The sequence below is a fragment of the Syngnathus leptorhynchus genome, chromosome 6 (assembly GCF_054491065.1).
Source record: "Syngnathus leptorhynchus isolate UIUO chromosome 6, UIUO_Slep, whole genome shotgun sequence".
NCBI lineage: Eukaryota > Metazoa > Chordata > Actinopteri > Syngnathiformes > Syngnathidae > Syngnathus > Syngnathus leptorhynchus.
In genome coordinates, this window is record NC_141200.1 from 6,091,131 (window position 1) to 6,155,333 (window position 64,203).

Below are 64,203 nucleotides of genomic sequence, written 5' to 3' on the forward strand. Positions count from 1 at the left end.
CTACAGGTCTTTTAAAGACATTTATTTTTACTTTACAGCTAATTTGAATACATGGCTCTCGTTCTTTACACAATAAAATAAAACTGACTTTTCTCCTGTCCCCTTAATGTAGGAAAAGACAACAGCTTGACAGAGACCGAGCTGCCCTCCAGTGTGGACACCCCCGGGATGGAAAGCAGCTACCTGAATCTAAAGGAAGTCGGCGTAAAGGGGTCAGGCGAGCGTCCCGGCTCAGATCTTTCTAGCCCTCTGGATAAAAGCGAGGCAGAGAGCAACAAAGGCAAGAAGAGGCGCAATCGCACTACGTTTACCAGCTACCAGCTGGAGGAGCTGGAGAAGGTTTTCCAGAAGACACACTACCCAGATGTGTATGCCCGTGAGCAGCTGGCACTGAGAACGGACCTGACGGAAGCTCGCGTTCAGGTGAGACCTGATGACACGCAAAAAAGATGAGCAGTACATGGCCATGTCCGCATGTTAATCATAGCCAGAGAGTGAGAGGGAGAGTTAAAAGCTGGTGATGTGACAACAGAAGAATCTATTGTTCTCCTTTCTCATCTATTTTCTTCCAGCCAACCTTAGATCAGAGTGGGATGAAGGGCGGGATAAAGGGAAGTCCCTTTGCGCTTACTTGCGGCAGACTCTGCACGAAGGTCAGAGGCCAACCGTTTGTCTCTGGTGCAGCCGCGTTTAAACTACTTCCACCGAAAACGGAGAAGGCAGAAGGTGAGGGACATAAGCAGGCAAGAAGTCATTGGACTATATGGGAAGGATATAAAAAGCACTTGAGATGCCAGCTTCAATTTCCACGTGTGGCCTGAGACATAGTCAGGGACTGTCTGGTCCGTGCGGTGGTACAGTAGAAAAAAAAAAAAAAAAGTTGGTTCACACAGATCCATCCCTTCCCCAGATGATTATAATTAACGTTCCCGACCCAACCGGCAGGCACACAGCCCACTCTTTTGAGTCACTGTGAGGTTTGACCCAGAGTCATACAAAACAGACCCTAAACATGCACGCAATCAAGTCTAAATCCCACAATTGCAACAGAAGGTCCATTAGGACAAAGTCCAGGGATATGCAACTGGCGACTACCGAGGGGCATCGCAAGCTTGGCAAGCGACTTAATAATCCTTTTCATCTTAAGAAACAACACAGATGTTTTCTCCAGAATAAGCCAATGACAGAGTCTTACTTTTTCATCCTTAGTTTAACGATGAAGGTCTCTATGTGCAGCTCGGGGCTTTTGCTGCTATTAAATTATTTACGTGAGCAAAAGGTCCGACTGGAACTTGGTCATACCTGACTTTTTTTGTGGGGGAGGGGGCAAAGTACCGCTGAGGCACTCTATCAATCGCAGCGGTCCGTCCGGAATGACAGAGATGAGGTGAGACGGCTGAAACTTCAAAGCTGCTTTTGGAGTTGGTGCACTCTGGCCTCCCTCTCTCACCCCCACTCGCTAGCCGTGCGGCGTAAATAAAACTCTTTAATGGCTCTGTAGTCTGTAAGCTTGCCTTTTGCTGTCAATGTCTTCAGCTATTACTGTAACGCGGCCAAACAGAGCCACCATGTGTCCGCATCAACCAAACAAAACAAGAAGTCGTTGGTAACTTTGGGCATGTCCGATGTGATGGATTCAAAGTTTTCCCCTGTAGGAAAAACAGGAACTCCGCTTGTGCAAAGACACAACTAGCTTGTCGCAAATAATCATATTTAAGATGAAGCATTGGACAGGCGGAGCAGCCCAAGACACATCTGACTTCATAATGCTTGCACCACAAATGATCTCTTTGCCAAACTATTTGGCTGATGTCCCCTTCGTACGGCCGTTCAAAGGCAAAGCAGCACAGCTCTGTGAAACATGACTCACTCAGTACACAGAAACCAAGACAAGGGGTGCAATAATTATGGGCTCAGCCATTAAAAAAAAAAAAAGCTGACAGTGTTCAAGCTAGGAGAACATTTTTGTCAGTGATAGATTCAGAATTTTGTAAATGACAGTATGTAAATGTGTGTGTGTCCCGTGTGTGTCTGGTCGACCGCCTGAGTCTGCACGCCTGAAAGGTCACGGGGGTTAGCCGCGGAAAGCCACGGGCTTTGGCGTCAGGAAATTAAACATGAAATGAAAACAAGCTCCAGTTTGAACATTCTCTCATCTCACTTTTCAATATCCCCACTTCCCCTCTCAGACATAAAAGGGAGGTGGGAGGAGAGAAGCTGTTTATATGGGGGGGTTAGTGACAGAGGTGGGATTCCACCAAAAATTGGATAACCTATTACACTAATTTAAACTTAGACATCCAAAAAAAAGGCTCGTCTTTACCTGAGACACAATCTACAACGGTACCTCAGACCAAACCATTTAACTTCAGTTCAAATCTCTATTAGCTCAATGCTAACATACAATGTAAAAAGACATGGAGAAGCTAATGACCCTTTAGTAAGTTACGGCTGTTTGAACACAAAGAGTGCAGCACCACTTATAGACAGACAACATAATACTCAGAGGTACATATTCGGGATCTTGTGTAGCGCATTGAAATAAAACAACAACAAAAACAGTACAAATCAAAAGACACGGACATGGTATAAACATCAAACAAAAAAAGCTCCTTCCCCCGCCCCCACCAAACCTCAGGGGGGGTGTAACAGACCCCAAGCTCTCCTGCAAACATATGATTTAATTCAAAGGCCAACAACCCCTCACCTTGACATTGGGGGGCAGCCACAACCTTCCATATCACTTTACAACTTTGGAAGGCTAATCTCACCAGCTGACCTGTGGAATGTCGGAGTGAGTTCCGAACATCAGCTTTGGAAGAAAGAACATTTAAATGCCCCGCATGAGGCCATATATGGTCTTCTTTTTGAAAAATGAACTCATTTGTGGTCCCTGAAAAACAAATGTGCTTCAGGGCACACTGTAACACTGCCTCTTTTCTATTAGGAAGATGACAGAGAAGAATGGCAAATGCAAAATGAGGAGGGGGATATATGAAGAGCCTGGCTGAGGGGAAATTGCATGTCAGCGACTGTGAAAACCACAAGCTGATTGGGCTCGGAATCAACCAACAATCAAAGTTCAAAGACCCACGTTCCTTCTCTGTTTTGGAGAGATTTGCTTACACGTGTGAGAGGGGGGAAAAAAATTTGCGTGAACTATGGATGGTTGGTTAGGGTGGAGCACGCCAGTGACGCTTGATGAATCACCAAAACTGGGTAATATTCAACTTTTGGGGAAAATCCAGCCCCTAAAGCCAGTTTAGCACATGAAACTTGGTTGCTTGGCACGAATCTCTCCCAATGTTGCTAGCAAAGGACTCAAATTGGCCATCTGTTTCATTGTTCATCGTCAAAATCAAAACTGCTCCCGTACAAACAACCAAAGAATCTGAAGACTTTCGAATCATGCCCAAGTACAAACAAGGTGGTGACTTCCATAAAAACTGCCGATTGTCAATTCTGTCCACTTGTTGGTTGAAAAGAATTGCGGTAGGATTCCCTTTTTGTCCCGCAGTGTCGACAGGTGAGGGAGAGGACACCTTTCTCGCCATGATTTATGAATGACTACAGACCCAGATGTGCATCTGTCGACGAAGGCAGTCTGAAGGGAGGCAGACGACCGTGTATCAAAGGCGGCGGCATGGCTGGGGGTGGGTGGGTGGATGGGTGGGAGGTGCAGTACCAAGGGAGATGCTCCATTTTCACATCAACAGTTTCATGCGGATGGCACTTTAAAGACACGTCAAGTCCTAAAACGTGCTGTGGGACTTTCATGTGCTATAAAATTTATTTGCTTCACTTTCTTAGTTTATCATTCAGAGCGAAGAGAAATGATCACATCTTTGGCTGTGCTCCAATATTTAAAAACCACAATCTGCTGGGTTAAAAGTAACCCAAAAGGGACAGAGACAATGTTGGGTTATTTTCTACCCAGCACATTGGGTTGTGACCAAAATGTTTTTACCATGTTGATGCTTTTCTTTGCAGGTGTGGTTCCAGAACCGCAGAGCCAAGTGGAGAAAGAGGGAGCGCTTCGGTCAGATGCAACAGGTTCGAACGCACTTCACCACGGCTTACGAGCTGCCTCTTCTAAGTCGGCCTGAAAACTATGCGCAGGTAAATAAAAACACCGGCCTGTCTGTCACCAATTGCTATGCGATGGTTGTGACCGCCTCATCGTGTCATCTCTTTGCTTTCAGATTCAAAACCCTTCATGGATCGGCGGCACCAGCGCAGCCTCTCCAGTGCCGGGTTGCGTTGTTCCTTGTGATACCGTCCCCCCGTGTATGCCCCCACATCCCCATAGTCACGGAGGGGTCCCCGACTTTCTGGGCGTGCCTAGTCCAGGGAGCAGCCACATGGGACAGACGCAGATGAGCAGTCTATTTGGGGGACCCGGAATGGTCGGCGGGATCAACGGCTACGATCTCAACGTTGACCCAGACCGCAAGTCTTCCAGCATAGCAGCACTGCGTATGAAAGCCAAAGAGCACAGCGCCGCCATTTCTTGGGCCACATGATGTTCCAACCAAGTCGCACCCCGCCTCCGTGAGCGCTGCGGGGGAGTTTTGCTGAGAGCACTAATGATAAGACAGGTCAAAAGAACAGGCGGAAAGCGTCCAGATAGCCGAGAGCATCTTAGCGGCCATCGCAATGGAGATAACAGCTGCGACAGTGACAATCAGCAGAAACTGAAAGTTCCAAAAAGTAGAAGTGAAAAACAATCAGACCCAAGCGTTTAATTCCTGTCCGTTCTCAGGTTTTGGTGGCATAGCTATCATTTTCAGTAATGATTATTTTTTTTCTTCCGTGTGACAACCCAGGCTGGATGCAATCGGCAAATTTAATGGAGCGCAAACAGAACTAGCCTGAAGCAATTTACTGAGGGAGGAGAGCAGACATTAGATTTTCAGCCAACATGTTATTTGCTCCCACAGAGCAACCTCCACAGGTTCCCCTGTCAGGCCCAGCCTCAAGTTACAGGAAACTCAGTGTCTCCAGTGGTAGACAAGGCACAGCGGTAGCCTTCAACGCCAACTAGTCACAGCAACTTCCACCGGCACCCGACGCAACACTTAATTAGCATCAAAATGAGCATTTCTGCCTCGTGAACACCAAAGTGCATGTCATGGGCAAGTTTTGGATCAACACATAGCGGAAACTGCGGGCTGAATTAGTGGGCCTGATTGGCGAGTGGGAGAATTTCCAAATGTTTAGGTGGAGCGTATACATTGCAGTGGTGACTGTGTGATATCAAACTTGTGATTTGAATGAAATGTTGTCATGACATCATTTACTTCTTGATAGATGGATTGCATTGGGTGAATGTATTCTGATATTTAAAGCGTGACATTTGGCAGAAGGCTTGTATCACTTCTACAACAAATCAAATTTGAATACTTGATTGACTATATAGGAACTAGACAGAACTTTCAGTTTCTGAATTCAAATCAGGACGCACTTCTATTCCTATTGAGGGCTCGATTGTCTCGACCTCCCTGTGCTTTAAACTGCAGCTTGTTTCGTGATGATACTACTGAAAACTTGTTTTGTGTGAATGTAAACAGTATGTGTGATATTATTCTGTTGCTTGTGCATTTGTTTTATCTTTGTGTCAAATAATGGACCTCCAAAAAGCCAAACCGTTCAAGTATTACAGTGATATTGCCAAATAATATGTTGTGTTCAGCATTATTTCGAAAGAAAATGTTGCTCTGGGCTTTTTAACTGTTGAAATAGCTTTCTAATTTTCTAATGGCTTCAAGCTGTTTTTTTGTTATTTTCTAATAATAACCAATTATTTCGACTTATGGTAGTGACTTTATATAATGTGCCATTGCAATAAGTTATTGCACTTAAGATTTTGAGAATTGTGTGTTTATACTTTCCACTGGGACAGAAGCCTCATGTTGTTCCGGGTTGCAAAAATGTTGCTTTAAGCCATCCATATTTAGTACCGTGACATCTGCTCAAGGTGCTGGAAATGTGTTTGTTTGTACAGAGGTATTGGTTTTCATTTGATGGATTGAAGTGAAGATGTAATAAAATCCCAAACGGCCCGATGAAGTTTCTCCTTTCAAATACGACGTTTAGCAAAATCCTCATATTGAAGGCAATCAAGTGTAATTGCATGAAATACTGTTTCATGCACAGGTTCTCCAGAAACTAGATTCCTAAACTATAAAAATATCTGTAATTAAACCATCCATTATGGTTGGAATTCCAAAGGCAAAAACTGCAAAGCTCATCATTGGTGCAGACTTCGCCCTCCAAAGAATGTATGACCAGTAGACAATTGCAGCCTTTTCCAAAATGTACATAACGTTAACTGGAAGGCTTTTTTTTTTCTTTTCTTTTTCATAGTGGGTGGGAAAAAAAATTCAGTCTGTCTGCTAGATGTCTGCTGTCAATCATGAATTTAAAATCCTCTGTGTTGTTTAAGAATATTGTACTGTTTTGCATTGTGAGAGAAAAGCTACTGCTTTAGCCAAGAACAAATTTAAACAATTAATTGCTTGTTAAAATAATCGCATGTGAAGCATCGCTGCACCTCTATTGTAATGAACGAAATACAACTAGTCCACAGCTTCAAGGGTAAAACAAGGGTAAGAAAAATGGGGTGATATTTGTAAAGTGGCATATTTACAGTACCAGTCAAAAGTTTGGCAATACCCTCTAATTCTGTGTTTTTTTTTTTCATTCATAATAATCCTGAATTGTAGATTTATACTAAGTCATCGATATTTTGAAAATAATGACGGAATTAACAGGTAAAAAAATAAAATAAAACAGTATATTTTTCATTCTTTAAAGCCGGTTCCTTTTTGCCCACATCACAACTTTGCAAATCTTATTTTCTCAGTCTTTTCTCACTCAGTTTTATGATGCAGATGTGTTCTGACCTGGAATGACTTTCAGTTCACAGATGTGCTTACCAAGACGATATAGCTTGCATTTCTAGACCTCTGAATGTGTTTGAAACTATTTGAATTTGAAGGCATCTCCAAACCTTTGACTAGGGCAGGTTGTGAATTTTTATTCTTTTTGCTAAACAGTCCAACATATTAGCACATTTCCTAATACTTTGAAATGCAAGAATGACGTTTTTTATTTATTTATTGCGCATTACCATGACCCTAGTTCAAACTAACAAGACTGATTTAGCCGGGATCAGATAAAATACAATCACAAAGCGCAGCAAGCAACTTAAAAGCCTAAGTAGTCTAAAATGCGGGTAGGTGACATAAATAAACAGTGATAGAGGACAAGAAGAGTGGCCCGCTGTGCCTTGGACACCGCTCATTAAAGCTAATGGGTCACACTGCCCCAGCTAGGCTCCACTGACGGAGTCCTGCATGGTTAAAGGACCATGTGGACCATTAGGGCACTTCAAAGTTCACTCCTCTACATAAAGGCTCTGTTGATATGGCAAAGAAGGGAACCATCCAATTCCTCATCCACGTGCTTTATTTCTCCATCTATGGACCTGTCAGTCAGCACGCTCCGTAAACAAATGGAAACTTGAGCTGCTCATTAAAAGCCATCGTTAGCAACGTCGGAGTTGTAAATCGGTGCTAAAATCAAGAATGCGAGCTGACGCTTTGGCTTACTTTAAACCAGGGGTGTCAAACTCATTTTGGTCTGGGGGCCGCATACAGCTTAATCTGATCTCAAGGGGGCCAGACCAGTAAACCCATTGCAAAATTACATAGAAGTAACAATAAGTCCACTTTTTTCTTTGTATTAGTGCAAAGGAGAAGAAGTAAATGATAAAATTGTTATATTAAATGAATTGTCCTTTTACTAAATATATTATGAACAATTTAAGAGTTTTTAAGAAAAGTATGTGCAATTTCAACAACACTTTTACTCAGTTTAACATTTATTTAAGTGCATTATGCATGAAAACTGATCACAGTGATTGTACAATGTTGCAAAACATTTAGTCACAGTTTTGTGGAACTTACTCCTCTGTGACAGTCAAAGTCACGTCAACTCCACGAATGAATATGGCCAGTTGAGCGACGTCTGTAATCTCAGTACTCTCATCAATTGCAACAGAAAATGCCAGAAATGACTCCACTTTGCGTTTCAGTTGGCTGTTCAAATCTGTCGATAGTTCCGAAATCCTGTCTGCCACGGTATTTCTCGTCAAGCTAATATTGGCAAAAGCTTCAACATTTCATTTACCTTCTGTTTTCTCATTTCTCCGTGCAAGCGGTTGTATTTCTCACCATGCTGAGTTTCATAGTGGCGCCGAATATTGTATTCCTTAAGCACCGAAACTTGCTGCATGCACACCAGGCACACAGGTTTCCCATTTACCTCCGTGAACATATAGGAAGAGGTCCATTTTTCCTGAAAAATCCGACACTCTGTGTCCACTTTTCTCTTTTTTGACAGTGACATTTCGCTGATGAGGGTGCCAGCGTCAACAGAAAAAGCGGGTAAAGGGAAAGAACCAATCAGTGCTTCACTCTGCTGTTAGTTCCGCCGCAGCGCCCTAGCGGCCAATATAGAAACTGCAGATTCGAAAGAAAATGAAGTTCATTCTTTTTTTTTTAATAATGCAGATTTATCCCCCGGGCCAGACTGAACCCCTTGGCGGGCCGCGGGCCGTACGTTTGACACCCCTGCTTTAAACAGTTTGAAAACGTAGCCCAACACGTTACATTTAATTTCTCCACTTCCTGTTAGACCAGTAAATATAATCCCCATAATGGGCATTGCACTATGTAGTAAAAAAAAAAAATTACACATACTAATTCACATGAACCAATGTTGTTACTGTAAAACCAAAAGTCCACTTCTCTCTTAAAACATCAAGTAACTTCTTGTCTTAAATCAAAAAGATCCAGTTGAAGTTTCGAAAGCACTGACCATGTCCGCAGGGACATAAAAGATGAATCAGCCGCCTGCTGTGGCTATAAATCAGCGGCACTGAGGAGCAGAAGAAACAATGTGCAGTGCATCACGCTATCTGGTAAAACCTTCATTACAAGCTGAGAATGTCAACAAACGACTTGCATTTTGGCCAAGCTGATTTTTTTTCTGGTATAATACTGCTTGTTTTCATTTCACTGTCGAAATCACTGCTGTGAAATCAAACAAACAGCAGTACTAAGAATGAACAAGTTTGGTTGTCATATTCATAAAAACAGAAATGGTGCTGGATGGGGAATGTCCGACCATTGATTGTGCCAAAATCAGGCTAATTGAGCCTTCTTGTATTATCACTTTCGTACTTGTAAACAGTCATATTGACTCATTCACTGTCAGTCCAGTTTAAATGGATGTTTGACGTCTATAGTCGTCAATGGCAGTGAATGAGTAAACTCAAGAATGACAATGAATATTTTTCAAATTTTGGAAAATCCGTTATTTTAATTCACTCTCTTTTATAAACAATAATAGGAATGCTAAAAAATTCTGGTAACCTCTCCGTACTTCTGCGTGTGTACCGCAATTTAAAATTTAAGAGTTGACACACTGTAATCAGTAGACCGACTGCTGATTCCCTCTTAACACCAATCAAGTTATTATTGGGATATGCTCTTCCATCCACAGCCGCGTGTTGCCTCTCTCTCTCCTGGCCAGTATGCTTTCAATTATGCTGCTTGTGAATACGGGGGTGGTGGAGTCTCGCTATGATTTATTGTTCACTTATGTCTTGCCGTGTTCGGCGCATTTGCTCAAGAAGCCCGCCTGCTGCAGAGCTCAAAAGGTCAAAAATATACAAACAGTCGATCTTTTCGCAGCCGGTGCGCTACGATACGCACTGATTGACAGGCAGAAATGAAAACTCAGACGTGAGGGCCACAGTGAGAGAAAATTGAGTGCGAGACGCGAGCTACTGGCGACGAAGAAAACTTTTGACATAAGAAACATCGGAGGAGCAGGAAACTGAGAGAACAAATGAAGAACTTGTTTCATTCAGGAGCCGGGGTGAGAGTCCAGAGCACTTCCATACCATGAAGACTTCACTAGTGTTGCAGGGAAGGAATGTACACTATATTGTTTAATGGAGCAGCCTCTGACACCACCTCCACACCAGCTCTGCCTCTGACTTCCGCTCCACCTTCAACTCCAGCTCCACACCAGTTTTGCATCTGACTCCAACTTCAGCTCCGCCTCTGACTTCAGCTCCACACCAGCTCTACCTCTGGCTCCAACTCCGCCTCTGACTCCAGCTCCACACCGTCTTTGCCTCTGACTTCAGCTTCTCCTCTGATTTCAGCTCCACACCAGCTCTGCCTCTGACTCCAGCTCCACCTCTGACTTCAGCTCCACACCAGCTCTGCCTCTGACTTCGGCTCCACCTCCAACTCCGGCTCCACACCAGCTTTGCATCTGACTTCAACTTCTGCTCCGCCTCTGACTTCAACTCAGCCTCCGATTTCAGCTCCACACCAGCTCTGCCTCTGACTTCAGCTCCGCCTCTGACTTCAGCTCCGCCTCCAGCTCCAGCTCCACACCAGCTCCGCTTCCAACGCCTTTTCCATGATGACATATTTTTTTTGGTCCCACCGGGATTTGAACACGGGTCGCTGGGGTGAGAGTCCAGAGCACTATCCACTATACCATGAAGACTTCACTAGTGTTCCAGGGAAGGAATGTACACTATATGGTTTAATGGAGCAGCCTCTGACACCACCTCCACACCAGCTCCACACCAGCTCTGACTCTGACTCCGACACCAGCTCAGCCCCTGACTCCAGCTACTCACCAGCTCTGCCTCTAACTTCAACTCCACCTCCACACCAGCTTTGCATCTAACTCCAACTTCAACTCCGCCTCTGACTTCAGCTCCACACCATATCTGCCTCTGACTTCAGCATGGCCTCCAATTTCAGTTCCACACCAGCTCTGCCTCTGACTTCAGCTCCGCCCCCAGCTCTGCCTCTGACTTCAGCCCCACTTCCACCTCCAGCTCCACACCAGTCTCTGACTTCAGCTCCGCCTCTGACTCCAGCTCCACACCAGCTCTGCCGCTGACTTCAGCTCCACCTCCGACTCCAGGTCCACACCATCTCTGCCTCTGACTCCGACACCAGCTCCACCTCTGACTTCAGCTCCGCCTCCAACTCCAGCTCCACACCAGGTTTGCATCTGCCGCCAACTTCAGCTTCACCTCTGACTTCAGCTCCGCCTCTGATTTCAGCTCCACACCAGCTCTGCCTCTGACTTCAGCTCTGCATCCAGCTCCACACCTGCTCTGCCTCTGCCTTTAGCTCCACCTCCAGCTCCACACCAGTCTCTGACTTCAGCTCCACCTCTGACTCCAGCTCCATACCAGTTCTACATCTGACTCCAACTTCGGCTCCGCCACTGACTACAGGTCCTCTTCCAACTCCAGCTCCACACCGTCTCTGCCTCTGACTTGAGCTCCACCTTCGATTCCCGCTCCACACCAGATTCCGCCTCTGACTTCAGCTCCGCCTCTGACTTCAGCTCCGCCTCCAGCTCCAGCTCCACACCAGCTCCGCCTTCAACGCCTTTTCCATGATGACATATTTTTTTGGGTCCCACCGGGATTTGAACTCGGGTCGCTGGGGTGAGAGTCCAGAGCAATATCCACTATACCATGTATACTTCACTAGTGTTGCAGGGAAGGAATGTACTTTATATGGTTTAATGGAGCAGCCTCTAACTACCTCCACACCAGCTCTGCCTCTGACTTCAGCTCCACCTCCAGCTCTGCCTCTGACTTCAGCTTCACTTTCAACTCCAGCTCCACCTCTGCCTCTGACTTCAGCTCCGCCTCCGATTTCAGCTCCACACCAGCTCTGCCTCTGACTTCAGCACCGCCTCCAGCTCTGCCTCCAACTCCAACTCCACACCAGCTTTGCATCTGACTTCAACTTCAGCTCTGCCTCTGCATCCAGCTCCACACCAATCTCTGACTTCAGCTCCACCTCCGACCCTGACTCCAGCTCCACACCTGCTCTGCCTCCAACTTCAGCTCCGCCTCCGACTCCAGCTCCACACCGTCTCTGCCTCTGACTTCAGCTCCGCCTCTGACTTCAGCTCCGCCTCCAGCTCCAGCTCCACACCAGCTCCGCTTCCAACGCCTTTTCCATGATGACATATTTTTTTTGGTCCCACCGGGATTTGAACACGGGTCGCTGGGGTGAGAGTCCAGAGCACTATCCACTATAGCATGAAGACTTCACTAGTGTTCCAGGGAAGGAATGTACACTATATGGTTTAATGGAGCAGCCTCTGACACCTCCACACCAGCTCCACACCAGCTCTGCCTCTGACTCCGACACCAGCTCAGCCCCTGACTCCAGCTACTCACCAGCTCTGCCTCTAACTTCAACTCCACCTCCACACCAGCTTTGCATCTAACTCCAACTTCAACTCCGCCTCTGACTTCAGCTCCACACCATCTCTGCCTCTGACTTCAGCATGGCCTCCAATTTCAGTTCCACACCAGCTCTGCCTCTGACTTCAGCTCCGCCCCCAGCTCTGCCTCTGACTTCAGCCCCACTTCCACCTCCAGCTCCACACCAGTCTCTGACTTCAGCTCCGCCTCTGACTCCAGCTCCACACCAGCTCTGCCGCTGACTTCAGCTCCACCTCCGACTCCAGGTCCACACCATCTCTGCCTCTGACTCCGACACCAGCTCCACCTCTGACTTCAGCTCCGCCTCCAACTCCAGCTCCACACCAGGTTTGCATCTGCCGCCAACTTAAGCTCCACCTCTGACTTCAGCTCCGCCTCTGATTTCAGCTCCACACCAGCTCTGCCTCTGACTTCAGCTCCGCCTTCAGCTCTGCATCCAGCTCCACACCTGCTCTGCCTCTGCCTTTAGCTCCACCTCCAGCTCCACACCAGTCTCTGACTTCAGCTCCACCTCTGACTCCAGCTCCATACCAGTTCTGCATCTGACTCCAACTTCGGCTCCGCCACTGACTACAGGTCCTCCTCCAACTCCAGCTCCACACCGTCTCTGCCTCTGACTTGAGCTCCACCTTCGATTCCCGCTCCACACCAGATTCCGGCTCTGACTTCAGCTCCGCCTCTGATTTCAGCTCCGCCTCCAGCTCCAGCTCCGCCTCCTACTCCACACCAGCTCCGCCTTCAACGCCTTTTCCATGATGACATATTTTTTTGGTTCCCACCGGGATTTGAACTCGGGTCGCTGGGGTGAGAGTCCAGAGCACTATCCACTATACCATGTATACTTCACTAGTGTTGCAGGGAAGGAATGTCCTTTATATGGTTTAATGGAGCAGCCTCTAATTACCTCCACACCAGCTCTGCCTCTGACTTCAGCTCCACCTCCAGCTCTGCCTCTGACTTCAGGTTCACTTTCAACTCCAGCTCCACCTCTGCCTCTGACTTCAGCTCCGCCTCCGAGTTCAGCTCCACACCAGCTCTGCCTCTGACTTCAGCACCGCCTCCAGCTCTGCCTCCAACTCCAACTCCACACCAGCTTTGCATCTGACTTCAACTTCAGCTCTGCCTCTGCATCCAGCTCCACCTCCGACCACAGGTCCTCCTCCAACTCCAGCTCCACACCGTCTCTGCCTCTGACTTCAGCTCCGCCTCTGACTTCAGCTCCGCCTCCAGCTCCAGCTCCACACCAGCTCCGCTTCCAACGCCTTTTCCATGATGACATATTTTTTTTGGTCCCACCGGGATTTGAACACGGGTCGCTGGGGTGAGAGTCCAGAGCACTATCCACTATAGCATGAAGACTTCACTAGTGTTCCAGGGAAGGAATGTACACTATATGGTTTAATGGAGCAGCCTCTGACACCACCTCCACACCAGCTCCACACCAGCTCTGCCTCTGACTCCGACACCAGCTCAGCCCCTGACTCCAGCTACTCACCAGCTCTGCCTCTAACTTCAACTCCACCTCAGCTTTGCATCTAACTCCAACTTCAACTCCGCCTCTGACTTCAGCTCCACACCATCTCTGCCTCTGACTTCAGCATGGCCTCCAATTTCAGTTCCACACCAGCTCTGCCTCTGACTTCAGCTCCGCCCCCAGCTCTGCCTCTGACTTCAGCCCCACTTCCACCTCCAGCTCCACACCAGTCTCTGACTTCAGCTCCGCCTCTGACTCCAGCTCCACACCAGCTCTGCCGCTGACTTCAGCTCCACCTCCGACTCCAGGTCCACACCATCTCTGCCTCTGACTCCGACACCAGCTCCAACTCCAGCTCCACACCAGGTTTGCATCTGCCGCCAACTTCAGCTCCACCTCTGACTTCAGCTCCGCCTCTGACTTCAGGTCCGCCTCCAGCTCTGCATCCAGCTCCACACCTGCTCTGCCTCTGCCTTTAGCTCCACCTCCAGCCTCTGACTTCAGCTCCACCTCTGACTCCAGCTCCATACCAGTTCTGCATCTGACTCCAACTTCAGCTCCGCCTCTGACTACAGGTCCTCCTCCAACTCCAGCTCCACACCGTCTCTGCCTTCAGCTCCACCTTCGATTCCCGCTCCACACCAGATTCCGCCTCTGACTTCAGCTCCGCCTCCAGCTCCAGCTCCGCCTCCAACTCCAGCTCCACACCATCTCCGCCTTCAACGCCTTTTCCATGATGACATATTTTTTTGGGTCCCACCGGGATTTGAACTCGGGTCGCTGGGGTGAGAGTCCAGAGCACTATCCACTATACCATGTATACTTCACTAGTGTTGCAGGGAAGGAATGTACTTTATATGGTTTAATGGAGCAGCCTCTAACTACCTCCACACCAGCTCTGCCTCTGACTTCAGCTCCGCCCCCAGCTCTGCCTCTGACTTCAGCTTCACTTTCAACTCCAGCTCCACCTCTGCCTCCGATTTCAGCTTCACACCAGCTCTGCCTCTGACTTCAGCACCGACTCCAGCTCTGCCTCTGACTTCAGCTCCGCCTCCAACTCCAGCTCCACACCAGCTTTGCATCTGACTTCAACTTCAATTCCGCCTCTGACTTCAGCTCCACACCAGCTCTGCCTCTGCATCCAGCTTCACACCAATCTCTGACTTCAGCTCCACCTCCGACCCTGACTCCAGCTCCACACCTGCTCTGCCTCCAACTTCAGCTCCGCCTCTGACTTCAGCTCCGCCTCCAGCTCCAGCTCCACACCAGCTCCGCTTCCAACGCTTTTTCCATGATGACATATTTTTTTTGGTCCCACCGGGATTTGAACACGGGTCGCTGGGGTGAAAGTCCAGAGCACTATCCACTATACCATGAAGACTTCACTAGTGTTCCAGGGAAGGAATGTACACTATATGGTTTAATGGAGCAGCCTCTGATACCACCTCCACACCAGCTCCACACCAGCTCTGCCTCTGACACCAGCTCAGCCCCTGACTCCAGCTCCTCACCAACTTCAACTCCACCTCCACACCAGCTTTGCATCTGACTCCAACTTCAACTCCGCCTCTGACTTCAGCTCCACACCATCTCTGCCTCTGACTTCAGCATGGCCTCCAATTTCAGCTCCACAACAGCTCTGCCTCTGACTTCGGCTCCACCTTCAATTCCAGCTCCACACCAGCTTTGCATCTGATTCCAACTTCAGCTCCACCTCCGATTTCAGCTCCACACCAACTGTGCCTCTGACTTCAGCTCCACCTCTTACTCTGACTTCAGCTCCGACTCCTGCTCCATCTCCAGCTCCACACCAATCTCTACCTTTGGCTCCACCTCCGACCCTGACTTCAGCTCCGCCTCTGACTCCAGCTCCACCTCCGCCTCCAAGTCCTCCTCCAACTCCAGCTCCACACCGTCTCTGCCTCTGACTTCAGCTCCGCCTCTGACTTCAGCTCCGCCTCCAGCTCCAGCTCCACACCCGCTCCGCTTCCAACGCCTTTTCCATGATGACATATTTTTTTGGGTCCCACCGGGATTTGAACACGGGTCGCTGGGGTGAGAGTCCAGAGCACTATCCACTATACCATGACGACTTCACTAGTGTTGCAGGGAAGGAATGTACACTATATGGTTTAATGGAGCAGCCTCTGACACCACCTCCACACCAGCTCCACACCAGCTCTGCCTCTGACTCCGACACCAGCTCAGCCCCTGACTCCAGCTCCTCACCAGCTTTGCCTCTAACTTCAATTCCACCTCCACACCAGCTTTGCATCTGACTCCAACTTCAACTCCGCCTCTGACTTCAGCTCCACACCAGCTCTGCCTCCAGCATGGCCTCCAATTTCAGTTCAATACCAGCTCTGCCTCTGACTTCAGCTCCGCCCCCAGCTCTGCCTCTGACTTCAGCCCCACTTCCACCTCCAGCTCTGCCTCCAGCTCCACACCAGTCTCTGACTTCAGCTCCGCCTCTGACTCCAGCTCCACACCAGCTCTGCCGCTGACTTCAGCTCTGCCTCTGACTCCACCAGCTCCACGTCTGACTTCAGCTCCGCCTTCAACTCCAGCTCCACATCAGGTTTGCATCTGCCGCCAACTTCAGCTCCACCTCTGACTTCAGCTCCGCCTCTGATTTCAGCTCCACACCAGCACTGCCTCTGACTTCAGCTCCGCCTCCAGCTCCACACCAGTCTCAGTCTTCAGCTCCACCTCCAACCCTGACTTCAGCTCCACACCAGTTCTGCATCTGACTCCAACTTCAGCTCCACCTCTGACTACAGATCCTCCTCCAACTCCAGCTCCACACCGTCTCTGCCTCTGACTTCAGCTCCACCTCTGATTTCAGCTTCACACCAGCTCTGCCTCTGACTTCAGCTCCGCCTCCAGTTCTGCATCCAGCTCCACACCTGCTCTGCCTCTGCCTTTAGCTCCACCTCCAGCTCCACACCAGTCTCTGACTTCAGCTCCACCTCCAACCCTGACTTCAGCTCCACCTCTGACTCCAGCTCCATACCAGTTCTGCATCTGACTCCAACTTCAGCTCCGCCTCTGACTACAGGTCCTCCTCCAACTCCAGCTCCACACCGTCTCTGCCTCTGACTTCAGCTCCACCTTCGATTCCCGCTCCACACCAGATTCCGCCTCTGACTTCAGCTCCGCCTCCAGCTCCAGCTCCGCCTCCAACTCCAGCTCCACACCATCTCCGCCTTCAACGCCTTTTCCATGATGACATATTTTTTTGGGTCCCACCGGGATTTGAACTCGGGTCGCTGGGGTGAGAGTCCAGAGCACTATCCACTATACCATGTATACTTCACTAGTGTTGCAGGGAAGGAATGTACTTTATATGGTTTAATGGAGCAGCCTCTAACTACCTCCACACCAGCTCTGCCTCTGACTTCAGCTCCGCCTCCAGCTCTGCCTCTGACTTCAGCTTCACTTTCAACTCCAGCTCCACCTCTGCCTCTGACTTCAGCTCCGCCTCCGATTTCAGCTTCACACCAGCTCTGCTTCTGACTTCAGCACCGCCTCCAGCTCTGCCTCTGACTTCAGCTCCGCCTCCAACTCCAGCTCCACACCAGCTTTGCATCTGACTTCAACTTCAGTTCCGCCTCTAACTTCAGCTCCACACCAGCTCTGCCTCTGCATCCAGCTTCACACCAATCTCTGACTTCAGCTCCACCTCCGACCCTGACTCCAGCTCCACACCTGCTCTGCCTCCAACTCCACACCTGCTCTGCCTCCAACTTCAGCTCCGCCTCTGACTACAGGTCCTCCTCCAACTCCAGTTCCACACCGTCTCTGCCTCTGACTTGAGCTCCGCCTCTGACTTCAGCTCCGCCTCCAGCTCCAGCTCCACACCAGCTCCGCTTCCAACGCTTTTTCCATGATGACATATTTTTTTTGGTCCCACCGGGATTTGAACACGGGTCGCTGGGGTGAGAGTCCAGAGCATTATCCACTATACCATGAAGACTTCACTAGTGTTCCAGGGAAGGAATGTACACTATATGGTTTAATGGAGCAGCCTCTGATACCACCTCCACACCAGCTCCACACCAGCTCTGCCTCTGACACCAGCTCAGCCCCTGACTCCAGCTCCTCACCAACTTCAACTCCACCTCCACACCAGCTTTGCATCTGACTCCAACTTCAACTCCGCCTCTGACTTCAGCTCCACACCATCTCTGCCTCTGACTTCAGCATGGCCTCCAATTTCAGCTCCACAACAGCTCTGCCTCTGACTTCGGCTCCACCTTCAATTCCAGCTCCACACCAGCTTTGCATCTGATTCCAACTTCAGCTCCACCTCCGATTTCAGCTCCACACCAGCTCTGCCTCTGACTTCAGCTCCACCTCTTACTCTGACTTCAGCTCCGTCTCCTGCTCCATCTCCACACCAATCTCTACCTTTGGCTCCACCTCCGACTCCAGCTCCATACCTGCTCTGCTTCCAACTCCAGCTTCACCTCCGCCTCCAAGTCCTCCTCCAACTCCAGCTCCACACCGTCTCTGCCTCTGACTTCAGCTCCGCCTCCGACTTCAGCTCCAGCTCCACACCCGCTCCGCTTCCAACGCCTTTTCCATGATGACATATTTTTTTGGGTCCCACCGGGATTTGAACACGGGTCGCTGGGGTGAGAGTCCAGAGCACTATCCACTATACCATGACGACTTCACTAGTGTTGCAGGGAAGGAATGTACACTATATGGTTTAATGGAGCAGCCTCTGACCACCTCCACACCAGCTCCACACCAGCTCTGCCTCTGACTCCGACACCAGCTCAGCCCCTGACTCCAGCTCCTCACCAGCTTTGCCTCTAACTTCAATTCCACCTCCACACCAGCTTTGCATCTGACTCCAACTTCAACTCCGCCTCTGACTTCACCTCCACACCAGCTCTGCCTCCAGCATGGCCTCCAATTTCAGTTCAATACCAGCTCTGCCTCTGACTTCAGCTCCGCCCCCAGCTCTGCCTCTGACTTCAGCCCCACTTCCACCTCCAGCTCTGCCTCCAGCTCCACACCAGTCTCTGACTTCAGCTCCGCCTCTGACTCCACCAGCTCCACGTCTGACTTCAGCTCCGCCTTCAACTCCAGCTCCACATCAGGTTTGCATCTGCCGCCAACTTCAGCTCCACCTCTGACTTCAGCTCCGCCTCTGATTTCAGCTCCACACCAGCACTGCCTCTGACTTCAGCTCCGCCTCCAGCTCCACACCAGTCTCAGTCTTCAGCTCCACCTCCAACCCTGACTTCAGCTCCACACCAGTTCTGCATCTGACTCCAACTTCAGCTCCGCCTCTGACTACAGATCCTCCTCCAACTCCAGCTCCACACCGTCTCTGCCTCTGACTTCAGCTCCACCTCTGATTTCAGCTTCACACCAGCTCTGCCTCTGACTTCAGCTCCGCCTCCAGTTCTGCATCCAGCTCCACACCTGCTCTGCCTCTGCCTTTAGCTCCACCTCCAGCTCCACACCACTCTGACTTCAGCTCCACCTCCAACCCTGACTTCAGCTCCACCTCTGACTCCAGCTCCATACCAGTTCTGCATCTGACTCCAACTTCAGCTCCGCCTCTGACTACAGGTCCTTCTCCAACTTCAGCTCCACACCGTCTCTGCCTCTGACTTCAGCTCCACCTTTGATTCCCGCTCCACACCAGATTCCGCCTCTGACTTCAGCTCCGCCTCCAGCTCCGGCTCCGCCTCCAACTCCAGCTCCACACCAGCTCCGCCTTCAACGCCTTTTCCATGATGACATATTTTTTTGGGTCCCACCGGGATTTGAACTCGGGTCGCTGGGGTGAGAGTCCAGAGCACTATCCACTATACCATGTATACTTCACTAGTGTTGCAGGGAAGGAATGTACTTTATATGGTTTAATGGAGCAGCCTCTAACTACCTCCACACCAGCTCTGCCTCTGACTTCAGCTTCGCCCTCAGCTCTGTATCTGACTTCAGCTTCGCTTTCAACTCCAGCTCCGCCTCCGATTTCAGCTCCACCTCTGACTTTAGCACCGCCTCCAGCTCTGCCTCTGACTTCAGCTCCACCTTCAGCCCCACTTCCACCTCCAACTTCAGCTCCACACCAGCTCTGCCTCTGACTTCAGCTCCACCTCTAACTTCTGCACCGCCTCCAGCTCCACACCAATCTCTGACTCCAGCTTCAGCTCCACCTCTGACTACAGGTCCTCCTCCAACTCCAGCTCCACACCGTCACTAACTCTGACTTCAGCTCCGCCTCTTACTTCAGCTCCGCCTCCAGCTCCAGCTCCACACCAGCTCCGCTTCCAACGCCTTTTCCATGATGACATCTTTTTTTTGGTCCCACCGGGATTTGAACACGGGTCGCTGGGGTGAGAGTCCAGAGCACTATCCACTATACCATGACGACTTTACTAGTGTTGCAGGGAAGGAATGTACACTATATGGTTTAATGGAGCAGCCTCTGACACCACCTCCACACCAGCTCCACACCAGCTCTGCCTCTGACTCCGACACCAGCTCAGCCCCTGACTCCAGCTCCTCACCAGCTCTGCCTCTAACTTCAACTCCACCTCCACACCAGCTTTGCATCTGACTCCAACTTCAACTCCGCCTCTGACTTCAGCTCCACACCAGCTCTGCCTCTGACTCCAGCTCCACACCATCTCTGCCTCTGACTTCAGCATGGCCTCCAATTTCAGTTCCACACCAGCTCTTTCTCTGACTTCAGCTCCGCCCCCAGCTCTGCCTCTGACTTCAGAGGTGGAGCTGAAGTTGGCGGCAGATGCAAACCTGGTGTGGAGCTGGAGTTGGAGGCGGAGCTGAAGTCAGAGGTGGAGCTGGTGTCGGAGTCAGAGGCAGAGATGGTGTGGAGCTGAAGTTGGAGGAGGAACTGTAGTCAGAGGTGGAGTTGAAGTTGGAGTCAGATGCAGAACTGGTGTTGAGCTGGAGTCTGAGGTGGAGCTGGATTCAGAGGCGGAGCTGAAGTCAGAGACTGGTGTGGAGCTGGAGGTGGAAGTGGGGCTGAAGTCAGAGGCTGAGCTGGGGGCGGAGCTGAAGTCAGAGGCAGAGCTGGTGTGGAACTGAAATTGGAGGCCATGCTGAAGTCAGAGGCAGAGATGGTGTGGAGCTGGAGTCAGAGGCAGAGCTGGTGTGGAGCTGAAGTCAGAGGCGGAGTTGAAGTTGGAGTCAGATGCAAAGCTGGTGTGGAGGAGCTGGAGTCAGGGGCTGAGCTGGTGTCGGAGTCAGAGGCTGCTCCATTAAACCATATAGTGTACATTCATTCCCTGCAACACTAGTGAAGTTGTCATGGTATAGTGGATAGTGCTCTGGACTCTCACCCCAGCGACCCGTGTTCAAATCCCGGTGGGACCAAAAAAAAGATGTCATCATGGAAAAGGCGTTGGGTGTGGAGCTGGAGCTGGAGGCGGAGCTGAAGTCAGAGGCAGAGACGGTGTGGAGCTGGAGTTGGAGGAGGACCTGTAGTCAGAGGCGGAGCTGGAGTTGGAGGCAGAGCAGGTGTGGAGCTGGAGTCAGAGGTGGAGCTGAAGTTGGAGTCAGATGCAAAGCTGGTGTGGAGCTGGAATTGGAGGTGGAGCTGAAGTCAGAGGCAGAGCTGGTGTGGAGCTGTAATCGGAGGCGGAGCTGAAGTCAGAGGCGGATTTGGTGTGGAGCGGGAATCGAAGGTGAAGCTGAAGGCAGAGACGGTGTGGAGCTGGAGTTGGAGGAGGACCAACTGAAGAGGCGGAGCTGAAGCTGGAGTCAGAGGTGGAGCTGAAGTCAGTGACTGGCGTGGAGCTGGAGGCGGAGCTGAAGTCAGTGGCAGTGCTGGTGTGGAGCTGAAAACCGAGGTGAAGCTGAAGTCAGAGGTGGAGCTGGTGTCAGAGGCAGAGATGGTGTGGAGCTGGAGTTGGAGGAGGAACTGTAGTCAGAGGCGGAGCTGAAGTTGGAGTCAGATGCAGAGCTGGGGTCGGAGGTGGAGCTGAAGTCAGCGGCAGAACTGGTGTGGAGCTGAAGTCAGAGACTGGTGTGGAGCTGGAGGTGGAAGTGGGGCTGAAGTCAGGGGCAGAGCTGGGGGCGGAGCTGAAGTCAGAGGCAGAGCTGGTGTGGAACTGAAATTGGAGGCCATGCTGAGTCAGAGGCAGAGATGGTGTGGAGCTGGAGTCAGAGGCAGAGCTGGTGTGGAGCTGAAGTCAGAGGCGGAGTTGAAGTTGGAGTCAGATGCAAAACTGGTGTGAAGGTGGAGCTGGAGTCAGGGGCTGAGCTGGTGTCGGAGTCAGAGGCTGCTCCATTAAACCATATAGTGTACATTCCTTCCTTGCAACACTAGTGAAGTCGTCATGGTATAGTGGATAGTGCTCTGGACTCTCACCCCAGCGACCCGTGTTCAAATCCCGGTGGGACCAAAAAAATATGTCATCATGGAAAAGACGTTGGAGGCGGAGCTGAAGTCAGAGGCGGAGCTGAAGTCAGAGGCAGATCTGGTGTGGAGCCGGAATCGGAGGCGGAGCTGAAGTCAGAGGCAGAGATGGTGTGGAGCTGGAGTTGGAGGAGGAGTTGTAGTTAGAGGCTGGAGTCAGAGGAGGAGCTGAAGTCAGGATCGGAGGTGGAGCAGAAGCTAGAGGCAGAACTGGTGGTGGAAGTAGGGCTGGAGGCGGAGCTGTAGTCAGAGGCAAAGCTGGAGGTGGAGCTGAAGTCAGAGGCAGAGCTGGAGGCGGTGCTGAAGTCAGAAGCAGAGCTGGTGTGGAGCTGAAATCGGAGGCGGAGCTGAAGTCAGAGGCAGAAATGGTGTGGAGCTGGAATTGGAGATGGAGCTGAAGTCAGAGGCAGAGCTGGTGTCAGAGACTGGTGTGGAGCTGGAGCCGAAGGCAGGTGTGGAGCTGGAGGCAGAGCTGGAGGTGGAAATGGAGCTGAAGTCAGAGGCAGAGCTGGAGGCGGCGCTGAAGTCAGAGGTGGAGCTGAAGTCAGAGGCAGAGCTGGTGTGGAGCTGAAGGCAGAGGCAGAGCAGGTGTGGAGCTGGAGGCAGAGCCGGAGGTGGAAGTGGGACTGAAGTCAGAGGCGGAGCTGGAGCTGGAGGCGGAGCTGAAGTCAGAGGCAGATCTGGTGTGGAGCTGGAATCTGAGGTGGAGCTGAAGACTTCAACTTCAGCTCCGCCTCTGACTTCAGCTCCACACCAGCTCTGCCTCTGCATCCAGCTCCACACCAATCTCTGACTTCAGCTCCACCTCCGACCCTGACTCCAGCTCCACACCTGCTCTGCCTCCAACTTCAGCTCCGCCTCTGACTACAGGTCGTCCTCCAACTCCAGCTCCACACCGTCACTGCCTCTGACTTCAGCTCCGCCTCTGACTTCAGCTCCGCCTCCAGCTCCAGCTCCACACCAGCTCCGCTTCCAACGCTTTTTCCATGATGACATATTTTTTTTGGTCCCACCGGGATTTGAACACGGGTCGCTGGGGTGAGAGTCCAGAGCACTATCCACTACACCATGAAGACTTCATTAGTGTTGCAGGGAAGGAATGTACACTATATGGTTTAATGGAGCAGCCTCTGACACCACCTCCACACCAGTTCTGCCTCTGGCTCCGACACCAGCTCAGCCCCTGACTCCAGCTCCTCACCAGCTTTGCCACTAACTTCATCTCCACCTCCACACCAGCTTTGCATCTGACTCCAACTTCAACTCCGTCTCTGACTTCAGCTCCACACCAGCTCTGCCTCCAGCATGGCCTCCAATTTCAGTTCAATACCAGCTCTGCCTCTGACTTCAGCTCCGCTCCCAGCTCTGCCTCTGACTTCAGCCCCACTTCCACCTCCAGCTCTGCCTCCAGCTGCACACCAGTCTCTGACTTCAGCTCCGCCTCTGACTCCAGCTCCACACCAGCTCTGCCGCTGACTTCAGCTCTGCCTCTGACTCCGACACCAGCTGCACCTCTGACTTCAGCTCCACCTTTAACTCCAGCTCCACACCAAGTTTGCATCTGCCGCCAACTTCAGCTCCACCTCTGACTTCAGCTCCGCCTCTGATTTCAGCTCCACACCAGCACTGCCTCTGACTTCAGCTCCACCTCCAGCTCCACACCTGCTCTGCTTCTGCCTCCAGCTCCACACCAGTCTCAGTCTTCAGCTCCACCTCCAACCCTGACTTCAGCTCCACACCAGTTCTGCATCTGACTCCAACTTCAGCTCCGCTTCTGACTACAGATCCTCCTCCAACTCCAGCTCCACACCGTCTCTGCCTCTGACTTCAGCTCCACCTTCGATTCCCGCTCCACACCAGATCCGCCTCTGACTTCAGCTCCGCCTCTGACTTCAGCTCCGCCTCCAGCTCCAGCTCCGCCTCCAACTCCAGCTCCACACCAGCTCCGCCTTCAACGCCTTTTCCATGATGACATATTTTTTTTGGTCCCACCGGGATTTGAACTCGGGTCGCTGGGGTGAGAGTCCAGAGCACTATCCACTATACCATGTATACTTCACTTGTGTTGCAGGGAAGGAATGTACTCTATATGGTTTAATGGAGCAGCCTCTAACTACCTCCACACCAGCTCTGCCTCTAACTCCAGCTCCACACCATCTCTGCCGCTGACTTCAGCTCTGCCTCTGATTTCAGCTCCACACCAGCTCTGCCTCTGACTTCAGCTCCACCTCCAGCTCTGCATCCAGCTCTGCATCCAGCTCCACACCTGCTCTGCCTCTGCCTTTAGCTCCACCTCCAGCTCCACACCAGTCTCTGACTTCAGCTCCACCTCTGACTCCAGCTCCACACCAGTTCTGCATCTGACTCCAACTCCAGCTCCACACCGTCTCTGCCTCTGACTTCAGCTCCGCCTCCAGCTCCACACCCAACGCCTTTTCCATGATGACATCTTTTTTTTGGTCCCACCGGGATTTGAACACGGGTCGCTGGGGTGAGAGTCCAGAGCACTATCCACTATACCATGACAACTTCACTAGTGTTGCAGGGAAGGAATGTACTTTATATGGTTTAATGGAGCAGCCTCTAACTACCTCCACACCAGCTCTGCCTCTGACTTCAGCTTCGCCCCCAGCTCTGCCTCTGACTTCAGCTTCGCTTTCAACTCCAGCTCCACCTCCGATTTCAGCTCCACCTCTGACTTTAGCACCGCCTCCAGCTCTGCCTCTGACTTCTGCACCGCCTCCAGCTCCACACCAATCTCTGACTCCAGCTTCAGCTCCACCTCCAGCTCCACACCGTCTCTGCCTCTGACTTCAGCTCCGCCTCTTACTTCAGCTCCGCCTCCAGCTCCAGCTCCACACCAGCTCCGCTTCCAACGCCTTTTCCATGATGACATCTTTTTTTTGGTCCCACCGGGATTTGAACACGGGTCGCTGGGGTGAGAGTCCAGAGCACTATCCACTATACCATGACGACTTTACTAGTGTTGCAGGGAAGGAATGTACACTATATGGTTTAATGGAGCAGCCTCTGACACCACCTCCACACCAGCTCCACACCAGCTCTGCCTCTGACTCCGACACCAGCTCAGCCCCTGACTCCAGCTCCTCACCAGCTTTGCCTCTAACTTCATCTCCACCTCCACACCAGCTTTGCATCTGACTCCAACTTCAACTCCGCCTCTGACTTCAGCTCCACACCAGCTCTGCCTCCAGCATGGCCTCCAATTTCAGTTCAATACCAGCTCTGCCTCTGACTTCAGCTCCGCCCCCAGCTCTGCCTCTGACTTCAGCCCCACTTCCACCTCCAGCTCTGCCTCCAGCTCCACACCAGTCTCTGACTTCAGCTCCGCCTCTGACTCCAGCTCTGCCTCTGACTCCACCAGCTCCACGTCTGACTTCAGCTCCGCCTTCAATTCCAGCTCCACATCAGGTTTGCATCTGCCGCCAACTTCAGCTCCGCCTCTGACTACAGATCCTCCTCCAACTCCAGCTCCACACCGTCACTGCCTCTGACTTCAGCTCCACCTCTGATTTCAGCTCCACACCAGCTCTGCCTCTGACTTCAGCTCCGCCTCCAGTTCTGCATCCAGCTCCACACCTGCCTTTGGCTCCACCTCCAGCTCCACCTCCAACCCTGACTTCAGCTTCACCTCTGACTCCAGCTCCATACCAGTTCTGCATCTTACTCCAACTTCAGCTCCGCCTCTGACTACAGGTCCTCCACCAACTTCAGCTCCACACCGTTTCTGCCTCTGACTTCAGCTCCACCTTTGATTCCCGCTCCACACCAGATTCCGCCTCTGACTTCAGCTCCGCCTCCAGCTCCGGCTCCGCCTCTAACTCCAGCTCCACACCAGCTCCGCCTTCAACGCCTTTTCCATGATGACATATTTTTTTGGGTCCCACCGGGATTTGAACTCGGGTCGCTGGGGTGAGAGTCCAGAGCACTATCCACTATACCATGTATACTTCACTAGTGTTGCAGGGAAGGAATGTACTTTATATGGTTTAATGGAGCAGCCTCTAACTACCTCCACACCTGCTCTGCCTCTGACTTCAGCTTCGCCCCCAGCTCTGCCTCTGACTTCAGCTTCGCTTTCAACTCCAGCTCCACCTCCGATTTCAGCTCCACCTCTGACTTTAGCACCGCCTCCAGCTCTGCCTCTGACTTCTGCACCGCCTCCAGCTCCACACCAATCTCTGACTCCAGCTTCAGCTCCACCTCTGACTACAGGTCCTCCTCCAACTCCAGCTCCACACCGTCTCTGCCTCTGACTTCAGCTCCGCCTCTTACTTCAGCTCCGCCTCCAGCTCCAGCTCCACACCAGCTCCGCTTCCAACGCCTTTTCCATGATGACATCTTTTTTTTGGTCCCACCGGGATTTGAACACGGGTCGCTGGGGTGAGAGTCCAGAGCACTATCCACTATACCATGACGACTTTACTAGTGTTGCAGGGAAGGAATGTACACTATATGGTTTAATGGAGCAGCCTCTGACACCACCTCCACACCAGCTCCACACCAGCTCTGCCTCTGACTCCGACACCAGCTCAGCCCCTGACTCCAGCTCCTCACCAGCTCTGCCTCTAACTTCAACTCCACCTCCACACCAGCTTTGCATCTGACTCCAACTTCAACTCCGCCTCTGACTTCAGCTCCACACCAGCTCTGCCTCTGACTCCAGCTCCACATCATCTCTGCCTCTGACTTCAGCATGGCCTCCAATTTCAGTTCCACACCAGCTCTTTCTCTGACTTCAGCTCCGCCCCCAGCTCTGCCTCTGACTTCAGAGGTGGAGCTGAAGTTGGCGGCAGATGCAAACCTGGTGTGGAGCTGGAGTTGGAGGCGGAGCTGAAGTCAGAGGTGGAGCTGGTGTCGGAGTCAGAGGCAGAGATGGTGTGGAGCTGAAGTTGGAGGAGGAACTGTAGTCAGAGGTGGAGTTGAAGTTGGAGTCAGATGCAGAACTGGTGTTGAGCTGGAGTCTGAGGTGGAGCTGGATTCAGAGGCGGAGCTGAAGTCAGAGACTGGTGTGGAGCTGGAGGTGGAAGTGGGGCTGAAGTCAGAGGCAGAGCTGGGGGCGGAGCTGAAGTCAGAGGCAGAGCTGGTGTGGAACTGAAATTGGAGGCCATGCTGAAGTCAGAGGCAGAGATGGTGTGGAGCTGGAGTCAGAGGCAGAGCTGGTGTGGAGCTGAAGTCAGAGGCGGAGTTGAAGTTGGAGTCAGATGCAAAGCTGGTGTGGAGGAGCTGGAGTCAGGGGCTGAGCTGGTGTCGGAGTCAGAGGCTGCTCCATTAAACCATATAGTGTACATTCATTCCCTGCAACACTAGTGAAGTTGTCATGGTATAGTGGATAGTGCTCTGGACTCTCACCCCAGCGACCCGTGTTCAAATCCCGGTGGGACCAAAAAAAAGATGTCATCATGGAAAAGGCGTTGGGTGTGGAGCTGGAGGCGGAGCTGAAGTCAGAGGCAGAGACGGTGTGGAGCTGGAGTTGGAGGAGGACCTGTAGTCAGAGGCGGAGCTGGAGTTGGAGGCAGAGCAGGTGTGGAGCTGGAGTCAGAGGTGGAGCTGAAGTCAGGATCGGAGGTGGAGCTGAAGTCAAAGTTTGGTGTGAAGCTGGAGGCAGAGCAGGTGTGAAGCTGAAGACGGAGCTGGAGGTGGAGCTGAAGTCAGAGGCAGAGCTGATGTGAAGCTGAAATCGGAGGTGGAGCTGAAGCTGAAGTCAGAGGCAGAGCTGGTGTGGAGCTGTAATCGGAGGCGGAGCTGAAGTCAGAGGCAGAGATGGTGTGGAGCTGGAGTTAGAGGCAGAGCTGGTGTGGAGGTAGTTAGAAGCTGCTCCATTAAACCATATAGAGTACATTCCTTCCCTGCAACACTAGTGAAGTCTACATGGTATAGTGGATAGTGCTCTGGACTCTCACCCCAGCGACCCGAGTTCAAATCCCGGTGGGACCAAAAAAAATATGTCATCATGGAAAAGGCGTTGGTGGCGGAGCTGAAGTCAGAGGCGGAGCTGAAGTCAGAGGCAGATCTGGTGTGGAGCCGGAATCGGAGGCGGAGCTGAAGTCAGAGGCAGAGATGGTGTGGAGCTGGAGTTGGAGGAGGAGTTGTAGTTAGAGGCTGGAGTCAGAGGAGGAACTGAAGTCAGGATCGGAGGTGGAGCAGAAGCTAGAGGCAGAACTGGTGGTGGAAGTGGGGCTGGAGGCGGAGCTGTAGTCAGAGGCAGAGCTGGAGGTGGAGCTGAAGTCAGAGGCAGAGCTGGAGGCGGTGCTGAAGTCAGAGGCAGAGCTGGTGTGGAGCTGAAATCGGAGGCGGAGCTGAAGTCAGAGGCAGAAATGGTGTGGAGCTGGAATTGGAGATGGAGCTGAAGTCAGAGGCAGAGCTGGTGTCAGAGACTGGTGTGGAGCTGGAGCCGAAGGCAGGTGTGGAGCTGGAGGCAGAGCTGGAGGTGGAAATGGAGCTGAAGTCAGAGGCAGAGCTGGTGGCGGCGCTGAAGTCAGAGGTGGAGCTGAAGTCAGAGGCAGAGCTGGTGTGGAGCTGAAGGCAGAGGCAGAGCAGGTGTGGAGCTGGAGGCAGAGCCGGAGGTGGAAGTGGGGCTGAAGTCAGAGGCGGAGCTGGAGGCGGAGCTGAAGTCAGAGGCAGATCTGGTGTGGAGCTGGAATCTGAGGTGGAGCTGAAGTCAGAGGCAGAGATGGTGTGGAGCTGGAGGAGGAGCTGTAGTCAGAGGCGGAGCTGAAGTTGGAGTCAGATGCAGAACTGGTGTGGAGCTGGAGTTGGAGGCGGAGCTGGTGTGGTGCTGGAGTCAGAGGCGGAGCTGAAGTCAGGGTCGGAGGTGGAGCTGAAGTCAGAGACTGGTGTGGAGCTGGAGGTGCAGCCGAAGGCAGAGGCAGAGCAGGTGTGGAGCTGGAGGTGGAAGTAGGGGCTGAAGTCAACACCTGCTCTGCCTCTGACTTCAGCTCCACCTCCGACTCCAGCTCCTCACCAGCTCTGCCTCTGGCTTCAGCTCCGCCTCTGACTCCAACTCCACACCAGCTCTGCCTCTGACTTCAGCTCCACACCAACTCTGCCTCTGACTTCAGGTCTGCCTCCGACTTCACACCGGCTCTGCCTCTGACTTCAGCTCCGCCTCCGACTTCAGCTCCACCTCTGACTTCAGCTCCGGCTCTAGCCCCTCACCAGCTCTGCCTTTGACTTCAGCTCCACCTCCGACTCCAGCTCCACACCAGCTCTGCCTCTGACTTAAGCTCTGCCTCTGACTCCCGCTCCACCTCCAATTCCAGCTCCACACCAGCTCTGCATCTGACTCCAACTTCAGCTCCGCCTCTGACTTCAGCTCCGCCTCTGACTCCAGCACGCTAAACATGACTTCTTTGTAAACATGCAATATTATGCGGCCATCACACATGGGATCATTTATTTGTTGTCAGCTGAATCCAAAAATGCTTGGCCTGAGAAATGTCTCATCCCAAAAGACTCATTTCCTGGCCTTCCCCTCTCACTTCCTGCTTTATACCGACTTGCGGTTACCACATTGTGCGTCATGACAGCGACCCTGTTGAAGCACACTGTCGTGGGACCATTTATGTAAAATTTGGCAGGCGAGCATTTGTGCTTGATGGCCACATTAAAAAAAAAAAAAAAACGGAATGTTTATTTAGCTGAGTTTATATGAGTTGCATTAAATTCAATCAATCCACTCAAACTGTGCATGTAAAATTATGAACAATTCTATTCCTTGCATTCTGTCCCACATGTTTGATTCTTACATTTTCACGCGAGCTCCGAACAAACTTACCAAAGAAGATGTGAGACGTCTGGTCCTCAGGGGATTCTCTGAGATGTCCAACACCTACACAACACCTTTCACACAAGGTCAAAAACAGCGCAAAGAAGAGAGGTAAGTTTTATGTTAAAGACATTCAGGAAACAGGACTTATTCCAGTTCTCGTGGGAGTCCATTCGGTTGTAAATCATCAAGCAATGAAAGTTTCCCCTCCAAACAGGGGGCTAAAACAAACTGCGTCTCATCGGCTCCCCCTGTTTGGAATTTTTATGAGGAAAGAAGAGATGTGGTGATACAAGACCTCTCTGTAGCAAAGAAGTACACAAGTCAACATCAATTCTTTGTGAGGGGGCAGGGTGTTAAAACATTTTTTAAGGGCTTTTGTCAGACCTTACTTTGAATAGAAGGAATTAAAAAAAAAAAAAAGTTTTTACAATGTGTGGTGTTGTACTCCGTTCAGGTAAACAAATGTCTCAAGGTGTCAATTTTGGGTCTGCTGTCAAAACAGATTGATAAATTTATAGATTCTAAAATTACTCAAACAAAATAGAACGAATTGAATAGATCAAAACATGAGTACAAAAAACAATATAAGACAGCACAAATGAAATATCTGAGTCAAAAGATACCTACCGTTGATTGAGCTGGATTTAGCGCATGTGGTGCTTGACTGATTAACCTTTTTTTTTTTTTTCCCTTTATGCGGTGCCTAAATTCTCAATTTCCGGAATGACGCTCTGGTGAAGTACCTTGCAATAATAATTCTGAAAAGAAACTTTTGTCGATGCTTCAAATATTACCCAGTATCGTGCTGTGCTTTGAACAGGAAGACAGAATTGTGACGTACCAAGAGGGGAGATGCCGCCCTCTAGTGTTGAGAAATATTTTCTTATGGGTTTATGAGTTGTTTTTTTTAAATATTTTCTTAAATTCTTAATGACAATTTGTAGATTTTTTCAGTCAATTTAATGAGTTTATTTTCATGTTAAATGAAACCTATTTTAGACGAGTTGAACGCACTGAGAGTTCAGTAGATAAAAAAAGTTCTTATTTGTCTCAACAGCAAATCCAATTTTTTTTAGGATCTATATTAAAGTTTTTTTTTAAACGAACTATTACAAGATAAATGCGTTTTAAAAAAGTTTGAATATTGCAAGTTACATCTTTCAAATTCACCTCCTAAAATTAAAAACGAATTCTCACCTGCAGTTTGTCCTAGTCACATTGCCCACTGTAGGCCATAAGGGGACAAAATAGGTTATTTCGAATGCCATTTATTAAGGATCAAATGCATACACGAGCATTTTAATGCCTAAAATGACAGCAGTAAAAGACAAACCATATAAACAAACTGATATCATGTTGACATGGTCCTTTAGGAGCTATAAGCTCACAATAGTTCACATTTGAAAACTGCATCCACAATGTAAACACTGAGCATATACAGTAAAATACAGCATCATAGAAGAGTGGCTGGAAAAAAAAAATCCTTTGAAAGCACTGTTACTATAGATAGTGATGTCAAAGTGCACATTAGGACACACCCTTAACAGCTTAGCTAAAGGAATTCCTGAGTCACAAAATACATCTAAAATAGCAAAGTATATTCAAGAAAATGTATCCCCGACATTCATTAATCCTCTATATGATAATAAAATAGAAAATAAAAAATGTTTTGATATTGACATGGTATTAGTAAAGGGTACAGAAACTATAATACATCCATTTACATATATTTGTAACTTGATTTACACATGTTTGTAACCTCTAGTTAAAGTATTCACATAGATACATTCATTGAGAAACGATCTTTCAAGCGACTATCAATATGGGTTTAAAAAAAAAAAAGACCTCACTGCCAATAAGAAATTTGTTGGGGGTGGTAAAGAATATGCAGTCGGTGTCTTTATAGATCTAAACTTGATCGTACACTAATAAAAAAATAAAAATAATAATGGTATAAGAGGGTAGGCACAGAAGTCGACTTGCTTGTCAATGTTTACTTAAATAACAGAAGAACCTAACTACTAAAGGTGACTAATGGGGTATCTCAAGGGTATATATAATAGGCCCTGATTTATTTATATTCTATGTTAATGCCGTATTCAATGTTTGGATACTTATTTGTGGACGATAAAAAGGGATACTACTCTACTGTGCTGGCAAAACAGTTGAACCATTTCAAAATACCGTTGAATGTGAACTGAACGGACAAACTGGTTCAATAATCAATAAATAATAGCAAAATGTACTTGTTGAAACATTTTTCATTCAAAAGTCAGCACAGTACTTCTGCTATGGGTTCATCTGAGTCTCACGTCCACTCAACTTTAAACCTCGTCTGCGCAAGACCTGCGCAAGACCTTTTTACGTCAGCTTTGGCTCCGATATCCAACTTTCTCTGATGTGTGCAAGTACATGGATTAATTGATAACCCAATAAGCTGCGACGTACAGCTATTTTAACAATGGATTTTTTAAAACTCCAAACAAACAATTGAAATGAGTTCAATATATTTAAAATTCTTGATTTCTTCATTCCTCATAGATTCCCTTTTTTTTTTTCCCTCCGGGGAAAAACAAAACTAAACCCAAGTCGAAATAGACTACAGAGTCCGGAGAGGCCGGAGTCCCCTGAAGAGGCACATAGAAATGGACAGGGAAACAAGCTGAAGAAAAGAAGAGTTGCATTTTTAACATGTGGATCATTTCATACACAACACCATCATCAATAAAATATGAATCAAGTCATGAAATTTGTCTTTTGTGTTATGACCACTACCAGATAGTGAGCTTTCCAGATTAAAGACTTTGATAACATTGACATTTGACCATATTTTGGAAAACTAAATTGGTACCATGTTTAGCTTTTTTTGGTTTTAGCAAAAGACACGGCTGAAAGACAAACTACGATTCCTCCGTACCTCAAAGATCAACACCAGAATCATCAATGCTCCTGCTATAAAGATGAAGTTTTTGTAGCGATCATAGATTATCTCGATACAACCCTGTGAACACACAATGAACGACATTGTAGCAAACCACACTTGACATGTGGTGTGAACATTGAACAAGTCATTAAGTACCTTTTCATAGGCATCTTCTTTTGAGCAAGTCATGAGTTTTTTCAGTTTGCAGCAGGGAAGTGGTGGAACTACAAAATCATCGGGGCCATTTACGCCACAACATTGGAACTGAAATGAGATGACAAGAGTATAACAGAAGCATTTAAGACCTTATTGGTTTGGTCTGCCTTGTAATCTATGTCATAAATCCAAGTTACTAGTTGTTGAGTTTATGGCATTTTTCCACACGGGACTTACCTCGGTCATAATGTCCCGCCACACTTTTGAGAATCTACTTGGTTTTGAAGCCTCGATATCAAATTCTTTGGCAAGCCTGACTTTAAGCGTTTCTTTACTGAACTGAAACAAGTATAGAACATACAGTGTAAGGCAAAAAGACATTTGATATCACCATTCGACCAAAAATAAAAATGAAAACCACGAGATACTGGAGCTTACCGTTTCCCATCTGAGGAAGGTAAAAACTCCTGCACTTAGCTCCGCTAAGAAGAGGATGCCGAGACAAACGAAATACTGCAACATGACAAAAGAACAGGCGCGAGTAAAGACAATCATAACATAACAATCAAATAAAAGTAGATTTTAAAACAGTTCAAAGATTGTACACATGTAAATGTTTCTCTAACCATCCCAAAAAATGATGTTTAAAAAAAAAAAAAAATACTAGTCATTGGAAGATGTCCCGTTTTGGGAATAGCGCATTTTCAATAAATTCATTGAACAAATTCATTCAGCTATTGCTTTGCTTCTTGTGAATAACAAACCATTTAAGATCATTATATATACTGTATTATAACATATGGTAGCTGTTGGACAGAAAAAGACCTTTGTGGCATAACAGGGACACCATTTAATATCACTATATATACTGTATTATAACAATCGTATTAACAGTGGCAGCTGTTACACAGAAAAAAACTGTGGCATAACAGGGACACAGATTCCGAAAAGCAAAACATGTACACTGAACAAAATCAAAATGACAGATTTTCCCAAATGGTTGAGCACTAGCACAGATTTATAATATCAATGTCATGTACTTACAATAAAAACCAGGCTTCTACTTTCACGAAGGGTTCCGGCGCAGCCTAAGAAGCCCAGGATGAAGAGAAAGGCTCCAATGACCATGAAAAAGTAGATGTGATTGAAGCTGTGTTCCTCCAGAAATAGACCCACTGATTTGGTGCCCAACAGGATCAACAACGCTACACCGATGACTAAAACACCTACCAGCTGACAAAAAAAGATGTGGAGGAGTACGCTCAGTTAGGCAGACAGAAAATGACGCATTAGGACCTCATTGAAATACTGGATAAAAATGCACACTTGACCAACTTGTAAGTACGGAACAGAGCAAACAATGGAAGTTGTCTAATCATCCATTTTTTTGTGCCAGAAAAATCCAAACGTGGCTACTGTAGGCCAGTCACCGGGGTCTGACTTTACTCAAATCAACCTTACTCAAAAGAAGAAGAGAGATGACAAATACTTACAACAAAAAAGGAGTTCATGATTAGCATGGTGTACTTGACGCATGACATCAAGTCACCCGACATGTTTGTCCCTCGTCGTGCTGGAGACCCTGGAAGCCCCTGTCAATCAACCAAACAAAAAACAAACATGGCAGCAAAAATCTTCGTGTTGTCTTATGCACTCCAAAGTCAGCCACACAAAAATGCGTCTGCTAAGAAAATATATATATAATTTTTTTGTCGTTGTTGAAAAAACACGCAGTCTTACCTGTACAGCAAAAATTACGAGCAAACTCACGGGACATTTTCCTAGTTGTGATGCTTTGCCATACTTTGCCCTCACCTCAGAAATTCGTTTGATGTAACTCCGACCCCCCCCCTCTCTCTCTCTCATGTGTGTTTACTTACCTTACTGTAGGTCCGTGGGGGTGGGAATTGCTGTCTGTGAGACTCTATTTGGCTTCCATAAGAGGCAGGCTCTACGCGAGTGCGCATCTTCTGTTGTTGGATAGAAAGAGGCTCTTCTTTAGCAAGATGAAGGTACTCTACTTTTCATATAGATGAGGTAGTAATGGCATCTTTTCATTGGAGAATATTTGGTTTGGGTATTCATCATGGTATTATTATTTTATTGTGGGTACAGCTGCACATTAGAATTCAAGTTGAGTTGTGGCCTATGATAATGTCACTGCATTGCATACCCAGCCATGCCAATCTCAGTCTGCCAATATTGAGCTACTTTTAGCTCCTCCCCCAAAAACAAAAACAGCTGTTTACTTTTGGAAGGGTGGCAAAAACCTTTTATTGTAAGCTGCAACGTTTCCTTCATTGACTGAGACTATACAAACCTCATGATATTTTTATATGACACAATTATGAATGACCAAAACAATTATATCTATTTCTCCCGGGATTATCGATTGTTAATTTATCATTACTAAAAATTATTTATCGCGTTAGAGAAAACGTGGAATTGTTGCACTGCTTTTCAACAAAGAATATGTAAATGGTGTTCAATGCATATTGCAGAATGAAACTTGGGAGAAAAAAGTTTGATGTTCACTGTGCAAAGAACTTTAAAATTGCAGGGAAAGCAGCATCAGCTCCTTCACGTTCCGCCAAAGTCAACTTCAAACTACTTGTTGAATCAATTGCACGCAACTTTTGCAATGTGTGAATACTTGCAATTCAAACGGCCATTTGTCATACTTACAAAGTTGTCCAACCTCTGTCTGCAAACGCCTTGTGATGCAAAACACAATATAATGACAGTTTAAAAGACTACCAAGACTTGGAGATTCCAAAAGACGTACTTCCGGGTAGCAGCAGATGAGGTCAACTCCGTACAAGTACTGGCTTACCAGTGGTAAAGGTCGGAAGATGTGACGATTTGTGGCAAAACGTCAGCATTGTCGTCTTGAGGGCACTGGAAAAAAACGTTCAGTGTGCGTGCCAATTTAGGTCATTCATCCATTTGACGTTCATAGCCCGCGTGCGCTTTGCCAGGTTGAATAATGGGGGAAAACACAGTCAACACGCGCCAGCGTGCGTTTTGGGGGACACCAGGGCGTGCCAATGACGTCACCAGAACAACAGTTTCTATGGATGTATGAAAAAAAATACAAGGGCGCCGTGTCACCCGTTTTAGCGGTAGTAACCTGGCGACTTCATCTTGAGCATGATGGTGCATTACAAATAATCATCAGCGCAAAGATTGGATCTTCCAATTTGACCCGTGGGGACTCATCAAATGTGTTTCTACATTGAAGTGTTCGCTCATCTAACCTCTCCGGTACGTGACAAGTCACCCTTCAGCTCAATTAAAATCCCATCTTTATTATTCAGGCGCAGCAAGTAAACAGGCCCAAAAGCTGGCAAGAAGATGGGCTCTTGTGGCGGAAAGAAATATTCCCCGGAGGCACACCACGGCGCACAACAAACCTCCAATTACAACAAAATGAACTCTGGGCTTTTTTGAGGCGCACTGAATTCTAAGCAGCAGTAGCGCATTTATAGATGGCACATATCTTGAGGACAACAGAGAACCACACCAAGAGGAATATGAGCAGAATTCAAAGGTAACACACCACAGTCTGTGTGCGTTACAATTAACGGATCGTGCCCACTCACGGTGGGTGCTCACACTTGGGAGGTGGTCCCATTTTGAAAATCATCAAAAAATATATCACGAGATGAGCCGAATATGGACCCAGAAGCAGATATGACACGAAAGTTGAGTCTTTATCAAGTATCAACTTATCACAGAGTAACCTGAGTTTAAATTCTTTGTAAGACATCAGGCCTATATGACAGAATAAAGGTTGACATAACAGAACAAATCATATAAGGGAAATAGCAACTGCATAGCAACTGATGCATTATGGAATAAGGTTTATGACACAATGAACCTATAACAATAGGATCAGAAACGTTGTAACAACTGCTACATCGTGAACGGACGCGTTACCGACCGGTCGTTTTCTTATTCTAGGTTTGAAATGTAATTTATTTTGTATTAGAAGTGTAGAAGGACTCGGATGCGGAAGCTTGAGCTGCACATAGTGAGAAAAAGGCGATCAAGTGTATGATGGTTGTTTTGGATTAAATGTCTATTTTAAACCACAGCAGCGTTTGTTCACCGCTAGATGGCAGACGTGGCTAAATAGCGCTTCCCCGGACTCTTCCATGAGTGGACGTCACTCCTTAGTGGGCACTGAAGGCTGAGGTCAAAAACTCACAGCCCACCACTGTATATTGAATCAAACCAAAAGCACACACGTCGACAGTTTATTTAAAAATGCATAAGAGTCATTGGGGTAAACTATTCAAAGTACTTTCCACATAAAATCATAAAACAATATAGTAAAGGGACAATAGTCTATTTCCAATGCCATTTATTAAAGATCAAATGCATACACAAACACTTAAAATCACATAATGGTGAAAGAGTAGCCATATAAACAGAAATTTCAAATCACGTTGACGTTCAAGTCCGCGAGGGTCGTGAAGCTCACATGCTCACAAAATAGTTAACACACATTTGAAAAATGCATCAAGTATGTACACACACTCACCTACTGAGCGTATACAGTATAATACAGCATACTAGAAACGTGGCTGTGAAAAGAGCACGTGGAAAGACACAATGCACAGTAACAGAGGGGAAGGGTCACAGCCATCTGAAACACTTAAGCCAGATTTACTTCATATAAATATTCTTCATCCAAAAGTCAGTGCAGTGCCTTCTGCTAAGGGTTCATCTGGTACTCATGTCCAGTCTACTTTACACCCAGTCTGTGTAAGACCTGGTCCACAAATGACACTTTCCACTGAACACAAAATCTTTTTACATCAGCTTTGTCTTCCATATCCCACTTTTTTCTTTTGTGGGCCAGTACATGTATTACTGTGTCACCCAGTACCTCAAAAGTCCAGCTGTGAAGTACAATCATTTTAAGAACTTTTTTTTTTGCTACCCCAACTAAACAATTTTAAATAGAAAATGCGCTCAATAACAATTATAAAGTGTTGATTTTCTTCTTCCTTGCGTATTCCCTATTTTTCCTTGGAAAAGAAAAGGTCCAAACAGACTACATGGATTGGAGTCCCCTGAAGAGGCACATAGCCACGGACATGGCGAGAAGCTGAAGAAAAGAACAGATACACTTTAACACAGACAATACTGAAACCTGCAGTGTATCAACAAATGCGGAAATGACAGCTGGACTTTAAACAAGTGAGCTTCATCAAATGTGCCACAACCACCACCAGATGGCGAGCTTTCCACACTTGGATCAGTAGACATTTGCTCATTAAAAAAAACTAGAAAAAAGCTTCAGCACACAGCAAAAGACAAAGCTGAAAGAAACTAAAATGTCTCCATACCTCAAAGGTGAGCACCAGAATGAACAAGGCTCCCGCTAAATAGAGGTAAAGTTCATAGGTTTTGAAGCCTGCTTTATAACAACCCTGTGGGGACACAAAGGACAGCGCAAGCGATCAATAAAGCCACAAACTTGCAAGATTGTGACTGACAATGACAGATTATCTTTATATCCAACACATCAATGGACAAAGGAATGGAATGATGGGATGGATCTGATAAATCACAAACCTGGTGTGACATCATTCACTTCTATATTATTGCAATTCAAGCGGAACTGATCTGGACAAGGAACAGACATCAGAACGTACCTGTGCATTGATATGATCTTGCGAGCCATTAAGGCATTTATCCATATCAGCATGCTCTAAATTTCCGGCCGGGCTACGCTGCAGGCAGCAAGCTGTTGGGACTGTGTGATTGTATTTTCTACGAAACAGACTGCCCTCGAAATCTTCTATTCCATATATGCCACAGCACTCATGCTGAAATGAGACAAACGGAGTACAACACAAGCAATTATTACCGTTTTGCTCAGGTTTGTAATCTAGAAAATAGGAGTGGTAGTGACGTGCGTTCTGCACTTACTTGAACCATCCATTTATTCCATATTGTAGAATACTTGTCATCGGGCGCATAGCCCTGATACTTTTCCCGCATCTCTTTTTGTAAATCTTCAACAAAGAACTAAAGCAGAGAGAACATGATTGAGCAAAGATATACAGGTTTATCATTTTATAAAATAAGAAAATGAGATCGATATTTCAACTTACCTTTTGACCCTGCGTGTAAGCCCAAACCCCGGCAGCCAGCTCTGCTATAAAGACCACGAAGATGAGCATGAAGAACTGCAATAAGACAAGAGAATAGTGGCAAGTCAAGTTTTTTTTTGAAAAAAAAAAAGTGAATATGAGGCTTTGTAAAGTGCTGACAAAGCACCAAATAACTGGACGCCTCTATTGGCCAATTTAATCACATTTGATATTGTTGGACTATGAGTTGGTTTTCTGGTACAAAGAGTAACTTGAGCACATAAGCACGTCCGTCATACCAACGTCATGTACTTACAAAGAAGAGCAGACACCTATTTTCACGGAGGGCTCCGCAGCAGCCGACGAAGCCCAGAAGGAAGAGCAAGGCTCCGATGCCCAGTACGGCAAAGACGGTTTTTGACAGCACGGGGTGTTGCATCAGCATTTCACTCAACACTGCCGTTCCAAACAACACCAACAATCCCACACCGAGGAGGAAACACCCTGCCATCTGACAGAGGGATGTGTCGGGGCAGTTGAAGGAGACACAAAGTTGTAATGTTAGAATCTCATGGAAACACTGGTACTGCATAAGAGAACATCAATGGAGGAATTTTATTTTGGCACAAGACTAAAGACTAAGACAAAAGATTAACCAGACTGCAGTGTCCATCCAGTTAAGATCAAGATTCTTAAAATGCAAATGTGGCTACCGTCAAACAGTTATTCATCGGGCGGGGTCTTCATTCTCTAAAGTGACTTCTCATGATTGGAGATGAGAAATACTTACAACAAGGAAGGTGTTGAAGGTCAACATGAGGTATTTGACGCATGTTACGCAGTCGCCCGTCATGACCGTCGTCCCTCGTGCTGAAGCCTCGCCATGGCCCTGTTAATCAAACAAACGCGCCGCTTCAGTCCCACTTTTACAATTCACTTGTTCCCTCCCATTGTCTATATTTGAATTTTGTCCAATCAACATTGCAGATGTGGATGAACAGGTTGAGGGGAGCTTGAAGGCTTACGACTTAACGCAGAGGAAATTGATTTAGAGCTGCAGTTAAACGCCTCCTCTAAATCATAATGATATGCTCAGGTATTGATCACCTTGCGGGCGTTTCTCCGAGGCCAACCGACTGCCTTATTGCATGAGATGGGTTTTAATTACCCCCTTCTCTGTGTTAAGCCCTGCTGAAAAACGTAATGAGGGCACATGGGGGCTAAATTGAGATTTGCATACATTACGCTCACACAAAAGGTGTCAAGGAGGAGGGCTTCTTTTATCCTCCTTGCTTTCTACTGTCAGTCCAAAGCATGATTGTATTATTTGTAGCGGGGGATAAAGGAGAGAGGAGGGGCTTCATCTCAATATCTACACAAAATGTCACCCTGGTGCTCTGGACAAAACTTGCAACCCTGATAAGGACAAGGACAATCTGTGTAAAAAATATGATACAGTTGAAATCTTCATGAGAGGTTCAAGGTTATCGTAAATCCCAGTTGACAGATTAAACAGAACCTTAAGAGCAAAATCGGTCAGTTCTTATCTAAAACGCCCAAACTAGTGGAAGAGCATAATTTTAACACCAATTTAATGAAATTGAGTCAATTTAATTGTGTGGAAGCCATGATTTGTTTGATGAAAGACTCAAACAAGGCATGTAGACCCCGGGTCGATAGCAAGACACATGCTCCACGAACTTCTGCAAAGGCATGTGCAACAAGGACACTATAAACACATAATGGCTTCTGCCATGCTCTGGCTGCACTCAGTTGGAGCATTTCCCACGGCCTCTTGTAAGGACGCACTGCTGTCGGGGCTTTCCAGTTAAATGAGTTAGAACTCAATCGAAAAGAAATGCTGAATGATGTGATGTGTTGTGATGACAAGGGGGATATTTGTCCGCAATCTGGCTTCTGCCTTTATTTTTGTTTTTCTTCAAGTCCCGCATGGCCGCCCACTATCCTCCAGTGATGCCATATAGTCTGTAGGAGTAGATCAGGATAACACATTTGTTGTTATAAATACACAACACAGCAGAGCTTCAACCCCGGAAGACCTTAAAGCAGGGATGGGCCACATTTTTTCATTAATTCTATTCGGGGAGGGCTAAAGAGATGTATGAGAAAAAAATCCATTTTAAATATGGACAAATAATGTGTATATGTGTAAAATTGGTGCTCTCAGTCATTTCTCAAAGCATGTATAAATAATCCACTATCCTAACTCAACAAAGTGTTGAAGCATCAACAAAATAACATCTATCTTGTGATTGTTTTTTTTTTTTTTTTTTTTTGCCTGTGCAAAGGGCATCAAAATTACAATTCAAAGATGGCACAAAACCGCTGAACTGCAAACCAACCCATGTTGTGCAGTACAAAATAACAATGAGGAGCCTGAACATGCTGAGGAGGTCAAACTACACATGTCCTCATGTCACTCAAGCTGAAAAGAGGCCAACTGCTGTCAACACTATGTGATCCCTTCACTTGGACTCTAATACAATTTTGTAAACTCCATCTGAGGTTATTTTTTAAGGACAAAAGAAAGTAACGAGCTCTCGGTTAAAGTGGCTGGTCTCCACGGCAACCCGGAATGGGTGCGATAGTGGCCTTTGTCTGCAGCGCTGTGTTTGGCATCTCTACTTAGCACTAGTTCCTGTTGCAAAACAAAGGCGAGCCGAGTCAAACACGTTCTGACAGCTATGCCGGACTGATTTATTTTTTGTCTTTGATCAAAATAAGTCATTTTTCAAACATCTGCTTTACCTTAGGGACCAAGAATCCTATTTGTGTAATATTGCTTGTTTTATAATCACTAAATACTACCAAATAAACAAAAATAATTGGTTAATAATGGGGGAAAATTTTACTTTTTAATACACACAACGAAAATTGTATCCGATTGGTCGACGTAATCAATTCTAAAAATATTTGATAGTGACCGCTCTACTCCACGGTTATATTTTTACAAATGCAACCCAATTTCTAACCCAATTTGGGTTTAAAATTAGACCGACCAGAAGTGTACATTTCTTTGAACAACTATAATTGCCAGAATAAAAACGACCAAACTTCCTGGGTTGATTACAGAAAGCATATCTTGGTCTGAACCACCCTTTCACCTCTCCATCTATATGTCGGCCTCTCAGACATGCTTGGAATACTAATGTTCCAAATGTCAATGCAAATCAGAAACCAACAAAGAGCAGTGTTGGTTTGCTGTGATGGCGCCCAAAAAAAAAAATAAAAAAAAATAAGCCAGACTTGCTTCTCGCAGTAGCTTTTTTCCCCTGTGTGGTCTTTGTGCTATTTTTCTCACTGTGACTCGTACACAGAATGAATACAACATGATCCGACAATATGTCATATTTTTCCCCTCAGCCACAATAACAAACACTTTTAAAGCAATAAGTGCGTGAGATACAAGTGATTGTGAGTATCAAGAAACTTTTTTGATGCAGAGTTGGATTTCGACTTCTCACGATATGTTTGCGTAAAATAAACTGTTTCAAGAAAGGAATCTGGGATGTGTGAAAAAAAAAAAAAGCTTGGCCGATTTATATCAGCCTACCATGTCTGTCTCTTGATGCCTTGTCTTTGTTCAGGTGAAGTTGCCGCCGTCTCTCGGGGATAGGTGCCGCTCCTGTTTTCATGGACTGTAGGGAGAACAATGAAAGAAGCAGAGGTCAGCGCCAACATAATGAGACAAACAAAAAGAGACAAGCGAGGGGGTGACACATTTGTACACTGTGAAATTCATTTGAAACCCAACCAAAATGTTGAGCTTGAGAAAACAGAATCAAATTCTAGGACACTTCAAATGACTCAGATACATTCATAATAGATGAAGGAACTTGCTCCCAGTAGAACGCTAATGTGGGACTCCGGTGCTGCTTTATCTCGCATAATAATTCTCTCCTGGGCTGGGAGGCAGATTTATAATTGGACATAATGTACCAAAATACCTTTTAAGTTCATTCATCCAAACCTGCGCAGGTGGAAGGAAGTTTTATATCATACCTCAAGGTCTTCTTACTTGGATAATTACAGTTATTAGAAGACCCAGAACACGTAGCTTCTGGTGTGACCTTGATGAGCGTCTGAGCTCATGCATTATTCACCACAAGTACACTGCCATACTTTCTTCACACGCACCGCTCACTTTAACTGTCACTATAGGCCACGTCTTGGAGCCAGCATCCCTAATGAGCGTAAACGCTTTAAACTTTTCCCTGTTTCCCCAACTGCGCTCCCACACGTATCTCCCAGAAGGAAATAATGATCTAGTGATGCTAGTCAATTTGCCTGCTTCTATTCCAGCCTTGCCGTGCAAAAAATATGTCGCTCTCAAAGCACTGACAGCTACTCAGCAAAAGTTGCCTCCAGCTGCATGGCGCGGTTGTCAGATACGATGCTGAGAACCAGCCAGTGTGCATACATTCTCACACAGACAAAAAAAAAAGTTTTTTTTGTTGAAAATTATCACTTGTTGGTTTCATAAAAATGTTACGAATCACAAAGTGTTAGTGGTATCGGTTACTTGGTATCGGTATATCTGTGAGTACAAGTAATGAGCATTATTATCTTTACCAAAGCATTTATTTGATAATATAGCTTTTAGATCTCATTTGATTGTGCAAGTGGTCACGATGTTGCATCTGATCCATTTATACTAGCCGACCAAAATCAGCATGGTAATTTGTTGTCATTTTGTGTTAGATGATGAGAAAAGCAGAAAGTAGGTAAATAATGATCATGATGCGGATAATCTGACTGCCAGCACGAGGGGTGGCCAAATGGCACAATGAAGCCTGTTGTAGTGCTCGTCTCTCCCCTGCGCCTGTTTAGAAGTCTATTAGCGAGAGGAGAGCAGCGCTGGAGAGGGTCTGCATTATTTGTTGGTTCCCATGGAAACCTTTTTTTCCCGGGAAAACGAAGCACCAATCAGATAGCGGCGCCTCATTGAATCAGTTATGGGGGCAAGAAGGAAGATCAGCGCAGACGGTTGCAAAAGCACAACAATGGGACGAGCCCCTCGAGGAAGACGATAAAGGCCAAACCGAGGAGGGTTCCGCCAAGCAGCGTGCGAAAAGGCTTCCTCTTCAAATGGCTTTTTTTTTTTTTTTTTTTCTCCTAGCGAATCCATCTCACATCACAAGCGCTGTGAGGAATTTAATCATCAAGGCACTAATTGATTTCACTCTGATGTTATTTCAAGTGCTGACATTACTATTGCATCACAGACATCTGGTTTATATATAAATCAGCAACATGGGACGCATCAAGATCTGTATGTAGTCATATGTCCTAATAAAAATCTGACACGCATAGTGCTATTCTATGATCAAAGCCACAGACATACGTATATACTACATTCTTGGTTCATTCAGATCTTCCAAGTTCTCAGCATCCCACTGCAATGTCCAATCTTCTATATTTAACACCATCTTGAGCAACAATAAAACAGTTAAGAATTGTCATGGGCCTGAGTGTTCATCAAAAATAATGCAAAAAGGATATTCATTTTCCCATTAATGCTTATTCCCCTCCAGAGGAAGTTGAAGACTGAGTCACAGCCCACATTGTCTATGTCCCATCAAGTCACGAGTGTTTTTTCCCCCCTTTGTCTTCATGACACACATCATCCTGTCAATGTGGCCTTGTCAAAGGTCAGAGAACAGCAAAGGAGATGGAGTCTGCAACTCTTCCTCTGTGCAAAGGATGTGGACAAAATGTGGATGTGCATTTTCCTATTAATGCTTAACACATGACCTCACTTCCAGTGTTGACAAATCTTCCCAATAAAAGCAATAATCACTTCTAATATAGGCTACTAAACCTTTATTTAATGTAGTTTCAAGCTCTAGTACAAAGAAGAAGTGTCAGCTCTTGACGATGATCTCCAATGATCTCCCGACACAGATTCATATACATCATGCTCTCATTAGAGGAATAAAGAGGGCACATGCCGGCAGCCATATATCTTCAGAACACTTACTTTAATGAGAGCGATGATGATGCCCAATCATTGCTTGTCCCTGGAGGGAGTCAACTACCAGGGATAAAACTACTAAAGCGCCAAGCTATAGAAACAATTACAATTCACTGTTAAGTCATCCATGTTAGCAGTAGTGATGTTCCCAGAAAAAAAAGGCATGGACCATAGCTTTAGCAGTTAGCGTGTTTTAGTGTCTTTCTAAGGACCCGCTGTATAACTTTAATTATCACCTCCAACTTTCACCGAAATTGTCGAGCCCTCTTGTCAGTGAGGGGGGTCTGAGGACGCAATGAAAACTATACTCTGGAGAGGAGTAATTAAAGAGTAAAGACCTGGCCAGTTGGGGAGGATGAGGTAAAGGCTGAATGGAGGCGGTGGGATTCCGAGCGGGACAGGAAAGGTTGTGAATACTGCAAGCTGCGGGCCCCTTGGGACACAATTAAGAGCAAGGCTTTTTACCGAGGGTTACAAAAACACAACAAGGATACCAGCAGTTCAGCCTTGCAAACTGAGGTAGGAGTTCATTCTTGCATACCCAGAAGGGGGGGGGCGGGGGAGTGTAAACTCCCAACAGTTCGTACACGGACTTCCCCCGTTCGAAACCCTTCCAGCTGACGTGCAGCCACACAACAACAATTTCCACCAGCATTACGTCCTTAAGCCCAGAAAAGCTCAAGACTTTGGCAACGTGCATCCAGGTTGACTGGATAATGACGTTAGCAGACGATCTTCCCTCAGGATGTTTTCCACTGCCGGTGTAGAGAAAATAACACGGCAGCTTTGAAATAAGGTGACTCATAGTAATTGTTTCTTCAAGTACTGAGTCTTATCATGTCGCTAAAGAAAGAAACCAAAACATTGAGCTCTCTGTAAGACATCGTGCACAATAATGCACAAAACATATCTTTAAATGTGTCCTGGCACAATCGATCAAAGCATTTTTATTTTTCTATGGTCTTGTATTGAATCTTGCGAGTGGTTTTATTGTTTCGTACATATTGTAACATGCTACTCAGGAATTTGCAATGCTGGCCAATAATAGCCGAGTTCAAGCCATCAATATGATCCGCTCAAAAGCCTGGAAAACTCAATACAATATGTCTTTAACTGCAATGTACTGTGCAGAAAAGGTGCGAGTAAGAGAAGGCAACGGTACAGGGAAGATGAATGGCTTGTGTGTCGAGAAAAGTTAGGGGGGGGGGGGGGGGTTGCACAGGAGCAGCGAGCAGGTGTCCCTCCGGGTTACGAGAGCCAGAAGCTTCGCATCTGGATCATTTCCTCAACCCAGAGGGAGCTACAGACTGCCATCCCGTCATAAAGCAAAACAAACCAGAACACTTATGTCTGCTTGTTTTTGGTGTCAGTGATGATAGCGGGTAACACAGTGTGACAAACTCAATAAAGCAGACGCAACAGGGCAAATGAGTCACAAGCATTGTCAAATATGTGAGCGAGCATAGAAAAACAAGTCACGGTGACCCGTATTTCAGAAATTAGGTTTTGATCTAAAAGGAAAATTATCTCAGCTTTCCAATTATCCATCAACCATGACTTTGTTATTTACTCATTACATTTTTAACATGGATATAAACGGGTAGCTTCATGTGCGTCGCCGGCAACGCTAAGCTAGTTGAGTCAAGGTTGTCAACAAATTCCATGTATGGATGGCAAGGAAAACAAAAGACCAAGAATGCCGATACATTGAAGCCTTTTACAAATGTTATATATTGAGAGCACACACTATTTTCAGTGTCCACACATTGGTTTTGATTGTAAGGATGCCCTAGCTAACATGGCCGCCACGTAGCCGATGCGGTTAGCCGGCCAGCTACAACACTGGGCAGTGGGGGATACTGCAAATTGTTTCTAAAATATCCTGTAAATACAGAGCCTAATTTTAGCTCATAATGGCATTGAATTATTAACTGTCACAAATGGATGATTTTGTTGATAATTCCGCTGATTAATCGAGGAATCGTCCCACCCACCCAACTTGCAAGTGGTCATCATCTCTTGGCTGGTCGGTGGATAATTACATGACCCTGGAACAGATTATTTCCCTAATTCTATTATTTTCCCTGGTTAATAAGTGCATACGGATTTGGACAGCTTGTTAAAGTGGGAAAAAGAAATCCTGAAAATTGCAGGGTTATTTTACCCTCTGAACTCTGAGTAATGAGCTGCTAACTGAAAAAAAAAAAACTCAATTGCAATGCTTTCCACAAGTTTTCTCAAATTAAGTGTAGCGTGGATGAAGAGCTAAAAGATATTCTTTGACAAGAAATCAACAGCATAAGAGCCTCCCAGAAGAAAGCCAGGATGGAAAGAAATGCGGTTGGACACTTTCCATTGAACAAAGTTGCGAAAATGCAGTGCATCAGGCGGGCAGGGAGTGCCGCCAATGATGGAGACGTCAGGAGAAATCTTGCTTGGCTCAACACAAAAAGCACTCAAAGAAATTAGATCTCATCTGCTGATCTTTAGAGCGTATTAGTCAAATGTAAACAGAGAGCAGCAACTGTGAGAACCTCGTCTGGCCTTTGGCTTGAAAAGAATACATCAAACGCCACCAAATGAAACAGTTTGCAAAGAGATATTTAGGCATCTAAATTAAATCTTCGGAGTGGGAGTTTAGTCTTGGGAATCGGGAGAGAGTTTAAGGTTAACTGGCCACACTGAGACACTCTCTCCTCGAGATTCCCTTGCCTCCGGGCCCGAGCTGTGGGAAAAGGACTTCATGCAATTACATCACATTGATTTATGTGAGAGACTGCAGAAAAATAGGCGAGAGGAAGGAAACTGAGCTGCTTGGTAGCCAACCAGGATTTTATGCCGTCAGAAACACAAGTCAATAGTAGTTTACACCGCAAAACGTGATGAATCGGTGACAATCGTGTCGCGATTGATTTGGTTAGAAAGAACCCAACGAGGTAAGACGAGTGAGGCAAAACCTAGCAGAAATGATTACCTTTGATAAGACAGACAGACAGACAGATCAATCGATCGATTCAGTTGCCAGCAGTTAAATACGTAAATCAACAGAGACAATACTAACATCGGACACGACAACAAAAGAGAGGACGAGAATAGATCTGATTTGATTAAATAGATAGTTTAATAATAATAATTAAATAGCTCAAATAAATAAACAGTATCATGACCGTGAACGCACCCCTAACTCCCACAAAGAGTTAAAGGGGTGCGTTCACAGTCGTAATCCTAACGAAAAAACCCAAAACACACCTTGCAAATAGTAATATCACATCCTCTAGGGAAGGTGATGACAAGTGTCTCGCTTGAGTTGATGCTGTCTTGAGGATTCATCGGAGTTTGTGATGAAATTATGAGCGAAGCACTCAACCGCGGCACTTGTAAACAAACAGCACATTTTACGAGTGGAGCGGGACCGCAGGACTGACCACAGACGGGTTATTTATGATGAAATGCATTACTGCTCCTTATGCTTATTTAACCATTCACAGGTGTTTCTCGTGCCAAAAAAAGCTAATGTTACTTCCATTATGTCGGGGATGTGAGGTAGAAAAACTGCCAACTTTTATCTTAACAATTAATAACAGAAACGTTTTCTACTAAAACGAAAATGTGTAACATCGCATCTTGATCAGCATGAAACGAGATTTATTGTAAACAAAAGGAGATCAGAAATAACAATTCCGATAAAATGCTCCGTAGACGACCCGAAGGAGATGCTGTGAAATGGTTTTGATTTTGAACTTTCACAACTCTCCATCTGTCTGCAGTGTGTCAAATTTCTTGGAGGAACAACAGACCTGAAGTTGACGCCAAAGGCAACAGAACAAATATGTACACGCAGCGAATCATCTGAAGAGGTTTTCTGAAAGCTTGCACTATAGACTACAGCGAGAGAGAGGAAGGGGGGGGCGTGCTCTAGATGTGGCGAATGTAACGAAACCTTCCTTGAAAAAAATGGTCTGAAGGGAGACATCTGTTCCTTGTTAAAAAAAAAAAAAAAAAAAAAAAAGAAAGTCCAATTTCAAACTGCCTGCAGAGATAAGCAAATGTGCGTTTGGTCATGGATCACAACATTTGCTCATTGTTTCTTTGATGCTTTTGATAGAATTTATTTGGTAATCAGTCACTTTGACAAAATATCTATTTTCATACCTGATGTTTATCGACTAAAGATTTCCACTCGATTACGATATGAGGATGCGATTATCCTCAGAGTGTCTTGATGTTGCTCCGTGAGGAACGTGAGGAATAAAAATGGAAATGCGCTATCTTGGACCATGTCGTCTAACTCAAGCAAAGGTTGGTCTATTTTTGTATTCATCTCTTGGAGCAATGCCCAAGTGGTTCAAAGGTGCTGAAAATGAACGAGGACGACTTTGCAGCAGCCTCCTCGTCCTCAACTGGGACCAATGACAAATTATTGGAAGACATCCAGAGCAGCGAGTACATCCATCCATCCAAAAAGATATTACAGTAAGGACACCTTCAGCGCTCACGCTATCTAAAATAATTCTGTTTGTGATGATAAATATGAAAGACAACTTCAATTTTTGCTTCAACCTTCCAGGAGTAAAAAAAAAAAAAAAAAAATCAAGCCTTTTCAAAATCCCTTGTGGGAACGATCCACTGCCTTTATTAAATGCCGCACATTGACCGACTGCTTGCCCAGAGGAGAGGCCTTGTTTTAATGCACTGACCCATAAATGTTGTCTTGACTGGCAAGCTTTTAAAGAAGCGCTGTGTTGAAATTTTCATAAAGAAATATGAAAAAATGATGAGGCAAAGAAGGTTTGAGCTTTGCCAGCTAATTGTTTCCTCTTTTGAGGAAGTGTGCAACAAAATATCTACATGGGCAACATTTGTTTGGAACGCGTGGTGTGCGAAAGTAGGTTTAGAGAAATGCTTCAAATAAATATTAAGAGCACATTAGGTATCATGATGCGGTTGTGCATGAGCAGTGAAAGGAGTGGAAAAAAAACATCTTTTTACAACCACTGCCTTAAGGGGCCCATCACTGAGCTGTTTTGCTTGTTTATGCAAAGAGAATAACGGCATAACAGGAGTAGAACGATCTAAGGCACAAATAGCTCAGCTCTATAATGTGGATTAATGTGTGGAGGGAATTTTGGAAAATGTTTACTATAGCGGAGCAGTTTGAAGTTGGAATAAAAGTGTTATATTCTTCTGTACAATTGTTGGATTATAAAAGAGACACATCTTGTCCTTGGTTAAAGAGGCAATATTTTCATACAAAAAAAAATAAAAAATAATAATCGAGGTCGACCAGTGCGGTGGAATGACGTGATCAACCTTAGAGTCGCTCCGAGATGTCACCGGGGCAATACAAGAGACTTTCTGTGCAAACATGCCGATGTTGACTTATTAGCTTCTATTTCTCGTTTCTTGTTCTTTAACAAGGTGGGAGAAAACAACAAGTCGCTCGCTTTCCGGCTTGTGAGCCATACAGAAGCCAGCTCATTATTTGGCCTCTGCAGTCAGATTATTATTGGATCATGCTGTGGAGTTCTGCCAAAATCAAACACCAATCGTCTCCCTTGATGCCGTTGTTGGTGACAGTGAACCTACATTAGGTTTGAGCTGAGTCGCTTCCTGTGGGAGGCACTGGTTCATTGTTGGAATCTCATCGGAGCTTACACCATAGACGTGTGTGGGCTACAAAAGGGGCACACAGCTTGCAGTCACCAAAGTATATAAAAAATATGTAGACACACACGTGTCCTGCGGCTATCAATTGGTTTAAAATTTCATCACAATTGATGAGAGAAATATCCTTTTTCAAGGCACCACTATGTATACTGAATTGACACGCACGTTTTGAACACGCACGAATTGAACACACATACGTTCAGGCAAGGTCACGTACTGGAGGTTTGCATGGTTATCACAGACTGGAAAGGCAGCGTGTCATTAGCAGACTGGCTTGAAAACCCATATCATGCTCAAAATAAATCTCTTGGAGGTACTCTGTAATTCAGCCAGGCTCCAAAAGCAGCCCGAGCAAACAAGTTTGTGTCACACATACCAAGAGACAGACCAGGTCATATATTACGGCACCCTCAGGGTTGCCAAACAATTAATGAGCTACCGTTAACAACACATAACATGCATTTCATTTGTTCAACATCTCATATTATCCACTGAATAGCATACCACAACAGCAAGTGAATGGGGCTATAATATACCGTATTGGCCCGAATATAAGACGGTGTTTTTTGCATTGAAATAAGACTGAAAAAATGGGTGTCGTCTTACATTCGGGGTCTAGACATTACACCCATTTACAACGCTAGATGGCGCCAGATATCTTGAGAGCGAATGTTGAACTCAACTCCCCAGGCCAAAGCGAATCCCTGTCACAAAGAATAAAAATGGCGGTAGCACAAAGAAGAAAAATAAAGAATAGCAGTAAGAAAGAAAAGAGAAGAAAATAAGAGACGAGATAACAGAAAATGGAAAAACCAGAATCCACTCATTTACAAATGTGATTGCATTTTAATGTACATATTTAAATGTTCAGATATTAAGATGTGATACAGTTTTTGCATGATTTGAATTAAATTTGGTGTTCAAAAAGTCTTTTTTTAAACTTGAGTCTTGAAAAAGAGGGGGTTGTCTTGTAATCATGGTCGTCTTATATTCAGGCCAATACGGTAATATGACATTCCACTTTAAAATGTCCTCGAATGGTATCGCACCCCAAGTATCCAGCTCCATATCGAACTGTCTTCTATTGGACAGTTGCACGCCAGCCGAGATCTTTATTCTGCTATTACAGTCATGTGTTAAGAAGAAGTCGAGAATGGAACAAAAAGACAAAAAAAGCTTGGAAACTGCTGAAAGACCAGAAACTGGGAGTTTCTCATTTCATGGGAGAAATGCCTGAGTCAGGAAAGGAGAAAAGCATCATGGTCCAGTGAGTCACGGGGAGAGGCTGCAAAAACACACTCGGGCCTCACAGTATCATCAATAAAAAAGTCTGACAAGCAGAGACAAAGAAGGTGCTGCAACAAGTGAAAGCACCCAGGCGTGTGTCTATGTTTGCCTAATATGCAAACAAACTGAGGCTTTCTTTATCCATATTCCCAATTCACAAACAATGCTCCGCCTGGCTTTCATAAACAACAGAATCATCATATTGCTAACACGATAAAGCAAACTAGAGAGGAACTAACAGCTGCTTCTTTAAAACAACAAAAAAGCAGCCATGGAGCTTTAGCAACACTGTGTGTGTTTCTTTTTCTTCTGGCGTATCCCAAAATGATCCTTCATAGATCCTCTTCCTCTGATGATGTCCTCACGTTGGTACTGTATGACGGATGGAGACCACGCATTAAAGCTTCGTCTGAGATTTGGCAGCATCGGAAGGTAGGAGGAGCATATTGTAGTATCTCAACTCAGTGATGACCAAGATAGCAACCCTTACAGCCTTTGGCACTTTAAAAAAAAATAAAAATACTTTGGCCACTTCAAAAATGACGTTTGGTGGAATGAGCCTATGGGATTACAAGATGGAGGCGGTTTCCACATCCCGAGGGGAGATGAAATGTGTAAAACTCTGTTGGAGAAGTTGCTATCTGCGAGGGCCAGCTTGTCTGAAAGCTACCTTTTACCTGATTACCTGCTAAGCTTGACCATTATTGAGGGAAATAGAGCACAGGCAAGATAAGAACCAAGAATTCCGAGGTCAAACCCAAAACAGGCAAACCTGTTTCCTTGTGATAAAGGGGAAGTGGCCGCTCGGCTTCCTGCTCTGTCAATTCGGGGGGCTGCCCTCGGCTGAGGTCAACCGTCGCTTCCTGGTTCGTATGTTTACACGCAAGGGGAGGAACGTGCAGCGGTGTGTCAATATCCTTTGATTGTTTATTTTTTTGGGTCACAAAATTGTGTCAATTACTATACGGGAAAAAAATGGAGCCATAAATGATCGGTGACTGTATAGGCAGCATACGTGTCTTTTAATAAGGTCCGATACCTGATATTGTTTCTCGACCATCCCCATTCAAAAGCATAATATTTCATATGCTCTGAATTTGAAAATAGCCAGCAAATCTGTCAACAAAGTGTTTATGGCCATTAGATAGTAATGCTTCAAGAAGAAAATTACATCTTTCTGAGAGTAAATGATTTCTCCCAGCTGAAAAGCAAATTTCATTTACTCATGTCTGCGGACAACAAAGATGCTGAAGCCATTACTAGCTGTGGCCAGTGTGCCGCGCACATTAAATGAAGGGTCCTCCAGCAATCGAGAAAAGCAATTTTCTCATTGAGCCAATAGATACTCAATTTAGATCCACGCTCTCTGCGGGCGACTTGCTGATGCAGGCGAGGGCAAGCGCGGCGTGACGGCCCGACCGCCATATTGCTCGAAACCTGTGCTCTGAGCCAGGGCGCAGACACGGAATGGGGCCGAATAGGAGGAAAGATGACTTCATGCAGGAGAGGCAGATGGATATGAAATCTGTGCCAGTGATCAGATGACTTGCCAAGTCTGCACGCTCATTAGCAAGCAAATCAGACAAAAAAAAAAAAGAGGATGAGAAGTGCTAGGAAAGCGCATCCGAGCATGTGGAGCTGCAGACTGATTCATTTCAGGCCTTTTTTGCCAAAATGATGTACTGAAGCGACTGTCGGCAAACGCATTAACGCTAATGTCGATGGCAAGCGATCAGCGAAGGCGCACTTCCCTCACCGTGCGTTTGATTTCACTGCGAGCCACTTTCCACACTCGTTCTGGGGAATGTGTGAGTGAGAGCAACACGTTATCAAAGGGACTATTAAAATGACTGCACCGATCTCACACCAGGCGTTCCGCGACTACGTGGAGGCAAAACAAATACCACTTGACAGGCACCGACAACAGGTATTTAAAAAAAAAATCCTTCTTTGTCTTCTTTTGGTTGATCATCAATTAATTTGTTCATTCTCACAACATTCAAAACAGTGCACAAAAATAGATTGTGTAAATTGATTCATCTTCCAAAGTGTGTTTTGCCCATGCATTGATGCCGCTCACTATGATTTTTCCTATGAATGAAAATGTATCTTTACAAACATCATTCTTTGTATTTGAACAACTCATGTGAATCAAACTCATGAGGGGGAGAAAAAAAAAAAAAAAAAAAAAAGCTTCAGGCAGAGCTTACTCATCGGCATTGGCAGCTGCTACAGGAGCATCAATACGGCTGCTTCTTTTGCATTTTCGAATGTTCACGTGAACAAAAACGCCTCTGTATGCAGTCTATGAGTTCCTTTCTCTCCATTGACGCCACGGTTGTCCCCCTGTCACTGAGGAAGCAACGAGCTCCACCACACAGACACAAAAGTTGCAATGATAGTGACAGGAACCAGTTGATCCAATCTGTTGGGCTATGTTATGTAGGTTGAATTCATGCATGCGCAAAAAACAGAGACACACAAACTGGACACTGGTTCGTGTTAATTGTTCCCATGGTGCTAATCTCCTCGGGTGAAACCGGATCTTATTTCCAGCTGTTACTGCAACTTACTTGCGAAGAAGACACATTTTTTACTGTGATTCTGCAACATTGCCCATCTCACTTCATTTGAAACACACTATCTTGCCAATCATGAACACTTAATTGAATGAATAGTTCTCTTATCAAGTGATTTGAAAATGTAGCACTATTGTGCAGGTCAGCCAGTGCGTGTAGCCACAAGCAATAAGCCAAAGCCTCCAGAAATGTAAACACGTGTCCCAGCGACCAAAACAGCTACGACTGCACTGATTTGTAGGCCCATTGTGTATATCACTCCCTGAGGTCTCTCACTTTGCTGCTTTGTTGCTGTTATTTCAATAAACATTTAGCTCCAACTGCAAAAACAATTTTTGGGGTATCGGGAGAGGACGAAATCCGTTTTTTTTTTTTTTTTCATCATTTGCTGCAGTGACCATCATGATGGGATGGCATGATTTTTTTTTTTTTGGGTGGGGCATAATGCCTGCTTCCCTGATGGATGCGATGGGACACTCATGCCAATGCCCTCCAGCAAAACCGGAGCATCACAATCATGAACATGATGACCCCAAAGATGTCAGCAGACAGCATTGGTCAGGCTGGAGCCCGTGGGAAAGATGCCAGCTTGGGAGAGACAGACAGCCGGACCCAAACACAGACAACAACAGACAAGAAATATGCTTACAAAAGATAATAGTGCTTAGGCTTGATCAAAACTGCCAAAGGGGTATTCATTGAACAATATGTTGTGGTTGTCGTTTATAGTGTAGAGATTTTTATGTTTGATACTGTGTACTCTAAATATTAAGAACAGTTTGCTGAACAGGTTTAGCTCTATTCACTACAACTGCCAGAAAATAAGCAAAACATGCCAGAAAATAGGGAAAATGTTGAAAATTGTTCTTAAAAGTGAAAGCTGATTTGTTTTGATTCAACACAAAGGTAAAATTAGTCCACTTTCATGTAAGACTATAAAAACTGGATTATATCGGCAGCATTTGGACAATTAAAATAAGGATAGCTGAATGATTAATCAATGATCAAATATAATAATTGATTCATTTGATGAATTAGGAAATTAACTTTTTCTTTTGGAAAACTGACACAGCTCAAATTGGATGTCATTATATTGTACAAGAGAATGGTGGATACATTCAGCACATTTATTTACTCCATATAATTCCTCCCCAACGAAACAACAGGTTCATAGGACTTACCGTCAAGAGATATAATGTGATTTCAAGAAAAAAGTCAAGTCAACAAGGCAAATGCGTGTTGCAAATAAATTCCCACAAACAGCACTTTTAAAGGAAGATTTGCACATTTCAATGGAGAAGACACCAAATGCATGTTTTACCTTAGAGCCGAATCATTGAGCTGTCGCTTTCTTTCTGGGGTAAATATCACGCGCAACAAACAGCCTCCTGTTTGCACGTCTCGGGATGGACTGTCGCGTAAATCAATTCAAAGACGTGACAAGTTCAAATGTCCAAAGCACTACTCAGACTATTGAAATCCACGCTGCGAGATCCTTTGCAAGCACAACAGAAGCAACCACCGCGGCGTGGAGAAGCAAAGAGTTGCTATGGAAAGTGTTGCACCAAGTCTGAAGAGGATCATCCAGCGAGCCAGAGCGTCTCCGATGTAGTCCCCGCCCCTAGGGCCACCTTCCTCGGATCGGGGGGGAGTGGAAGACCTACACCCACCGGACACTTCTTTGGCTACCCTTCAGTACTTGTACCTATTAAAACAAGAGCTGGACCAGAAATTCTAGTTCGTGTGTTCTGTTATGCTTGCGTGGGTTTTGTAGAAAACAAAAGACAATTTTTGTTCCAAACCAAAATAATATCACTCCAAATTTTTATATAGAGCTACAGTACTATGTGTTCCCTGAATATCATTACAAATGTGCAAAAATAAATAAATTTGGATTTATTTACAAAGGGGCAGTATAAGCCAGAATACACCTCAACCACACATCTGCCCTCAAGTGGTGATTGGTGATATTACAACTTAAACTACAGGTGACGCTCGCATTCACGTGAAATGCCTATCGTATGGGAATTTTTGGCTTCATTTCCACCTATTGTCTATGAATAACAGTCTTTTTTTGTAAGATTTTTTTGGAAGGTTGTGAGAAGAAAAAAAAATCAAGGGGCCACTCGGGTACTTTGGAACTTTTCTTTGATAATCCATCCGAGTGTGATGACGCAGAAGTTTATGCTCTCGTTTCTATACCGGACAGAGAGCACCTTGGCATTTGTCCTTGACGATGACGTTTTCCCACAAAGGTTTGGAGAAAGTGGCATCAATGTTAGGAGATCTGCCACTCTGAAGAGAGCCAGGTAACATGGTAGCTCCAGAAAACTTGGAACAGATCTAAACAACATAAAGTGAACCCAAAGGGTCAACAAAAACGCAGTTCATGACATGTTCTCACTTATACCGCTCCTACATGCAAGAACTGTTGTTAACATTCCATCACACTCATCTCTTCTGTGAGACGGAATGGTGGAATCTCGGAATGTTCCACATCCCTAACGCTGTTGTGCAACACTCTGATTAAGAAATCTATCAAAATTTAGCTCTTGTGCTGTCTTTGGTTCAGTTCAAACAATGTTCTCCAACACAATATTCCCCCTCTGTGCTCCTTGTGTCAGAAAATCTACTACAGATGGAGACCAAGATAAGCGCTCCACAAACTTATCCTTTTGGCCTCTCCCCTAAAGGTCCCGACCCTGACATTCTCGGCGGCATACGCGATATGGCCAACAAATCTCTCCGACCCGTGATCCCGTTCCATAATGGTGCACAGGCACGAATTGACTGACTGTGTGTTTTTTTTTTGGGGGGGGATAATATTAATATAAAGATGAAATAACAAACAGTGTCTCAAGGCAAAATAAGGAGAACGTTTGTTGAAAGCTTGCACTCCAAATGTCAGGTGGCGACTTCACGCTGCAAGTATCACATGAACAGTTTGGCTCCACAAAGAACAGCTGTGAGGTATTTTCTTTTTGGCTCCTCTGGTATTTTCAGAGCAAAGAAAAGCTGAGGTGAATCCCCAGGCCGACTCCTTCCTCCTTTTTCAGCATAAACACACAAGAAAGCGGTTGGAGTTTTGTTTTTGACTTTTTGTCACCCTTTCTTTGTTTATTCATCAGAGGGGGGGGAAAAAATGTTTTACAAAATCGTTTTGAAAGGTGCATGTTTGGAGATCATTTTGAAAACATGTAAAAATCGAGTGTCGGACTGAATTGTGGAGATTTAGACAAAATTAAGTCAAACTGGATTTTTTTTTTAATCTCTTTTGGCACACTCGGCTAAATCCGCAAAACAGTCAATGGACACTCCTCACTTAAATCAAGCACATCTACAGTTTGAGCCACATGGCTGCTAAAACATTGAATCAAAGTCAAGGAATATACTCTGTGCACTTAATACATAAAGAAAAGACTGGAAAGCATTTTTTGAGCAATTTTGTGCTCAAACTACGGTACTCGTTCCAGCACCATGCTTTCTGGGGACACACACAAACACACACACAAGCTTGTGTGCATACCGCTGATCACATGTGCATTCTTTATCCCACACCATAACCCATTTAATTCAATTTACACAGCCCGCGCTGCAATTTCACACACATACCATCTAACCATGGACGATCTCATTAAATAGGCTACAGCACCGCTTCACAAGCTATCACAAAGTGAGCATTGTGCAATGATACACGCACACACCAACACACACGGGATGCATTCTTAAGGAATTTCCCCAGCAACAACACACAAATATTTCAATATAACATCTGATGTGAAAATAGATGGGGTTGACTGTACATATTTTAAGATGAAAATATAAAAGTTAAAATTCAATGTTGTTTTTTTGTCCTTCAGACATATATTAAAGTAAATAAAAAAAATGACATTTTCTTCCAAACTGTGGCTGACAAAATTATGTGCCGATACAAAATCAAGTCGGCTTATCACTACCAAAACAAAGTCAATCGGCTCACCAAGACCCATCAACCATGAAGACATTGATTCAATTGTTGAAAAAAAGTACAAAAGAAAATTCTTATTTGCTCCACTTTATGAGGGTTGTAGCAATGAAACACTGTAAATGAATCCTCGTCTTCATTGTCTAACCCAAATTTGACTTTTTTTCCCCCCAACGAGTGTGCTGTATATCTGGAGCCACAACTAAGGTCCTTTTATGGAGAATTCTTCTCTTCACCTCAGCGGACGCATTCCATGAGGCCCGCGACACACACATTCTCTTTCCCTTGATGAGACCATTTGGAGAGCAGTCATGGAAAAGTCACCTAGCGAAACCAGACTGGAATTATTGAATTTAAGATGGCAGATATAATGAGTCATTTTTGTTTGGAATCACTTGTGCCTGTGTTATGTGTGTTAACTGGCTGTAACCTAGCAATGAATCCATTGTGTGGTTGGTTAGAGAAGCATTTCCCAATCTGGAGCCAAAGATGATATTTTACACAGAAAAAAAAAACCAAAAGCAAATATTTGTCACAAGTTGAAATCAAATCAAAATATTATACACCTTTACTTACCTTAACTAAACTGCATTGACTATTTTTTCTCACATTAACCTTTAAGGTAGCTAGCAGTTAGCATGGTGGGCGTCAGCTGATAATCACCTAATCAAAGAATCTTAACTTTCTGACATTTAGATGTGTTAAATAAAATAACATTGCCTAATATCTCTCTTTCGAGAATTGATACACGTATGTACATATCAATTAATGTAACGTATGTTACATTACGTAACATGCATTTTTTTTAATGTAGCTAAGCGGTAAATGTTAGCATGTCTATTCAGCCCGCTGTTGTTTCATTGAAAGCCTCAACAAGCATCTTTTCGTGTGCAAATGTTGAGTCTTCCCATCCTGCTGATTTAAAATTGGGGCCACTAAACGGTGAAATTAGACTTTGCCCTCCTACCAGTATTGTTGGTGCCAAATATGTACACTAACTCAGTATTTATTGACTTTGGCTGTCAAATCGATTTAATAAAACATTCAATGGACTCTGGAAAAACACACTTTGTCAAGCTCCAGTGTGATGACACACTATTTGGGAATCACCGGTTTAGAGTAGCGAGTGATTTGAATTTCGAAGCTTTTTTTTTTTTTTCTCTCTTCACATCACAGGATTAAAAATGCTTTTATGTTTTATTTTATTTTTAACCTCTGTGTGTACATTTATGCACACTTCAAAGCACTTGCAGGCAGTCTCCTTGAATCTAATGCTAACCGTCTACCTGCTGTGGATGGACCTGTGACAGCTGCTTGAAAGGAGGCAGTGAAGCGTGGGAGGCAGAGATGTGCACGGAGGTGAACCAGCTCATAGTTTTCATATTTGTGCAACTCACAACAGTAACACCTGCTGGAACTCAGTTTGACCGACAAGGGAAAATGAAAATGTTCTCTTCATTGAGCCCATTTAGCCTTTACGTGGTCTTTGTCTTCAGAAGTCTTGCCTGCCCCTCCCCCTAGTCTTGTCTGGAGGTGACAAGCCAAGCGTGCCGAGATTCCCCGCATGTACTACGTTTCCAGTTTTCCCACAAGGATGAACCAAAGAGCAGGCATAGTGGAAAGTAGGCCAGTGGACTTACTGCTTCTTCCTTCCCCCTCCTCCATCCTCATCCACCTCCAGAAAACGGTTTCACTGGGAGAAAATGATCCATCCGTCTGTCACACCGAGCTCCTCTGGGCCACTGAGGCACTGCATGAAAAAAATTGCCTTGACAAAGACAATGAGACATGTTTTCATAACTATGTTGTTATGATCTCTTGATGTCGACTTTTGCGTCATTTTGACAAGGTTTGGTTTTGTTTCCTGTTCTATTTTATTTTCCTGCATTCCTTGTTAATGTCTAAAGATGATTTTTTGGACCTGCCTCTGGGATTTTCAGACCACAGGCGCAAAACCTTGCAATAAATAAAAAGCTAGGTTGGCTCAGTTGGTGTTTGAGAAATGTTACCCAAAAACACACAAGCAAGCAGAAGGCAACCATTGTCGCAAGTAGAAAAAAAAGTGCCACATTCATAATCACCGCCTCACTTCTCTGAAACCTAAGGCATATTTTGAAATGTGCAGATAGTGCCATTTTTTTATTTCACATAAGGAGACCTAAATATCTCCATGCAAGCCATTAAATTGCAAATTTATCATAATATGTATACTTGAACATCAATTTTCCATATGTCCCCATGAAATTGTTTGATCGAAAGTTACCAAGAAAATATTTAAATAACTTTTTTTTTTGGATTGAACTCTGAAAATTTGCCTACGATATTAAATAGTTTCATTGACCGAGGAAAATGGAAATGCTGATTCAGTAATTATTTATTTCATAAAGTTGTCTTGGTACATAAACTAATGAAAAATATTGAATTTTTTTTTTTTTCTTCTTTTGTGCTTGGAATAAAATGTTCAATTCAAAACCAAGTTTCAAAAAAAAGATTCAAAGTAACAAACCCTCACTGGGTTAAACAAAACATGATCAGAATGACAAAGACTATCATCCGCACTTTGTCTGTAGTAGTGGGCCCTTGTGCAAGGCAGTAAAACCCTAAAAATTGCCCCCGCTCTACAAAGTGTAAAAAAATCCTAACGATAAAGATGATTCTTCTCGTTCTTTGAGAGCCACAGATGGCGATTGCGGCACTCGTGCAGTGTGATTTGCAGGCAGAAGACTCTGCAATCACACTGTTCACCTTGTCCTCCTTGTCCTTGTCTGCACATGATGACACAAGAGTGCTTCTGCTTCTCAAGATAGACCAATCCAATCCATCATGCAGCGCCACTGAGTAGCCATCAAGGTCTCTAACACTGAGACACGGGTCACCAGCTATTGATTGTGTGTCACTCACTTATGAAATCATGTGAATAAGGCCTTTAGCTTGTCCTCATTTGGAGGTACGTACGTTTTTTTATATAGCATTTTCTTAAATCTTCTTCCATATTTAGACCATGAAACTTGCTGTGTTGATTCAAGAAGAATGACATTCGAGGCATTCCAGGACTTGACAGTTAACAGCTTCATTGTCTCATTCCCTATTTCAACAAACACGTCAACACGTTCCTGGAGTCTGACAGATCCTTGGGTATTTTGTCTCGAGGTATTGCTCGTCGGCGCTTCTGCATTTGTGCAAACGTGTTGCAGCAGCACATGACGTTGAAATGAGCTTCTGAGATGAAACTCCTCACATTGTTTGCTCTGATTTCTCTTCACAATATTGGACAGATGTCTCCAGAAAAGCGTGCGTGCTCTCATTACTGGCCACAGTGTGCACACACGAGTGAGTCTTGGCGGTTTCCCTTCGGCCCAGTGAATCTAACAGCGCACAGTACCAGTAATGAGAAAAAGGATAAGCGTGTAGCATCAACAGCTGCGCCCTGCACTGTCCGTCACTATTAAATGCACATATATAGGGACCGTGTCATGCTGTTGCTAAGCAAGTGGTGGTATCCAAGCTAAAGTTTGCCAAGAAAGTTAGTCCGAGTAATGAGACGCCGCTGGCCTTTGATGTCGAGCTGACCCCGGGAAGAATGCTGTAGCATTATGTAAGTAGAAAAAAATTAATTCAAGCGTGACCATTATGCAAGCCAGGACACTTTTAGTCACTGTTCATTGAATTGCTGTGTCACAAACAGCATTCCTTTTCTACTTCCAGTCACCACTTTTTTGTCAGATGATCAACAGCCGTTATAAGAGAATATTGTTTGACGCAAAATGTCATGCGTGACCGAGCACAAGTATGACTCAAGGACAGACGTTTCTGGTCATTTGGGGCAAACACATCACATTATTGGGAAAAAGTTAGGTTAGGTCAGGTTAGGGCCATCCTAGGTTAGGTCAGGTCAGGTTAGGTCCATGCATCCATCGATTCATCCATCGATTCATCCATCGATTCATCCATCGATTCATCCATCGATCCATCGATTCATCCATCGATTCATCCATCCATCCATCCATCCATCCATCCATCCATCCATCCATCCATCCATCCATCCATCCATCCATCCATCCATCCATCCATCCATCCATCCATCCATCCATCCATCCATCCATCCATTGTTGCAAAAATATATTCAGAATTTTTTTCAGGTAGTACAGCAACCCATTAGTCGATTCAATTTGATTGGATTTTTTTAAATTATCTCTCTACCTGCTTGAATGTGTTTATGGAATTGTTTGTCCCAAAAGAGTGTTCGTTTTTAATTACCGCTAAGGATGAAGCTACTAAGCACGTCCTCGGGGCCTTGGTTAATAATGAAAACCGCAGCCTGTCTCCTCCTGGCATGAAGGCCATGTTAAACACAGCACTGAACAAAGTGAAACAAATTCCAAACACAATTCTGTGGCTAAGACACAAAAAGGCCATGGAATAAAGGTGAACAAAGATGTGAGCGCTGTTTATAATTAACTTTCAACTATCCCCAAATGTTTGAAAGTGTGCACCCACTTCCAGGTATGTTGTCACATAATGGGAGAGTACGTCAATAAGATTGAAGAATGCAAATTCAGAAATCTCCCCTCCCTGACTACATATGAATTTGAAACAGCGGTTATCCAACAGAGCTGCAAAGTTAGCCGGCTAGCGTCTTTCCTACACTTGCATGGCTGTTATAGAACGCCTCGTTGTCACAAAAATTATTTTCACTTTACAAGGGAACCTCACTTTAAAAATGAACATTAAAACATATAACATAGGGGGCGGGGGGGGGGAGGGGGGGAGATGGTATTTGAATTTACTGTAATTGGATTTCATCCCCCCCCGCTCCCTCCACTGAATATGATTCCGGTCTGGAAAAGCCCCTTGAGAGAACAAAGCTGCAGCACAATGTTCACAAGGTTATGCGGGGGCCAGTGTAAAAAGGTCACATCATAAATATTTGAAGAACAACCACAAGATACTTAAAGCAGCTAATGATTTGCTTTTAGCCTGGCAATTTTTCCCTTTAAATGCTTTACATTTGAAAGGAAAAGTACTTTTCTAAGGAGGCGGCATATAGGCTATATTGAATTCATCTGGCTGGCTGAGAACCTTTATCTATCTAATGGTCAATTCACAGTACTAACGGATTATCAAACCATTTAAATGAGCCATTATGGATATGGATGGATTGTGAGGCAGCCACGGGAGGTGAGTCGCACAAGCCAAAAAAGAAAAAGCCCGCAGCAAAGATGGAGAAAGTATGCAAATGAAAGAGAAAAAAAAAGACATTTTTTCTTCTCAGTCCTTGCAGATTCCACAAGCTTTATTTATGATTTAATCTTCTCGAGTATGAAGCCCCGCAGGCAACGAAGGCATCTCTATTTTACACTTTAAGCAGAAATAATTATGTTACACATTCAAGATAGTAGCGAGCGGAGAGAAGAACAAAGTGGCAAAGACTAATGTCGACAAGAAGGGAATAAAATTAAAAAGTGAAACATCACACTCGAGTTTCAACGTGACCTTGCAG

The 64,203-nt window shown here is 45.7% G+C and overlaps 3 protein-coding genes across 6 annotated transcripts in view; 1 reads left to right on the top strand and 2 right to left on the bottom strand.

Annotated features, from left to right (window-relative positions):
* Window positions 1–4,523, top strand: part of alx4b (ALX homeobox 4b) — a 14,486-nt gene extending 9,963 nt beyond the window's left edge. Inside the window, exons 2-4 of one of the 2 annotated variants that reach the window (XM_085914864.1) lie at window positions 113–423; window positions 3,991–4,119; window positions 4,203–4,523. In XM_085914864.1, coding sequence (XP_085770990.1) covers window positions 113–423; window positions 3,991–4,119; window positions 4,203–4,523 — 761 coding nt within the window. The remainder of the gene's footprint in view (window positions 1–112; window positions 424–3,990; window positions 4,120–4,202) is intronic. The other variant, XM_085914865.1, reaches the window with a different exon arrangement.
* Window positions 4,524–31,277: 26,754 nt separating this feature from the next.
* On the bottom strand, window positions 31,278–36,812 carry LOC147055602 (tetraspanin-18-like). Of its 3 annotated transcripts, XM_085914829.1 has the most exons (11): window positions 36,664–36,812; window positions 35,938–36,002; window positions 35,790–35,818; window positions 34,985–35,074; window positions 34,598–34,696; window positions 34,149–34,337; window positions 33,543–33,617; window positions 33,342–33,443; window positions 33,105–33,212; window positions 32,943–33,026; window positions 31,278–32,687 (listed from the first exon to the last, which is right to left on the bottom strand). In XM_085914829.1, exons 2-11 carry the CDS (start codon window positions 35,984–35,986, stop codon window positions 32,625–32,627), a joined length of 888 nt encoding a protein of 295 aa, XP_085770955.1. In that variant the 5' UTR covers window positions 35,987–36,002; window positions 36,664–36,812; the 3' UTR covers window positions 31,278–32,624. The 3 variants fall into 3 exon arrangements, with proteins under 3 accessions (XP_085770955.1, XP_085770954.1, XP_085770956.1); XM_085914828.1 differs by having other exon boundaries at window positions 35,938–36,795; XM_085914830.1 differs by lacking the exon at window positions 35,790–35,818 and having other exon boundaries at window positions 35,890–36,794.
* A 643-nt stretch (window positions 36,813–37,455) lies between these two features.
* Window positions 37,456–56,352, bottom strand: LOC147055603 (tetraspanin-18B-like). Its single transcript, XM_085914831.1, has 9 exons — window positions 56,061–56,352; window positions 42,786–42,870; window positions 40,002–40,100; window positions 39,528–39,722; window positions 39,233–39,307; window positions 39,048–39,146; window positions 38,771–38,944; window positions 38,462–38,545; window positions 37,456–38,220 (listed from the first exon to the last, which is right to left on the bottom strand). The coding sequence occupies exons 2-9, from the start codon at window positions 42,786–42,788 to the stop codon at window positions 38,167–38,169; spliced, it is 783 nt and encodes a 260-aa protein (XP_085770957.1). The 5' UTR covers window positions 42,789–42,870; window positions 56,061–56,352; the 3' UTR covers window positions 37,456–38,166.
* Window positions 56,353–64,203: the final 7,851 nt, after the last annotated feature.

Bases quoted from the DNA above. Each gene is read 5' to 3' on its own strand.
- LOC147055603 (XM_085914831.1), bottom strand. The intron at 39,147-39,232 runs GTAAGTTGAAAT...TCTCTGCTTTAG, and splicing joins CTTACACGCAGGGTCAAAAG to TTCTTTGTTGAAGATTTACA. The intron at 38,546-38,770 runs GTACGTTCTGAT...GTGTCCCCACAG, and splicing joins AAGATCATATCAATGCACAG to GGTTGTTATAAAGCAGGCTT.
- LOC147055602 (XM_085914829.1), bottom strand. From the start codon at position 35,986: ATGCTGACGTTTTGCCACAAATCGTCACATCTTCCGACCTTTACCACT. The intron at 35,075-35,789 runs GTAAGTATGACA...ATCCAACAACAG, and splicing joins GACAGAGGTTGGACAACTTT to AAGATGCGCACTCGCGTAGA. The intron at 33,618-34,148 runs GTAAGTACATGA...GTCATGTTGCAG, and splicing joins GTAGAAGCCTGGTTTTTATT to TATTTCGTTTGTCTCGGCAT.